Source organism: Neovison vison, chromosome 6 (assembly GCF_020171115.1).
Source record: "Neovison vison isolate M4711 chromosome 6, ASM_NN_V1, whole genome shotgun sequence".
In the NCBI taxonomy this organism is placed as follows: domain Eukaryota; kingdom Metazoa; phylum Chordata; class Mammalia; order Carnivora; family Mustelidae; genus Neogale; species Neogale vison.
The window spans coordinates 124633096-124705184 of NC_058096.1; the positions used below are offsets into that span (position 1 = coordinate 124633096).

The 72089-nt window shown below is 42.1% G+C and overlaps 1 protein-coding gene and 1 pseudogene across 1 annotated transcript; both read left to right on the plus strand.

Annotated features, from left to right (window-relative positions):
• The first annotated feature begins 10519 nt into the window (after positions 1-10519).
• Positions 10520-11271, plus strand: LOC122910129 (annotated as a pseudogene).
• Positions 11272-24623: 13352 nt separating this feature from the next.
• RBP2 (retinol binding protein 2) lies at positions 24624-47803 on the plus strand. Its single transcript, XM_044255166.1, has 4 exons — positions 24624-24696; positions 37617-37795; positions 46075-46176; positions 47753-47803. The coding sequence occupies exons 1-4, from the start codon at positions 24624-24626 to the stop codon at positions 47801-47803; spliced, it is 405 nt and encodes a 134-aa protein (XP_044111101.1).
• The last annotated feature ends 24286 nt before the right edge of the window (positions 47804-72089 follow it).

Consider the following 72089-nt stretch of genomic DNA (forward strand, 5'->3'; position numbering starts at 1 on the left):
TGTAAGGTGGTATCTCCTTGTGGTTTTGATTTGAATTTCCCTGATGGCTAGTGATGTTGAGCATTTTTTCATGTGTCTGTTAGCCATTTGTATGTCTTTTTTAGAGAAGCATCTGTTCATGTCTTCTGCCCAGTTTTTGACTTCATTATTTGTTTTAGAGTGTTGAAGCACTCTGGGAAACAGTATGGAGTTTTCTCAAGACGTAAAGAATAGAGCTATCCTAAACCCAGCAACTGTACTAAGTATTTACCCCAAAGATAAAGGTGTAGTGAAAAGAAGGGGCATGTGCACCACAATGTTCATAGCAGCAATGTCCACAATAGCCAAAGTGTGAAAAGCGCGGAGATGCCCTTCAACAGACAAATGGATAAAGAAGATGTGGTCCACATATACAATAGAATACTACTCAACTATCAGAAAGGATGAATACCCACCATTTGCATTGACATGGTCGGAACTGGAGGAGATTATGTTAAGTGAAATAAGCTCAAGCAGAGAAAGACAATTATCATATGGTTTCACTTGTATGTGAAACATAAGGAATAGCATGGAGGACATTAGGAGAAGGAAGGGAAAAATGAAAGGTGGGAAATCAGAGGGGGAGATGAACCATGAGAGACTATGGACAACAGGAAACAAACTGAAGGTTTCAGAGGGGAGAAGGGTGGGAGGATGGGTTAAAGCCAGTGAGGAGTATTAAGGAGGGCACATACTGCATGGAGCACAATGTGTTATATACAAACAATGAATTATGAAACACTACACCAAAAAATAATGAAGTACTGTATGGTGACTAACATAATTAAATTTTTAAAAATTAAAAAAAATAATTTAGAAAAATTTAAATTTTAAAAAATTTAAAAAATTCAATATGGAGAATGTAAGATTATTCAGGCAAGTTACAGAAACTTTGCTTTCTAGGCAGATTAAACAGAAAGTAAATAAGGTAGCCAACCCTGCTAGCTTCCCCAGGACTGTTCTGATTGTAATACTGAAAGTCCCACATCCCAGGAAGCCCTCGGTTCTGGACCACTCAAGAATGTGGGTCACTTTAAAAAGAATAGACATTTGTATTTTAGGTCAAGACATTAATCAGAAAATCAAAGATGCAAGCCCAACTTTGCAAAAATTCTAACACATTTCATAGCTTATAAGACTAAGGATTATAAATCAGGATAAAAAAATATACTTTCCCAGTTTTTTCCTTTCCCATACTTTTCAATATTCTGGTTATACTTTTATTCTAATACAAATGTCAAGGGGTCTATAAGTTCAAAACTAATTCTGTAATAATATTAAGATGCTATTTTTGATAACATGCTATGATTCATCACCATCTTCAATTTAATGCATAAATGAGTATTTTAAATATTTCTGTTTTTATTTTTAATGGAGTAAATATAAATTATTGTAACCACATAAATCCCAAGAACCGCTGCTTATGGAAAAGCAAAAGCATATTCTTGGTTGTATTTCTCTGTCTTTGCTCCTAGTGCAGTTGCAACCAGTCATATTAATTATAACTTTTCACTGAAGTAATTAACTTCTATTTCACAGAGAAAACTAGAGAGCAGATAATTGAGAACTTTCTGTCATATGAAGCATTTTAGCAGATTAGCAGAGTTCATAATACAATTTTTTACAGTCACATGCATTCCTGTGTGGCAAAAAATGAGCACATTCATTAACATGACTCATTGCTATAGCTTCTCTTTTAACATATTAGAAAAGCAAAATTATGCTTAGTAATCAATGTGGCAGTGCTCTATACTACTTAGAAAGTACCTAGATATCCACTGGCCGCATAATAATTAATTTAATTTAATATCAGCTCATAGTTTTTTTTAAAAATGCTGTTGAAATTAAAAAATTTGTCAGAATAATGATTCAATTTAGTCAAACATAAATTTTTATTTTTCATAATATTAAGCATTATGTAGGAGTAATGTTAGCTTATTTGATCAGCAAACCTGTAAATGTCTAAGAAAAACACACCTACATAGAAAAAACTGCTTAAATTACACTTAATAGTGATAAATCAGAAAAGACAAAGCTGTTTTTATTAAACTCACATTAGTAAACTGGTCTTGTTTATCAAACATTTACTTTAATTATGTGAATTTGGGTTTTTAAAAGGTTTCTGACTTAGCATCAGGAAGAATAATTTTACCATATTTTTATAGCACATTTAAAGTATTCAAAGTTTAATTATCTTATTTGGGAGGATTTTATATAGCTACTTATTAATTCTAAAAACCAACCAGAATAAAATTCCTTTAATTTAAAAGACTTTGTACTCTAATTTATTTATACCCTCCAGAAATAGGAAAACACACACACACACACACACACACACACATACACACTGAGGGTAAAGGCCTTTCCAAATTACAGAGAGTTTATAGTTTCAGTTCTATAATTTTAGTCACAAGTCACATGACACAGACAGAAATTTTTTTTGAAAATCACCATTCTGTCTATCAAAGAGAGCTGTTCTTCTTCCTAGTAAGTATGAAGTTTTTCATTAATCTGTGTTCCCGGGGCACCTGGGAGGCTCAATGGGTAAAAGCCTCTGGTTTCGGCTCAGGTCATGATCTCAGGGTCCTGGATTGAGCCCCGCATCAGGTTCTCTGCTCGGTGGGGAGCCTGCTTCCCTCCCCCCCTGTCGCCTTTCTGCCTACTTGTGATCTTTGTCTGTCAAATAAATAAATACAATCTTTTAAAAAAAGTCTGTGTTCCAAATAGACAAACACATAAGCAAATAACAACAAGAAAAACAAATAAAAAGGACTAATAAACCAGATTCTTTGTCCTCTCTCACCCAGCAAAGAATAGATATCTATCACTTACCTACAAAAACCATCAAATGGCTGGGCAATTAAGACAAATGCCCAGTTATTGCTCTCACCAATGTAGTATAACTGATGGACTGTAAGTGAACAAAACCAAAATGCAAAACTAATAGAGGAAAAAAACCCAGAGAATATACAGTTGGCAAAGTTAAAGTTCTATTGACACTTGGGATTCACCTAGGAGACAAAAAAAAAAAAAAATGTGTCTTGCTTAAGCTGCTAATGAAGCATACTTGTCTGAGCACACAGTCTACCTGCCTCTGTCAGATGAATCTATTGTGCATCTCAGCAGAAACTTCAAAATTGTTAAAAGATATTTTTTAAAAGATGAAACCATAACTCATACAAATATAAAATGAACACTGAGCAAAGATTTTAAATTAACTCATCAATTGATGAGGGAACCAGTAAGATGTCACAATTGGTTCAAATGATAGTTTGACTTAAAGAGATTTATATTCTCTACTGGACAAATCTATTTGCATTGCTATGATCAAGAATCAATTGCACAGCTATACACTGGAAACACCTTCATCACAATCAGCTCTACATGTTAACCTCTATCTCTACAAAATTGGAACATAGCCAAATGCAACTTGAATGGGTGAGCTAGACAGAACAGCCACTGATTTTTTTTCCCATTTAAAAACTTATCAAAACTTTTCTTTTTCTTTTTCCTGTGTCTCTTTCTTTAAAATTTAATTTCTTTTCAGTGTAACAGAATTTATTGTTTATGCACCACACCCAGTGCTCCATGCAATACGTGCCCTCCATGAAACCCACCACCAGGCTCCCCCAACCTCCCACCCCCCATGCCTTCAAAACCCTCAGATTGTTTTTCAGAGTCCATAGTCTCTCATGGTTCATCTCCCCCTCCAATTTCCCTCAACTCCCTTCTCCTCTCCATCTCCCCTTGTCCTCCATGCTATTTGTTATGCTCCACAAATGAGTGAAACCATATGATAATTGACTCTCTCTGCTTGACTTATTTCACTCAGCGTAATCTCTTCCAGTCCCGTCCATGTTGCTACAAAAGTTGGGTATTCATCCTTGAATGGATGAATAATACTCCATAGTGTATATGGACCACATCTTCCTTATCCATTCGTCTGTTGAAGGGCAACTTGGTTCTTTCCACAGTTTGGCGACCGTGGCCATTGTGGCTATAAACATTGGCATACAGATGACCCTTCTTTTCACGACATCTGTATCTTTGGGGTAAATACCCAGGAGTGCAATGGCAGGATCATAGGGTAGCTCTATTTTCAATTTCTTAAGGAATCTCCACACTGTTCTCCAAAGTGGCTGCACCAACTTGCATTCCCACCAACAGTGTAAGAGGGTTCCCCTTTCTCCACATCCTCTCCAACACACGTTGTTTCCTGTCTTGTTAATTTTGGCCATTTTAACTGGTGTAAGGTGGTATCTCAATGTGGTTTTAATTTGAATCTCCCTGATGGCTAGTGATGATGAACATTTTTTCATGTGTCTGATAGCCATTTGTATGTCTTCTTGGAGAAATATCTGTTCATGTCTTCTGCCCATTTTTAACATGATTATCTGTTTTGTGTGTGTTGAGTTTGAGGAGTTCTTTATAGATCCTGGATATCAACCTTCTGTACTGTCATTTGCAAATATCTTCTCCCATTCCATGAGTTGCCTCTTTATTTTGTTGACTGTTTCCTTTGCTGTGCAGAAGCTTTTGATCTTGATGAAGTCCCAAAAGTTCATTTTTGCTTTTGTTTCCTTTGCCTTTGGGGACGTATCTTGAAAGAAGTTGCTGGGGCTGATATTGAAGAGGTTACTGCCTATGTTCTCCTCTAGGATTCTGATAGATTCCTGTCTCACGTTGAGGTCTTTTATCCATTTTGAGTTTATCTTTGTGTACAGTGTAAGAGAATGGTCTAGTTTCATTCTTCTACACATAGTTGTCCAATTTTCCCAGCACCATTTCTTGAAGAGACTGGCTTTTCTCGGCTGTATATTTTTTCCTGTTTTGTGGAAGATTATTTGACCATAGAGTTAAGGGTCCATATCTAGGCTCTCTACTCTGTTCCACTGGTCTATGTGTCTGTTTTTATGCCAGTACCATGCTGTCTTGGTGATCACAGCTTTGTAATAAAGACTGTGTCTCTTTTCATTAACACTCTAATTTTTTATGCAGATTTAATATAAGCAATCTATTGTTTTCTAACATTTGGAATCACCCATGTATTGTTACCTATTTTGTCCCACCCTCATTTTATTTATTTATTTATTTATTTTCAGCATAACAGAATTCATTGTTTATGCACCACACCCTGTGCTCCATGCAATACGTGCCCTCCATAATACCCATCACCTGGCTTCCCCAACCTCCTACACCCCAACACCTTCAAAACCCTCGGATTGTTTTTCAGAGTCCATAGTCTCTCTTGGTTCATCTCCCCTTCCAATTTCCCTCAACTCCCTTCTCCTCTCCATCTCCCCATGTCCTCCATGTTATTTGTTATGCTCCACAAATAAGTGAAACCATATGATAATTGACTCTCTCTGCTCTTTTCAAAACTTTTGAAAAAAGAATAAAGATGGTATAAAATCACAAAAGTGAAAGAGCAGTTGAATGATGGGAAAAATGGAAAAGTGTTTGGATGAGTAGTAATTGACTTAGTAAAGTAGGAAAAAAAAAACAACCTAAGTGTCACAAAGGAGTATGCCAATGAGAAGCCATCTAATTTACCTATAGAACTTTCTGTGGGACACAGAAGTCAGAAGTACCAAATGCCCCAGAAGGTAGGCGTTATCTATTTTATAACTGGAAGTTTGTACCTCCTAGTTAGTACCCTTTATCTATTCCCCCATTCCCCCACCATAACAACCATCTCTTCTCTGGCAAACATCAGTTTGTTCTCTGTATTTAAGAATCTGATTTTTTGTTTGTTCATTTGTTTTGTTTGGTTTTGTGTTTTGTTTTTAGATTCCACATATGAGTGAAATAATATGGTATCTCTCTTTCTCTGACTTATTTCACTTAGCATATTACCCTCTAGGTCTATCCATGTTGCCAAGAATGGCAAGAGTTCATTCTTTTTTATGGCCGAGTAATATTTCATTGTATATACTCATTATATATATCTATATATCTATATCTATATCTATATCTATCTATCTATCTATTTATCTACACACATTCCATATCTTGGCTATTGTAAATAATACTGCAGTAAACTCAGGAGTGCATATATTTTTTCAAATTAGGGTTTTGGTTTTGGGGGGAGGTAAATACATAGAAGTGGAATTACTGATTCATGTGGTGTTTCTATTTTTAATTTTTTGAGGAACCTCCATACTGTTTTCTCTGGTGGCTGCACCAATTTACATTCCCACAAACAGTGCATGAGGGTTCCCTTCTCTCCACATCCTCACCAACACTTATCGTTTCTTGGCCTAACCATTCTAACTAATGTGAGGTGATATCTCATTCTGGTTTTGATTTATATTTCCCTGATAATCAGTGATGTTGAGCATCTTTTCAGGTATCTGTTGACTGTCAAACATCTTCTCTGGAAAAATATCTATTGGTGTTCTCTGCCAAGTTTTTAATTGGATTATTTCAGGATTTTTTTGATATTGAGTTAATTTCTTTATATATTTTGGATATTAATTCCTTATCAGGTTATTTGCAAATATCTTCTTCCATTCAGTAGTTGACTTTTTATTTTATTGATGATTTCATTCAGTGTGCAGAAGCTTTTTATTTTGGTATAGTCCCAATAGTTTGTTTTTGCTTTTGTTACCCTTACCTGAGAAACCATACCTAGAAAAATGTTGCTAAGGCCAATGTCCAAGAGGTTACTTCTCTGTTTTCTTCTAGGAGTTTTATGATCTCAGGCCGCATATTTATATCTTTAATCCATTTTGAGCTTACTTTTGTGTATGGTGTAAGAAAGTGGTCCAGTTTCATTCTTTTGCATGTGGCTGTTCAGTTTTCTCAGCACTTCACATTTGTTGAAGAGACTGTCTTTTCCCCATTGATTATTCTTTCCCCCTTGGTTATAGATTAATTGACCATATAAGTGTGGGTTTATTTCTGGGCTATCTGTTTTATTCCACTGAACTACGTGTCTGTTTTTAATGCTAAGCCATAGTGGGTTTTGTTTGTTTGCTTGTTTGTTTTATTTTTAAAGATTTTATTTCTTTATTTGTGTGTGTATGTGAGAGAGAGAGAGAGAGAGAGAGAGAGTGCACACAAGCAGGGGAAGCATCAGGGAAAGGGAGAAGCAGGCTCCCTGATGAGCAGGGATCCCAATGAGGAACTCAGTCCTAGGACCCTGGATCATGACCTGAGCCAAAGGCAGCTGTTTAATCGACTGAGCCACCCAGGCGTCCCCAAAACCATAGTGTTTTGATTACTGCAACTTTGTAGAATATCTTGAAATCTGTGAGTATGATGCCACCAGCTTCATTTTTTCTCAAGATTGCTTTAGTTATTTGGGGTTGGGGTCATTTGTGGTTCCATACAAGCTTTTATAAAAAGCCCTTTAAGTCAGTAAAAAAAAAAAATCTAACAACCCAATTTAAAATGCAAAAAGGACATGAAAAGGCAGCTCACAGGAAAAATGTTCACAAATATTTGAAAATATGCTCAATTATACTTAAAAGAAATCCATTTTAAAACAACAAAATACATTTTTACAAACCTATTTGATTGACAAAGATTTTTAAAAATTATTTGTTAATACACAGGGTTGCCAAGAATGTGATGAAGCAGGAACTCTCACATACTGGCACAACCTACTAAAAACCACTTTGACATTTTCTGTAATATGTACAAAGACATATGCACAAAATAGATCAGAATTGCACTGTTTATAATTAAAAATAACAGTAAACAACCCAAATGACCATCCACTCAGGACTGGCTAAATTAATTTTGGTACTTGGAAGGAGCTGGATACTATACAGAAGTCAAAAAGAATTAGAAAGCTCTCTGTGTATTAATATGAAAATTTGCTAAGAGAAGCAAAAAAAAAAATGTGGATCCGGTTTGTTGTATTCTATATTTTGGATAAAAAGTTAAAGAAGGGGAAAATATCCTCATATTTGATTTTATGTGCATAAAGAAACTCTGGAAAGATACACAAGAAATTAACACAAAAGATTTCTTATTTAACAGGAGCAGGAACTGAATCAAACTTCCACTGTGTATTTTTTCATGCTACTTCAGTTTCAAGCCATGTGAATAGGTTGGTTACCTATCCAAAATGCAATAAAATAAGAATAGATAAATAAGAATGATGTAGATCATATGTGCTGATTTGAAAAGATTTGCAAGATATATCAAATGGAAATGTTAGATATTCCCTAGGTCTCATGGAAGGAAAGGTCACTGGGAGAGGCAGGGACAGGTCCCCTTGGGAAGAGGTGGTCTGGAGTGACTGCTGCCAAGTTCCTATCTCCTCCTATTAATAAGAGGGTAGGGTAGGGTGGGTAGGACACAAGAACTACAAATGGGCCCCTTCCTGGGCCTGAGCCATTTGATCCCTTTGGTCCTGGGAGGGATGGGTATTTATGACCCCCTGCTCTCCTAGCCTGACTTCTTGGCACAAAACTAGAGAGGGGGCACAATTTAGGCCTTGTGATGCCTGCTAGCTAAGGGGACTCCCAAGTCTCCTTCTTCCTGGAGACTCAAGTGAAGATAAATCCAATGGCTCATACCCCAGCCTGATGAGCACCAATCATTTTCTCAGCAGGGCCCCGTGGGCCCTCTGAGTCTGGGATTCCACCTCCAACAGTACGGGGATGAGATTTGCTTGGACTCATGGGGTGTCCAGTTGGGAAACATTCAATCTGACTCAAATACATGGCTGAGGTTGGCAACTACCTGGCTGTCAAGGGCAGTACTACCAGGTACTCTTCACCTGCTTTGGCCCTAAAAGAGTGACATGCCCTCAGTGGCTGCCTTGAGGTCATTATGGGCTTGCAGGCCAGCATGCCATGGCCATTACTAATACCTGTTCCTGAGGCCTGCCTTTCCCAAATCCAGAGGGCAGCACTTACAGAACACAGGGCACTGATAAACCATAAAATTCTGATGCTTTCTGTGTCCAACATCTTTGGCTACCCTCTGCTCTCTTTTTGTACCTGGACTTCATGGGCATTTTGTCTCTGCTTGTTTGTTTTGTAGCTCCCACATGTTCAGTGTATATCATGTACGGCATCAATGCTTCTTGCACTTTCACAGATATTAGAATCACCTGGGGAGCTAATAAGGCACAAAGAGGTCCAGGATCCTTAAAGCAGCATAGGGTCTAGCCTCTGTTTTCATCAACTTCATGGAGGTAATTCTGATAGGACCGAAATTGGAGAACCACAGCACTAAACTCTTTTCAAACATTACACCATTTAATTTTCAACACTGCCTTACAAAGTAAATATTGTTTTCCTTGGCTAGAAAACAGAGCTCTATAGGTCAGATAAAAGAGTATGTGGGTTCAAATCCACAATCTTCTTAACAGCTGTGACCCTTGGAAGATATCTAACCTCTCTCAGCCTCATATTCATCATCCTCATAGTGGAACTTTGGTGACACTCCCTCTCTTAAAGAGTTGCTGAGAGAATTAAGTGAAACAAGCAAGGAAAAGTGCTTGGCAAGCTCAACAAAACATGATTGCTATTCTAATCAAAGGTTAATAAGTCACTTATTGGAAACAAAACATTGTGTAATAAGAGGTTTTGAACAGACACATCTTCATTGACTTTAACACATCAAATGACATTTGATAAATGGTAGGAGAGAATATGGACGAATATCTTATTGATTAAATCACCAATGTTTTCATTTAATTTGAGGTCTTAAAAACAAGGATTGCTGGTAGTTTACTGCATCACTAGTAGTCAAAATGCTTCTGCCTTCTTTCACAGAGTATACAGAAAACTGGGGCTTCTGCTGCAGAAATACCCTCCCCATTTACATTCAATACCAGCAGTTCTCACTGCACAAATATTTTTTTATTCCTCATCTGCAATGTGCTAGGTACTAGGGATATGGCAGTAAACAAAACAAGGAGAAAGATAGTAAATAATCCCCTAATCTCAGGAAGAAGGAAAATAAATAAACAGATTTTTCCTAATCTGAGAAATGTCAGAAATTCATTAGGTCTGGTGGAAGAAAAGTTCAGTGGGGAGCAGTTTCCATCTGGCAGGATTGCCAAGGGCATCCCAAGAATCCTTGGAAGGGAGGCAGGGACAGCTCCTTTGGGAAGAGGTGGTCTAGAGTGACCCACTCTTGCCAGCTCCCTACATCCTCCCAACTGCAGTTAAAGTGTAGGGGAGTGTGGGAAGGACAAGGAGATTGAAAATGGACCCCTATATGAACCAAAACAATTTGATCCCTGTGGCCCTGGGAACAATCAGGGTTTGTGACCTCCTGTTCTTCTGGAATGACTTCTGGGCACAAAAGTGGGAAAAGGGAACAATTTACAAAAAATCTAAAACAAGACCCAGCTCTGTGTGACGGCTGGAAAAACTCCAGGTCTCCTTCCACTTAGGGACTCTGGCAAGAACAAATCTAGTGGTATTTAGTTCCCACAACAAACACGGGCCAAACATGCAAGTTTCAGGGCCCATTTCCCTCAAAAGGAGGAGTGGGCCCTGGAGAGAACCTACGTGAGCATCCAACTGATACCATGTGTGTCAGCTTGCCTATGGCTGAACCTAGAGAAGCAGTGGCCTACAGACAACAGGTTCCAGACTCACCGATGAGCCCAGACTCACCCACCTATGTCCTGTAGAGGGACAGTACAGAATGCGCTGATATAGATCTAGTACCATAGAATGATGGCCCCAGTTCATGGGTCTAGATCATTTATTGTGAAGAATTTAGAGATGTTTATGATTATTTGAGACTTGATAAAAGGAGTGAATGAGCTTTTAAACTAACCAGAGATGCTATTGCATTAAATGCAGCCAACTATACACTGACGTTTTTGGAGAGTTCTCTTAAAGTCACTTCAAAAGGATCTACATGAGAAAATGAACTACATCACTGCAATAATTGAGGAAGAGCCCCAAAATTATCAAGTTTAGTATCACAGGCAAGTGATAGCGGAATGCCTAAAAGATTCATCTCAGGAGCTTGAGTTTACTGCTGATATTCTTAATCAGGATGCAAAGGATTATCGTAACTGGCAACATCAACAATGGAATTTAAACTTTGAGATATGAGCTGCAGTATGTAGACCAATTTCTTAAAGAGGATATGAGAAAGAACTCTGTCTGGAACCATAGCTACTTCATAATTTCTAACACCACTGGCTACAGTGATCATGTTATATTGGAGAGAGAAGTCCAGTTAGTAATCTCCTTCACTTGTTCAGTTATTAAAAGAGCATTTATGTGCCTATCATGTCTCAGGCATCGAGTATACAGCAAAGATTAAGACTGCCCTCAATCCTGCCCTCATGGAACGAATAGGACAGAATACTTAGATGAACTCTATAATGACACATTTACAGACACTATATAGTATACCTCTACTTTGTAGTGTGTTAAGTTTCTTAAAATACTGTTGCTACTATTGATTGAGAAGAAATCAGATTTCATAGTATCTAGGAAGCTTTATTTTATTTTTTAAAGATTTTATTTATTTGAGAGAGATAAAAAGCCAAAGCAGGGGGAGGTGCAGAGGGAGAGGGAGAAGCAGTCTCCACGCAAAGCAGGGAGCCCAGTGCAGGGCTCAATCCCAGGACCCTGGGATCATGACCTGAGCTGAAAAGCAGGTACTTCACCCACTGAGCCACCCAGGCATCCTTGTTGCCCTTTAGATAATAATCCCCAGAGGCCAGGTTATCATCACAGGGTTTGGAGCAGAATAAGTTTTTGTTGTAGGAGGCTGTCCTGAATATCATAGAATGTTTAGCAACATTCCTAGCCTTTATTCCGTATATCAGTAGTAACTCCCTCCCTGCCAAGTTATAACAAACAAGAATGTCCCTATTGCCAAATGTCCCCTGTGGGGCAAAATCATCTCCAGTTGAAAACTACTGTTTTAGGATACAAAAAGCTGTTGTAAGAGCTAGAATTTTCTGAAATAGCATGAATTTCTATATTAATGTCCATAAACATTAATAGTCACCTCTTTTCTGGAAAAATAAAGACGTCTACTTGGTCTGATAGAAGTATTACTACTCTGGCTTTTTTTTTTTTTTTCTCTCACTTCCATAGTCATGGTGTAAGTTTCTTCATCCCTTCACTTTGAATCTGTATGTGACTTCAGGTCTGAAGACCATTTATTGTGAAGAATTTAGAGATGTTTATGATTATTTGAGGTCTTTGAAGTCTCGGGTAGATAGCCTATAGATGGGTTTTGCCTTTTTATCCATTCAGTCACCCTATGTTTTATAACTGAAGCATTTGGTTCATTTTTGATGAATTATTGATAGGTATATACTTGCCATTTTGTAATTGTTTTCTGGTTGTTTTTGTAGTTCTTTGGTTTCTTTGTTCTTCTCTTGCTCTCTTCCTTTTGTTGTTTGATGGCTTCCTTTAGTGTTGTTATGCTTGGATTCCTTTCTTTTTAATTTTTTTGATTCTATTATAGGTTTCTGATTTGATTACTGTGGAGCACATACATAACATCTTATGTGTATGGAAGTCTATATTAAGTTGGTCGCTTAAGTTTGAACACATTCTAAAAGCACTAAATTTTTTTCTCCTCCCTCCAAGTTTCATGGATATGATGTCATATTTTACATCTTTTAATTTCTTGTATCTCTTGACAAATTTTTGCAGATATAATTGATTTTTACTATTTTCATGTTTTAACCTTCATATGGCTTTATAAGTGATTAACCTACTACCTTTACTATATATTTGCTTTTACCAGTGAAATTTTTTCCTTTGATAATTTTCTTCCAGTTATAGCCTGCCTTTTCCACTTAAAGAATTCCCTTAAACATTCTTTTGTAAGGATGGTTTAGTGGTGATGAACTCATGTAACTTTTGTTTGTCTGGGAAACCCTATCTCTTCTCTTCTGAATGATAACCTTACTGGGTAGAGTATTATTGGTTGTAGGTTTTTTCTTGTCAGCACTTTTAATATATTATGCCACTCACTTCTGGACTGCAGAGTTTCTGCTGAAAAATTAGCTGATAGCCTCAGGGGTTTTTTTTGTATATAACTGTTATCTTTTCTCTTGTGGCTTTAAAAATTCTGTTTATCATTACTTTTTGCCATTTTAATTATTATGTGTCTGGTGTGGACCTCCTCGGGTTCATCTTGTTAGGGGTTCTCTGTACTTGCTGGACCTGGATACCTGTTTCCTTCCCCAGATTATGGAAGGTTTCAGTGATTATTTCTTCAAATAAGTTTTCTGCCCCTTTCTCTTTCCTCCTTCTGTGATTTCTGTAAGATAAGTATTATTACACTTGATGTTGCTGAGTTCCCTTAATATATTCTAATTTTTTATTTTTATTATTTTTTTTTCAATTTATTTATTTTCAGAAAAACAGTATTCATTATTTTTTCACCACACCCAGTGCTCCATGCAAGCTGTGCCCTCTATAATACCCAACACCTGGTACCCCAACCTCCCACCCCCCTGCCACTTCAAACCCCTCAGATTGTTTTTCAGAGTCCATAGTCTCTCATGGTTCATCTCCCCTTCCAATTTACCCAAAAGCACATACCCTCCCCAATGTCCATAACCCTACCCCCCTTCTCCCAACCCCCCTCCCCCCAGCAACCCACAGTTTGTTTCGTGAGATTAAGAGTCACTTATGCTTTGTCTCCCTCCCTATCCCATCTTGTTTCATGGATTCTTCTCCTACCCACTTAAGCCCCCATGTTGCATCACCACTCCCTCATATCAGGGAGATCATATGATAGTTGTCTTTCTCCGCTTGACTTATTTCGCTAAGCATGATACGCTCTAGTTCCATCCATGTTGTCGCAAATGGCAAGATTTCGTTTCTTTTGATGGCTGCATAGTATTCCATTGTGTATATATACCACATCTTCTTGATCCATTCATCTGTTGATGGACATCTAGGTTCTTTCCATAGTTTGGCTATTGTGGACATTGCTGCTGTAAACATTCGGGTGCACGTGCCCCTTTGGATCACTACGTTTGTATCTTTAGGGTAAATTCCCAGTAGTGCAATTGCTGGGTCATAGGGCAGTTCTATTTTCAACATTTTGAGGAACCTCCATGCTGTTTTCCAGAGTGGTTGCACCAGCTTGCATTCCCACCAACAGTGTAGGAGGGTTCCCCTTTCTCCGCATCCTCGCCAGCATCTGTCATTTCCTGACTTGTTGATTTTAGCCATTCTGACTGGTGTGAGGTGATATCTCATTGTGGTTTTGATTTGTATTTCCCTGATGCCGAGTGATATGGAGCACTTTTCCATGTGTCTGTTGGCCATCTGGATGTCTTCTTTGCAGAAACGTCTGTTCATGTCCTCTGCCCATTTCTTGATTGGATTATTTGTTCTTTGGGTGTTGAGTTTGCTAAGTTCTTTATAGATTTTGGACACTAGTCCTTTATCTGATATGTCGTTTGCAAATATCTTCTCCCATTCTGTCAGTTGTCTTTTGGTTTTGTTAACTGTTTCCTTTGCTGTGCAAAAGCTTTTGATTTTGATGAAATCCCAAAAGTTCATTTTTGCCTTTGCTTCCCTTGCCTTTGGCGATGTTCCTAGGAAGATGTTGCTGCGGCTGAGGTCGAAGAGGTTGCTGCCTGTGTTCTCCTCAAGGATTTTGATGGATTCCTTTCTCACATTGAGGTCCTTAATCCATTTTGAATCTATTTTTGTGTGTGGTGTAAGGAAATGTTCCAATTTCATTTTCTGCACGTGGCTGTCCAATTTTCCCAACACCATTTATTGAAGAGGCTGTCTTTTTTCCATTGGACATTCTTTCCTGCTTTGTCGAAGATTAGTTGACCATAGAGTTGAGGGTCTATTTCTGGGCTCTCTATTCTGTTCCATTGGTCTATGTGTCTGTTTTTGTGCCAGTACCATGCTGTCTTGATGATGACAGCTTTGTAATAAAGCTTGAAGTCCGGAATTGTGATGCCACCAACTTTGGCTTTGTTTTTCAATATCCCTTTGGCTATTCGAGGTCTTTTCTGGTTCCATATAAATTTTAAAATTATTTGTTCCATTTCTTTGAAAAAGATGGATGGTACTTTGATAGGAATTGCATTAAATGTATAGATTGCTTTAGGTAGCATAGACATTTTCACAATATTTATTCTTCCAATCCAGGAGCATGGAACATTTTTCCATTTCTTTGTGTCTTCCTCAATTTCTTTCATGAGTACTTTATAGTTTTCTGAGTATAGATTCTTAGCCTCTTTGGTTAGGTTTATTCCTAGGTATCTTATGGTTTGGGGTGCAATTGTAAATGGGATTGACTCCTTAATTTCTCTTTCTTCTGTCTTGTTGTTGGTGTAGAGAAATGCAACTGATTTCTGTGCATTGATCTTATATCCTGACACTTTACTGAATTCCTGTATAAGTTCTAGCAGTTTTGGAGTGGAGTCTTTTGGGTTTTCCACATAGAGTATCATATCATCTGCAAAGAGTGATAATTTGACTTCTTCTTTGCCGATTTGGATGCCTTTAATTTCCTTTTGTTGTCTGATTGCTGAGGCTAGGACTTCTAGTACTATGTTGAATAGCAGTGGTGATAATGGACATCCCTGCCGTGTTCCTGACCTTAGTGGAAAAGCTTTCAGTTTTTCTCCATTGAGAATGATATTTGCAGTGGGTTTTTCATAGATGGCTTTGATGATATTGAGGTATGTGCCCTCTATCCCTACACTTTGAAGGGTTTTGATCAGGAAGGGATGCTGTACTTTGTCAAATGCTTTTTCAGCATCTATTGAGAGTATCATATGGTTCTTGTTCTTTCTTTTATTGATGTGTTGTATCACATTGACTGATTTGCGGATGTTGAACCAACCTTGCAGCCCTGGGATAAATCCCACTTGGTCGCGGTGAATAATCCTTTTAATGTACTGTTGAATCCTATTGGCTAGTATTTTGGTGAGAATTTTTGCATCTGTGTTCATCAAGGATATTGGTCTATAGCTCTCTTTTTTGATGGGATCCTTGTCTGGTTTTGGGATCAAGGTGATGCTGGCCTCATAAAATGAGTTTGGGAGTTTTCCTTCCATTTCTATTTTTTGGAACAGTTTCAGGAGAATAGGAATTAGTTCTTCTTTAAATGTTTGGTAGAATTCCCCCGGGAAGCCATCTGGCCCTGGGCTTTTGTTTGTTTGGAGATTTTTAATGACTGTTTCAATCTCCTTACTGGTTATGGGTCTGTTCAGGCTTTCTATTTCTTCCTGGTTCAATTTTGGTAGTTTATATGTTTCTAGGAATGCATCCATTTCTTCCAGATTGTCAAATTTGTTGGCGTAGAGTTGCTCATAGTATGTTCTTATAATAGTTTGTATTTCTTTGGTGTTAGTTGTGATCTCTCCTCTTTCATTCATGATTTTATTTATTTGGGTCCTTTCTCTTTTCTTTTTGATAAGTCTGGCCAAGGGTTTATCAATTTTATTAATTCTTTCAAAGAAACAGCTCCTAGTTTGGTTGATTTGTTCTATTGTTTTTTTGGTTTCTATTTCATTGATTTCTGCTCTGATCTTTATGATTTCTCTTCTCCTGCTGGGCTTAGGGTTTCTTTCTTGTTCTTTCTCCAGCTCCTTTAGGTGTAGGGTTAGGTTGTGTACCTGAGACCTTTCTTGTTTCTTGAGAAAAGCTTGTACCGCTATATATTTTCCTCTCAGGACTGCCTTTGTTGTGTCCCACAGATTTTGAACCGTTGTATTTTCATTATCATTTGTTTCCATGATTTTTTTCAATTCTTCTTTAATTTCCCGGTTGACCCATTCATTCTTTAGAAGGATGCTGTTTAGTCTCCATGTATTTGGGTTCTTTCCAAACTTCCTCTTGTGGTTGAGTTCTAGCTTCAGAGCATTGTGGTCTGAAAATATGCAGGGAATGATCCCAATCTTTTGATACCGGTTGAGTCCTGATTTAGGACAGAGGATGTGATCTATTCTGGAGAATGTTCCATGTGCACTAGAGAAGAATGTGTATTCTGTTGCTTTGGGATGAAATGTTCTGAATATATCTGTGATGTCCATCTCATCCAGTGTATCATTTAAGGCCTTTATTTCCCTGTTGATCTTTTGCTTGGATGATCTGTCCATTTCAGTGAGGGGAGTGTTAAAGCCCCCTACTATTATTGTATTATTGTTGATGTGTTTCTTTGATTTTGTTATTAATTGGTTTATATAGTTGGCTGCGCCCACGTTGGGGGCATAGATATTTAAAAATTGTTAGATCTTCTTGTTGGACAGACCCTTTGAGTATGATATAGTGTCCTTCCTCATCTCTTATTATAGTCTTTGGCTTAAAATCTAATTGATCTGATATAAGGATTGCCACTCCTGCTTTTTTCTGATGTCCATTAGCATGGTAAATTCTTTTCCACCCCCTCACTTTAAGTCTGGAGGTGTCTTCGGGTTTAAAATGAGTTTCTTGGAGGCAACATATAGATGGGTTTTGTTTTTTTATCCATTCTGATACCCTGTGTCTTTTGATTGGGGCATTTAGCCCATTAACATTCAGGGTAACTATTGAGAGATATGATTTTAGTGCCATTGTATTGCCTGTAAGGTGACTGTTACTGTATATTGTCTTTGTTCCTTTCTGATCTACCACTTGTAGGCTCTCTCTTTGCTTAGAGGACCCCTTTCAGTATTTCCTGTAGAGCTGGTTTGGTGTTTGCAAATTCTTTCAGTTTTTGTTTGTCGTGGAAGCTTTTAATCTCTCCTTCTATTTTCAATGATAGCCTAGCTGGATATAGTATTCCTGGCTGCATGTTTTTTCTCGTTTAGTGCTCTGAAAATGTCATGCCAGCTCTTTCTGGCCTGCCAGGTCTCTGTGGATAAGTCAGCTGCCAATCTAATACTTTTACCATTGTATGTTACAGACTTCTTTTCCCGGGCTGCTTTCAGGATTTTCTCTTTGTCACTAAGGCTTGTAAATTTTACTATTAGGTGACAGGGTGTGGGCCTATTCTTATTGATTTTGAGGGGCGTTCTCTGAACCTCCTGAATTTTGATGCTCGTTCCCTTTGCCATATTGGGGAAATTCTCCCCAATAATTTTCTCCAGTATACCTTCTGCTCCCCTCTCTCTTTCTTCTTCTTCTGGAATCCCAATTATTCTAATTTTGTTTCGTCTTATGGTGTCACTTATCTCTCGAATTCTCCCCTCACGGTCCAGTAGCTGTTTGTCCCTCTTTTCTCAGCTTCTTGATTCTCTGTCATTTGGTCTTCTATATCGCTAATTCTTTCTTCTGCCTCATTTATCCTAGCAGTGAGAGCCTCCATTTTTGATTGAACTTCATTAATAGCTTTTTTTATTTCAACTTGGTTAGATTTTAGTTCTTTTATTTCTCCAGAAAGGGCTTTTATATCTCTGGAGAGGGTTTCTCTAATATCTTCCATGCCTTTTTCAAGCCCGGCTAGAACCTTGAGAATTGTCATTTTGAACTCTAGATCTGACATATTACCAATGTCTGTATTGATTAGGTCCCTAGCCTTCGGTACTGCCTCTTGTTCTTTTTTTTGTTGTGAATTTTTCCGCCTTGTCATTTTGTCCAGCTAAGAGTATATGAAGGAGCAAGTAAAATACTAAAAGGGTGGCAACAATCCCAGGAAAATATGCTTTAACCAAATCAGAAGAGATCCCAAATCATGAGGGGGGATTTCTCCCCCCTCACGATTGGGTGAGGGATCTCCTCTGATTGGGATCTCCTTTGATTGGGATCTCCCAATCTCTTCTGATTGGGATCTCCCAATCTCTTCTGATTGTGATCTCTTCTGATTTGGGGATAAAAAGAGGTTCAAAAAGAAAGAAAGAAAAAAAAAGAAAAAAAGAATTAAAAAAAAGAGATTGAATTAAAAATTCAATCAAGAATTTAAAAAAGAATTAAGAAAAAAAAAGATTGAAGAGATTAGGATCTCTTCTGATTTGGGGATAAAAAGAGGTTCAAAAAGAAAGAAAGAAAAAAAAGAATTAAAAAAAAAGAAAATGAATAAAGAAAATTATAAAAAAGCAAAATATATATAAGATAATCTAGTTAAAAAACGTTAAAAAAGAAAAGGGTAAAAGTTATAAAAAATTTTAGCAGAAGAAGAGAAAAAAAATGAAAAAGAAAAAAAAAATAAATTAACTGCAAGACTAAAAAATCACAGGCAGAAAGCCATGAGTTCCGTGGTTTGTTTTCTCCTCCTCTGGAATTCTGCTGCTCTCTCCTTGGTATTGAAACTGCACTCCTTGGTAGGTGAACTTGGTCTTGCCTGGATTTCTTGTTGATATTCTGGGGGAGGGGCCTGGTATAGTGATTCTCAAGTGTCTTTGCCCCAGGCGGAATTACACCGCCCTTACCAGGGGCCGGGCTGAGTGATCTGCTCGGCTTTGCTTTCAGGAGCTTTTGTTCCCTGAGCGCTTTCCGTAGAGTTCCGTTGGACGGGAATACAAATGGCGGCCTCCTGGTCTCCGGCAGGAGGAGCCGAGAGCCCGGGGCCCCGCTCCCCAGTGCGCCCTCAGCGAACAGCTCCTAGTAACTCGCGTCTGCCTAACCTCCGGCCGCGCTCCGAGCTCACCGAGCTTGCGACCGGTTCAAGGCAACTCCGAGCTGCGAGCTTACTGTTGGCTCTGTCTCTGCAGCCGGCTTTCCCGTTCCAATATCCGCAAGCTCTGCGACACTCAGACACCCCCGATCCTTCTGTGACCCCGCGGGACCTGAGGTCACACCGACCCCGTGTGGGCTTCGCCCCGCTTTAGCCTCCGGAGCGATGTCCCTCAGCGGAACAGACTTTTAAAAGTCCTGATTTTGTGCTCTGTTGCTCCGCCGCTTGCCGGGAGCCGGCCCCTCCCCCCGGGGTCTATCTTCCCGTCGCTTTGGATTCACTTCTCCGCCAGTCCTACCTTTTAGAAAGTGGTTGTTTTTCTGTTTCTAGAATTGCTGTTCTTCTTCTCTTCGATCTGCCGATGGATTTGCAGGTGTTTGCAATCTTTAGATAAGCTCTCCAGCCGATCTCCTGCTAGCTGAGGCAGTCTCAGCGTGCTACTTCTCCGCCATCTTGACTCCTCTCCCTTATTATTTTTTCCTATTCACGTTGGCTGCTTTTTATTGCCCTGTCTTAGAGATTACTGACTCATTCATCTGTGTCCTCTAATCTGCCATTGATCCTTTCCATATTTTTATTTCAATTATTGAATTCTTCAACTTTGATATGTTATTTTTTATATTTTCTATTTGTTTAAGTTCTCATTGAACTCATCTACTTTTCACGTTCCGTATCTTTATGACTATCACTTTGAGTTCTTTATCAGGCATATTGCTTATGTTTTTTCATTTAGTTCTTTTACTGTGTTTTTGCCTTGTTCTTTCATTAGAGACATATTCCTCTGTCAATTCATTTTGTCTCTCTGTTTGTTAGGTAGGTTAGCAACATCACCTGGTCTTGAAAGTAGTGGCCTTGTGAAAAAGAGGTCTTGTGATGCCCTATAATGCAGTCCCTTCTGGTCACCAGAACCAGGCACTCCAGAGGTATCCTCTGTGTGGGCTTCATGCACCCTACTGTTGTGACTGAGCTGCAGTTGCCTTCTGCCCAACTGGCTGCAATCACCTGCTTTGCCCACTGTGGGCACACTTGGTAGGATTTGATATCTATGTTGTTGAGAGGTCTGTCTGCGGTCACTGAGGACTTCTTGGTAGGTGGGGCTGGCAGTCAGATTAACTATTTGTACTTAGCCTCTCTGCCACAGCTGCAGGCATACCAAAGGGCAGGGCTTGCTCACTGGGCAGTGAGGTAATAGGCCCATCTGCTACAACAGCAATGCTGATGTGTAGGGTTATCTTCCTCCCTCCCCAGGGCAGGAGTTGGTTTGGGGTGGCACCATTCAGGGCCAGCGCTGCCAATAGAGTATCACAGGGCAGGAGCTGCTTTGGAGGATGCCTGCTGAAGCTGGCAGTTCGACTAGGGTAGGTTCTTCAGGGGAGCACAGGGTCAGGGCTCATGGTGCTAGTAAGGTAGATAGAGAGTGTTAGTGCTAGCTTCCACAAACATCAGGCTAATTAGGCTTGAAGAAGGGAAGAGAAATTCTTTTCTTCTTGCAGATATCTCCTAAAGGTCCCTGCCTCTCCAGCACACATTCTAAAATTAGTCAATAAATATTCATGTCTACCCCAGGCAATTTTCAAACTTTTTGTGCTGTGTCTTGGGCTGAGTTATTTATTATGCTGGCTTTTTAATGGAAGGAACTCAGTTTCCTATCACCTTCTAATTCTCCCAGAGTTAAGCCCACTGATTTTTAAAGTTCCTGAAATTAAGCCCTGCAGGTTTCCAAGCCAGATGTTATGGGGGCTTATTTTCCCAGTGCAGGTCCCTAGTGCCAGGCGTGCCTGGTACTGGATCTTACCCTCTCATTTCTCTGTGTTTGTGATGTCCTTCCCACTTGTGGTTCGTCTCACTGGAAGAGTTTGGTTCCCAACTGCTTCTCTACCTTTCCTACACTTTTCAACATGGTCTTCTCTCTAAGATTAACTGTGTAAGTCTGTTCTGCCAGAGTTCAAGTCATTTTCAGTTAATCTGTATAGACAAAGATGTTATTTCTGTGTGCCCATGGGATGAGCTGAGCTCAGTATTCTCTGCTGCCATCTCCCTGACTCCCCTCAACAATCTGTGTTTTAATTAGCCCTACAGATAGATCTGACACTTGCTAGGATTTGAGAACCACTGCTCTAGAGGTTCCTCTTGTTTTTCAAGTAATATGTAAACTTATATTTCTTGGAAACATCTAGTCAATCAATACTTATAGCCTTCTTACACACATTTACTTCATTTCAATCAGCTAATTTCCCATACGGTTATAATAAGGAATTTTATTTTGGGTTGCTACCAATTTTTTTTCCAAAACCATCATGAATTAATGCATGAATAAAAATGATTTCATTAATTTTTATTAAAATTTAATTTACCTACAATAAAAGGAACAGCTCTCAATTGTAGAGTTTTAGTTTTAATAATTGTCATACAGCCACTACCTGAACTATAGAACATTTCCATCCTTCTTCCCCAAGAAATTTCCCTTGTTCCTTCTCCTATCCCACCTTTTATTCCCATACTTAGCAAATCATTGATCTATTTTATATGACTGTATGTTAGTTTTTGTTTGTTTGTTTCTGGAATTTCCCAAGAATGGAACCATGCAGTATACAATCTTATGTGTCAAAGTTTCTTTCCCTCAGCATAACTATGAGGTTTATTCATGCCATTATGTTCCTTTTTACTGTTGAGTAGTTTTCTATTTTGTGAATATACTACAATTTGTTGATCTATTAATTTGTCAGTGAATGTTTGGGTTGTTTCCAGTTTGGGGCTATTATATCTGAAAGTATTTTAGTTTTTAAAACCCTTTAATGAAGTTCATTTACATTTAGAATTCTTAGTCAAAAGTCTTTCCCCTCATCATTGCAAGATATTGTTCATTGTTGTCTTCCATCAGAATTGTTGAAAAGTCTGATGTCAATCCAATTATTGTATTGTTTATTTATAGGTAATCTATGGTTGTTTTTTGTTTTCTCTGGAATATTTTAGAGTTTTATTTTTATTTTGATGTTCTAAATTTCCACCCATGTGTTCTGTGTTATATACATTCAGGATAATTTCCTCAGCTCTAGCATTCATTTATGAAGTCTCTCTTCAGCTGTGTTTAATCAGCTTTTTAATCCACCTATTACCTTTTAAATTTTACTGACTATATTTTTAAAATTTCTACAACTACTCTCTGGTTATTTTTTGATCTATTTTTTAAGTGTCATTTTATCCTTTTACATTTTTTAAAATTTTTCTAAACATACTTATTTTATGGTTTGTTACTGACCAATTTTACCATTTGAGGCTCATAAAAGTTTAGTTTGACTGTATTTTTCTGCTGCTGTTTCCTTTTTGGTGGATTTTCATGTGTGTTTTACAAATTTTGATGACCTCACATTTGGCTGACTTCATCACAGGAAATTCTGGTTGGCCTAGTTTGAAAATGTGTCCCTCCAGACAGTTTTCACATTTACTATTTTCTGGAAGCCTATACATTTTGCAAGTTCAGGACTCCATATGTCTAATACATTGGCTAGCAGGAAGCATAAGCTCAAACCCCAAACCAGAGGGAGAGCAGGGCAGAACTTCTTTTTAACTCACATAGATCCCAGGTCAAATAGACAAACTTTCTCTTTGTCTCTGGACAGATTTGGGTATTTCACATTCTCACTGGCAGAGTAGTCTTTCCAATGTTTTAGTTTTTTGCAAGCATCTTATTTTCAACTTCCTGTCTGACACAGAGTGAATGCCTCCACCCATCCATTAAAATTCAAATCTCTTTTCTTATTGCAATTAGCAATTCCACTTTTGCCTCCAGCCATCTCCCCCACCAGGTCAGTTTTTGTTTTATTTGTTTTTTTTTTATGTGCTTTTTTTTTTTCAATTTATTTATTTTCAGAAAAACATTATTCATTATTTTTTCACCACACCCAGTGCTCCATGCAAGCCGTGCCCTCTATAATACCCAGGTCAGCTTTTTAATATTTTCTTGCAAGGGAGGCCTAATAGGAGATTCAGTTGGGAATAGAAGGGGCTGTGTGGAAGTCCTTGAATCTGAATTCAGAAAGGAATACCTACCTTTCCAAACCAGGAGGCTAAGTGCTCAGCTTACAGCAGCTTCTGGCTGGACATCAAATAATGAAGACTGATGCTTGTTATCTGTCTGTTTCTTCTGCCTTCACTCATTTTCTCTTTTTAGGAAGTTGTCCTTTACTCTTCCCTTTATCCTACATTGGTTTTTTGATAGCAGCTGGGCCGTTTTTTACCATGTGTCTTCCTGATCCCGGTATATTTATTAAAAAATAGATGTGCTGCTTTGCTCTCCCAAACCACACAGAAACAGAACCATTGCTTAGATTTCACAGCGTATGATTACATATTTTAGAACTCCAAAGTGCCAGAATCAAAATTGGCCTACTTTGGGGGACTCATGGTTTATCCATCTTAGCTCACACTTCTGTGCTTCAGAGTATAGTGGCCCCTGCTTGGGCCTCATCTCTCAGAATTATGTATCAGAGCAAGAAACCAACTCATTTTCTGACTCACTGTGACAGCTAATTTGGGGAACAGCCTGAACCAAGAGTCTTTGTCCAAATGCCAGCTATGTCCCCCACTTTAATCAAGGCAATCCTCAGCTTGTTCCTGGGGTCTTAAAGTAGAGTCCCACTTCCCTTATGCCTCCCATCTGGCCTCCTTCAGATCTGGCTTGCCTTTAGTAGATTGGGCTCTGCTCAGTATTGAGTGGGCACAGGGTATTTGTTTCCCTTAAGGAAAAGAAAGAGTGTTCAGCATGGGGCCAGGGTTCTGTGGGAACCCAGCCAGCCAAAAAGAAGCTGCTCTGGAGCCCTGCATGTGGAAGAGGTCACTGGGACACCCATGCTGGCCACGTTGGACTTTCTGAATCTGGGTTGCTCATAGTCCTGTTGAACTTTGCCAAGGAAAGGAAATCTTTTTTGGGCTGTGCTTATAACCTTTGATCCTGTTATCTCAAAGCCATAAACCTGGTCTACTACACTATAAAAGTAGCTCATATCAACAGGTTCTCCCTGCAGTCTGCTCCTTGACATTCAGCACTCACTCACACTGAACCAGAGGCTATCACCATGACAAGGGACCAGAATGGAACCTGGGAGATGGAGAGTAATGACAATTTTGAAGGATACATGAAGGCTCTAGGTAAGGAAGAGACCAGTGGTGGGGGAGGAGGGGAACTTTGGGAGAACTATGTTCCAGCCATCTGGACAGTGCCACCATGGAGATCAACAGATCTGTGTGCAAACCTCGCTCTTTATTTGCTAGCTATATAGTAATAGGTAAGTCATACAAATTCTCTGAATTTACATCTGTAAGTGGGGAATAATAGAAATGAGATGATGTCTGAAATGTCCGTAGCATAATACCTGGCACAGAGAAAAGACATGTGAATAGAGGGTACACACACACACAAAAACACATACATGCACACATGGAGTAAAACCAAACTTGACAGGATAACACAGTAGCTCTTTTGCTTTTGACCACCGTCTCTTAGATCACCAGTTGGACCAGATATTATCCATGAATGGCCCCTGCATTGCTCTTGCATCAGGCTTGTGGTGGGGAAGCAGATAAGGAGTGTCTAAAAAAATTTCTCAGCCAGAGAATATCAGACCCACAGAAGGCTAGGAGTGGCTTTTGTCAACAGATCAAACAACTCACTGCTTTACCTGACTTTTGAACTGGACTCCAGGCCAAGGGCTTGATCAGTATGTGTCCGGAGTCAACTCTCTTGCGGGATCTATCATGGGGCTAACAGAAATCACATGAAACCTGTGGGAGGAGCTGATGTGTGGAGCAGCTGCCATGGGCCAGGCACCGGGTAGGGAGCTTTGGCTTCCTGTGTTTATTTCATCTTGCAACAACCTCTTCATCATTTTTCCACCTTTAGAGCTCTCCACATAAGGAGCTCCTGGTTGGAACCTCCCCACTGCTGCCTGTGGGGTGAGAGCCTTAATAATTTGGATAAGATGATGAGAAATCTCATCAAGAATAGGAATTGTGGAATTTCCTGTGCAATTAACTTCTAGCTTGATGAACATTTCTACCGTGAATGAGGAGAATGTTCAGTGAATGAGGAGAGCTGGGACGTATTACACAAATTATAGAGATTGGAACTTTCTTCATGTACTCTAGGCATGTTTCCAACACAGAATTGCTTTCTTTCTTTTTCCTGCTGGCTATCTGAATTTTACCACAAATCCTTGGGGGATGAGAGGGAAGGCACAAATCCTCTTACCAGAGCCCCGGTTCTGCTGTGCTGAGTTTAGTACCCTGGGTGGACAGTAGAATGGAAAACTGATTCTATAAATTGGCAGATGGTCTGGATCTTAGCTCAGAAGTATAATTCTGAGCAATATCATGCAGGTAAGGAAACCAAATCAGAGGGGCCAGCCCAGTTAAGGCTTGCTCTCTAACCTTGATCAACTTTTTAACCTTCCAGAACCAGTTTCTTCATCTGCCAGATAGTAATTTTCTGGCCTGGTTTTCCTCACAGCTTGCTTGCTGTGTCCAAAGAGAGAGGAGGCAGAAGCTGAATGGCCTTTTATGACCCAGCCTCAGAAATCATACAGCATTCTGTATTCTATTGGGTTGAAGGAGTCATGAGCCCACTTACATTCGAGGGAATGATACAGAGACTCCCATCTTTCAGTAAGAAGAATGTCAAAGTCACATGGTATGAAAAGCAGGTAGGATGAGAACTATTGTTGCAGCCATTTAAGTAAATGCAATCTGTCACTCGTGGGACAGTGGGTGATTCCATCCCTTGGGTCCATAAGAGTAGAGCAACAGGAAGCAGATGTATGTGTGATGTGGTGGAGGGAGCTACTGTATGCAGGTCATTCAAGGCTTCCTAAGTGCTGGGTGGGGTTTGGAAATGGAGTCAGGTATGACTGTGCAGGCATGTGTGAAGGCCAGGCCAGTAAGAACATGGTGTTGGGCAGAAAGAATAGAACAAGTTGTATTGCCAGAGGTGAAGTGCAAGGAGGAGATAAAAGAGCACCAGAAATGTGACAGATCAGATCTTGAAGGTGGCATGCCACCACGTATGGACTTCATTCTACAAGGAGAGGAAGTGTCTGCAGAGGAGAGAGAAGTCACCAATGCTCACTCTGACAGCCAGGGGTGAATAGATCTGCAGGGACTCTCAGAGTAGTAAAGAGGTTGTTGTGATGGCCCTGGGAAGACGGTGAGAACAGTGCCAGAAGGTGGGCAAGGTAAAGTCTGGAGTGGGAAATAGACTAGATTTGGTGACTGGGCAGGGACCAGGCAGGGAAGGAGCCTAGAAAGTGAAACACCATTTTGTAACTTTAATCAGCGAAGATGTGGACATATAATGGAATGTGTGTGTCTTAAAAATGCTCAGTTAATGTTCAGTTTAGTCATCTAGGAATTATTTGGTTCACAAATTGTAACTATTAGGAAAAATCCAATTCTTCTCTTGGAAAAGAAGGTGAGGGGAGCCATCTTCTATGAAGAACATCTTTTCATTTAAATAAACATACACAGATTTAAAAGAGCAGAGGCCACTGCAAAAAGTCCTAGTGGGTCTCTGGAAAATTCTACCAGAAAGGATGCAGGCTTAGAGGCTGAAGTCAGGCAGCTCTCCCTCTGAATGGTTTCTGCCAGGAAAGGTTTCCTGAATACCCACAATATTCCAAATCCTGTCCTGATTGTTTAGGAGCCACGGTCCAGCTTCCGAGGGGAGCACATGCCATGATAGGCATTATCAAGCCATGGTAAGCATCTTATCAGAAATGTATATACATTATTTCACTTAATTTATTCAGATTCAACAAATGCATTGAGCACCTGTGAGATGCCAAGAACTGTTCTAGGCACTGGCAACATTGTGGTCAATGACGTGACAAGTTTCTTGTCTCCTAAAGTACATACAGTGAGAGAAAGTGAATAGTTTAAGGTAGTGGCAAGAGCTTTAAAGAAAGTAAAAAGGACTTCTTGAGTGAAGAGCTTTGGGTGGTCAGAGGAGGCTGTCTGAGGAGGTGACAAGTGAGCTAAGGCTTGAATGTTGAGAAGTTGTGTCACAGGAGTCAGCAAATGCAAAAGTTCTGGGTGTGTTCAAGAAACACAAAGGCTGGTGTGTTGGGAAGTGGTAAACAGGGGGAAGGTGAGCCCTTGTGATGGAAGACAATCTATCTTATTTATATTCTTTAAGGATCATTATGGCTATAATGTAGAGAATGAGTCACTGGAAGGCAAGACTAGAAGCAGGGAGGCCCATCCTAGGAGGCAGCTGTGTTGTTCAGGCAAGAAGTGATGGTGGCTTGGGCTACTAGTGCCCAGGGGCCTGGAGAAGAGAGGACAGGTTCAACATATACTTTGGAGATAAAGCCAACAGGGTTTGTGGAAGAATATGAAACCAGAGGGTATGGAAGAAATGAAGATGACCCAGGCTTAGGGCTGAACAACTGGGAAGATGGTGATCCCATAGGCTGAAATAGAGAAGACATGGGGAGGAGTGAGTTTGGAGAGGGGTGCTGAGTGGGGCAAAATTCACTAAGACTTCTGTTTTGCATATGTGGATTTCAGATGCCTGTTACACATTCAGGTAAATTATTAAAATTGGCATGTTGATACAAATCTATAGCTCAGATGATAGGGATTAAGATGGAAGAAATGTTTTCCATTTCACAGGATGAGGAAACTGAGCCCAGAGAAGTTAAAGGACCTCCCCAGGGTCACCTGTGGCTGGACAATGATGTTACTCAGCCAGGAAACCAGTCTGCCTGCTTCTACCACCCCAGTTCTTTCCACAGCACTGTTCTAGGTGCAGGTACTAAGCATGGGGTAGGGGAGAAGGAACTTCATTCTGAGCAAGGTTTGTTGGGATGGTAGATAGGCAGCACCCTTAGAAACTCAAAGTTTTCAAACTCAAAGGGTCACTCAAAGTCCCAGGGTGGAAATTAATTACCAAATGAGGGAGAGGGAGAGAGAGAGAAAGAAAAAATGTCCGATGACTGAAGAAGTTAAGTTTCACAAAATTTGGATTTCTGCTAGTGCTTAGAGGTCAAAGAAGTTATGTACATTGCCATAGTCTTTACTTGAACTACATGGTATCTGGTTGGACTTTTATTAATTTTTTAAAAAATATTTTATTTATTTATTTGTCAGAGACAGAGAAAGAGAGCACAAGCAAGGGGAGTGACAGGCAGAGGGAGAAGCAGGATCCCTGCTGAGCAGGGAGCCTGATGGGGACTCAATCCCAGGATCCTAGGATCATGAGCTGAGCCAAAGGCAGACGCTTAATGGACTGAGCCACCCAGGATTCCCTGATTGGACTTTTAAACTTTTGAAGGTGCTGGGAATGCCGCAGTAGAAATGCCCCCAGTGAAGATCAGTTCAGCCCTTTCCTAGGCTCTTCTGAAGGAGAGAGAGAGCCCCTTTTCTCCTCCCTTGTATTGGCTGCATCTCCCCCTGCCTCCATCCCAATAGTGAGTACTAGAGTATGAATGGGGTGGGAGTGGAATAATGCAGAGGGAGCAGGGAGGCACCCCAGGGTCTGCAGGCTGCCTCCATTGTCTAGGAAAGGTTTTAAACATATTTGGAGATGCCCATGAGAGTCTGGAGGAGACAGGCAGGGGCCAGTCCAATTTCTCTCTAAATGTGTTATCCAGAGGAAAAGACATAGAAAAAATTGCTCTTGCACTCTGCTTCTCACAGTTGCCTAAGAGTGCAGATGATATGAGAATTAAGGAGTCCAGGTTTGAAGCCCATCAAAGCCATGGCTGAAACAGCTGAAATGGGTCTCAGATTTCACATGATGAATATGTGTGCGTCTCTCTCTTTAATTTACAAAGAGTGCCTGCCCTTTTAGCCTGCCACTTTAGCTTTTTTCACAAGCATATTACAAAGCATTGTAATGGTAAGTAGTATACTCATATTTCAACTTTATGACTTACATTGTTCAAAATGCTGTTATGGAAAGTATGCTTTAATAAAGTCACTTCGGTGTTGTTGTTTTCTTCTGCAGTAGCTACACGCCACATATATTATTCAGAAATAGCTTGCCTTTGGACCTTTTCCTCTGAGATAGAAATTCATTTCACCTGGCTATAAATCAGACTCGAAGATACCTTTAATCCAGAAAAGCAGATAAAACATACTCGATAACCCTGGTGTTAAAATACCATATCAGGAAAATAATTTTCTCTGCAAAGTACAAAGAGGAAGTGTTTTTATAATCTGTGTGTGTGTGTGTGTGTGTGTGTGTGTGTATTCTACTGATGCAGTTAAACCTTTCCTTTTGATTAGAAATATCACGAATCCACCAGCAGAACACTTGGCTCCCTTCCCTGGGGTGGAGCAGGGGTGACATGATTAACTAGCCTGTGCAAATGCTAAAGGGTGGCCAAGACGCTGAGCCATTTTTCAATCCAGAGAAGCAGCAATACTTGATTCCATTTGCATAGAGCCTCTAATAAGGTTCCCCCGGCACTGGTCTGAAAGATTGACAGGGGCTGGTGTGACCAGGATAAACCAGTACTCTCCGCAATAGGTATTTTTAGCTGTGATCTACCTTCCTAGGCAACCAGGAACAAGCGATAATTTTTGTTAGGGGAGCCTTAGTTGTGAGTGATAACAGAATTTATTTGTGGGCAATCTGTCAGGAACTCTGTCCCATGGGTAACTCTGAACCCACCACTTAAATTCTCTGAGCCTTGACTTCCACAACCTCTTGGAGGAACGCTGCCATCCTAAATTTTTCTGTAATCCCCAGTTCTCCTTTTGCCTGGAGCACTCCTCTTTGTTTCACCTGGTTAATATTGGCCTGTGGTTTTCTTTCTCATCTCCTAACTACTGTTCTGGCATCATGGTTTAAAACAGCATGGACCTCATGAGTGGGAGATAAAGTTGTTTCTACCCACTAGCCAAAGTTGCAGCGAGGAAGGTGATCCATGCAGAGAAATGTTTGGCCAGGTTGGATAAAATGCCAGGGCTCCGCTAGTGAGGGAGTAGATCAGCCACCATCCTGACTGTTCCTTCGGAGTCCAGAACCCTTACAGATGCATAAATATGAACCAAATATTTTACTCTGGACTGAAAGCCAATCTGGCCACTGTTTCACCTAAACAGAAAAGGCCAAGGGGTGGTGGCCAATGTGCTCAGGATACCCACAAGCTCATTGGTACTTTGTAAAGCATTATACCATCATTTTAACTGAATCCTTCAATAAATAACATTGTGAAATGAGCATTCTTTCCCCATTTAAAAAAAAAAGATTTTATTTATTTGAGACAGAGCGACACACATAGCTGGGAAATCTGGGGCAGAATTTATACCTGGACCTAACCCTCCCTCTTCTATACCAGTGGTTCTAAACTTTAGCATGTACAGAATCACTTGAAAGTCCTGTTAAAACAAGCAGCGCCCAACTCTCAGGTCTAGGGTAAACCCCAGAATTTACACTTTTTTTGGATTTCTTTTCGTTGTTTTAATTTACTTGCCCTCCTAATGCCCATCGCCCAGTTACCCCAGCCCTCTTCCCTTCCACCCACTTCCCTTTCAGCAACCCTCAGTTTGTTTCCTATGACTAAGAGTCTCTTATGGTTTGTCCCCCTCTCTGATTTCATCTTATTTTATCTTTCCCATATTTATTTTTTAGGGTAGCTCTATTTTTAACTTTCTTTTATGTTCAATTAGCCAACATATAGTACATCATTAGTTTTTGATGTAGTGTTCAACAATTCATTAGTTATGTATAACACTCAGTGCTCATCACCACACATGTCCTCCTTACATCCATCACCCAGTTACTCCAACTCCCCAACTCCCTCCTTTCTGTAACCCTCAGTTTGTTTCCCAGAGTCCAGAGTCTTTCATGGTTTGTCTCCCTCTCTCATTTCTTCTCGTTCAGTTTTCCCTCCCTTCCCCTGTGGTCCTCTGCATTATTCCTTATATTCCATATGTGAGTGAAAGCATATGATAATTATCTTTCTCTGCTTGACTTATTTCAGTTAGCATAATCCTCTCCAGTTCCATCCATGTCAATGCAAATGGCAGGTATTCATCCTTTCTGATGGCTGAGTAATATTCCTATAGTATAAAATATTGTATGTATGAACCACATCTTTATTCCTTTCCAAACCTATGTTTTTAAGTCACTTCTTAACTTTTATTTTCTTTTTCACATACATGTTTAATAGATTTATTCCCCATACTGCCCATTTTTCACTCTATTCATTTTTATCGTGATATATATAAGTTCTGATTTCTTTGCAATTTTGAGATATAGTATCTTCTAACACACAGACCAAAAATCAAGCAGGAACAGGCAGATCACCTAGCTTTGGCCACTCTGATAGATTATAATCTGTCCCTACCCCTCCCTCTTATTTTTCTCTTTTCTTTTTTCTTTCTTTTTTATTCTTTTGGATCATCTTGGCTTTGATGGCATATCTGTGGTAGCTTTTGACCACTTCAGATTTTTTTGTAGGTACATTTTTCTTGGGCCGTGATTGATATTTTGGACTCTGTACATTCCCTCAACCATCCCTCAACATAATGACTAGAAGGAACTCCCAACAAAGGAAAGAACCAGAGACAATGTCCTCTGCTGCAGAACTAATGGACATGGATATAAGCAAGATGTGAGAGAGAGACTTCAGGATAGTAATTATGAAGTCAATAGGTAGGCCTGAAAAAAGCATTAGCAACAATATAGAATATCTAAGGACAGAAACGAGATCTAATCTGCCCTTTGGATGAGATGCAGTCTAAACTAGATGCTCTAACAGCTAGACTAAATGAGGCAGAAGAACAAATTAGTGATCTAGAAGATAAGCTGATGGAAAGAAAGGAAGCTGAGGAGGATAGGGATAGGCAGCTAGAAGCCCATGAGAACAGACTTAGAGAGATCAATGACACCATGAAATATTCCAATGTTAGAATTATTGGAATTCCTGAGGGGGTGGAGAGAGAGAGAGAGAGAAAGAGAGAGAGAAGAGTAGAAGGTATATTTGAACAAATCATAGCTAAGAACTTCCCTGATCTGGGAAAGGAAATAGCATTTCTGTCTAAGAGGCAGGGAGGACCCCTCCTAAAATTAATAAAAATAGACCAATACCCTGACATATACTAGTGAAACTTGCAAATCTTAGAGCCAAGGAAGCTACCCTGAGAGCAGCTGGGATAAGAGATTTCTTACTTATAACATCACAGCTATCCACAGAGACCTGGCAAGCCAAAAAGGGCTGGCAAGACATTTAGAGTACTAAATGAGAAGAATAGGCAGCCAAGAATACAGAATTTACATTTCTAAGAGGTTCCCAGGTGCTGTGATGCTGCTGGCCCAGAGACCTCACTGTGAGAACCACTGTCCTAAACTATGGTGATTATTAAACAATCTGGGTGTGTTTCTTGAGCACCTACTCCGTGCCCAACCCTGGGGACAAAGAGCAAGAAGACAGCATTGTTCTATCCTCATAGAGGGAAGATTTTTGAGGGAAGAAAAATCACCCCCATGGAAAAAAAAAAATCAGAGGGGACTATCAGGCTGTTTCTCCTGGGAGGTAAAGCTGTGTGGTCTGAAGAGCAGGTGAGAAAGGAGGCAGGGAAAGAGTAGAAGTGGCCAAGAGCAGGACTGGGACTGGGTCTTCTGAGATTTGCAGAGCTGGGAGGAGAGCTGCAGGGACTTAGGGGGCAAACACACAGGGCATACCTGGGAAAATGCAAAGGATATGGAGCACAACACACTGTGAGATCAAAGAGCTTCATAATGATGATTACAATGATGGCAGCAGCTACCATTTATGGGGCCATTACCACAAACCACCAGACACTGGGCAGAACTCTTCACAAACACCATCAAACTTAATCCTCAAAGCAACCTGATGTAGTTCATAATAGCTCCACTTATGACCACTGCTTTCTCCTGTTTGTAGATCTGGACTCAAGGGTCCAACCATGGGACTGAAGCTGGACACACAGGTGTCACCTGACTCACTAGATTGTGTTTCTGGGGCAGAAGGAGAGAAACAGGAGTTGGAGTGTAACATGCTAGCCCTCTGCCTGTCACAAGTATGTGTTTATACTGACTAAATATGGAAAACTTTTAGCAGTCTTAAAGAAAGATTAATTTCTAAGACAGAAATACTTGACCACTTAGTCCTATTTAGTCTTTTCCCTTCCAAACAGGCCAGAAGTTGCACTGAATGGAGAAAATCAAACAGGATATAGTTCTATAATTGCAGGGCCCAGGTGACTGAGAGAAAGCCGGAGGGTTTTGTCAGCCCTTTCTGTATCATGTTCTATGGAACACCAAACCAGCTGGGTGGGATGTTCCACCACAGGGTGGGCCTACAGCCACATAAGACTGGGGAAGTCCATATCCTGCATCCCCACTTTAGGGGTTGCAAAACATCTTTCTTAGATTGAAGTTCCTCAGTGTAGAAACCAGCTTCTGAAACCAGCTTCTCTTGGTTTTACCTCCTCACTTTCCAAACAGTTGATCATGAGCCACATTTTTTGGACCACCTGATGACCTATGAAGCTGAGCACCATGGCAAATGCAGTGGGGTACCTATGAATGCTAGCCTAGAATGTTCAAATCACAAAGGGCATCAGAGAGAGCTTTTATCTAATTCCATGTCCTATGGCCTCATTGCAGGCTCTGTGTCTTGCATGTCCCCAGGTACAATTCCTTAAGCCACAAAGCAGAAGCTAAATGAGTTATCAGAAAAAGGCCAGGAGTTGGAGTGTGACGGATTCAGCTCAGATTTCACAGGGAACCCTAAGCCCAGAAAACAACAACATTTGGTGAAGATGGTACATTAGAGTGTAGGGAAACATATACTACCCCAAAGAGGGAGGTGTCCTCCAGCTGGATCTAGAAGTCCCTGCAGCTCCAGGGGAATTGTAAAGAAGTGTCACTCAGAAGTTACTGGTATTTGAGCAGCCACAGAAAGTGCACAGACTTGGGTAGTCTGACCTTCTGACAAGATGGGCCAGCCCAGAGCTTGTGGAGCACTATGCTGGCCCTGGAGATAAATCATTCTGAGTTCAAATTCCACCTTTATCGCTTCCTCGCTATACAACCCAGGAATAGTGCCACAGCTTCTCTGAGCCAGTTTCCTCATTGGTAAAATGGAGATAATATAATGCTTACCTAATGGGTTTGTTGGGTAAACTTTCTCAAGGGTGGTTCCACCCTGGGGGCATATTGCTCTTTGGTTCCAAGGTGTCTTAATTACCACTCCAAATATTACCAAGGCTCCACACAGAGTAACCTCCAGGTCATCTGACCTAAAATTCCGTTCCAATGTTACCCATAAGATTAATTCTCTCTTTGACTTTCCTGGATCGCACCTTGACTCCCAAACTAAAAACTCATGTTTTCTCCTCCCAACCTGATCTCTCCACACATATCTACCCAATTATCAAACCTTGTGATTGCTTTTTCAGCTATGTATGCTTAGACAAGTCACTTAACCTCTCTGGGCCTCCATGTCATCACCTATGGCTTGAGGAGTAGGTGCTTAAGTCATGGCTTTCAAATTTCTTAAACCATAGAAATCTCTCCAAACAGAGATTTGGAGATGAAGAAATCCAAGATCTAAAACCACGCAGAGATTCTAGGTCTGGGGTAAGACCCAGAAATCTGTAGTTTTTATATCTTCCCACAGGATCCTGATGGGACCCATTGGTGAATTCTTAGACATGACAGGTTCTCAACCAATAGTCATGAATGATATTTCAGCAAGACACTAGCATTCGTGCACTAGCTCATGACAACTTGAACTTGTTTTTCTTCTCAACTTAGGAAATGAGTATGTAATTCTTTAACTTCTGGGCTGCCTGATGTTGAAATTATTGAAATTATTCCTGTTATGATAAAGGCTGACTATACAATTTCAGATCCAAACGCCAATCCAGAGCACTTCCCTATGCAGATATAATACCATTGTGGGTTCCCAGCTGTGGCCAAACTGTTGGTCCACACTGACGTCCAAACAGCCAACTTCAGTCTCTTCTTGGTCCTTTAGGAGGAGAAGAGTTATAGTAACTAAAGAGATCCAGAAGATGAGTCAGAAAGTAATGGGAAGAGAAGATGAGGGAAGTGATGCTTGGCTACAATGGAAGGGCAGCAGAAAGGGTGAGGGTAGGCCAGTAGAGGTATCAATTCTCCATATTGCCAGGAGCTTCCTAAACTGTTGATGGTAACCGCTGGTCTTCCTCATGGGAACAATAGTATCTATCCCCTGACAGAAAGCACACAGTGTGAAGTTTTACTGCCCCTACCATAGAGATGGGGCTAAGATTCTCAGAGAAAGAACACTCAATTAATCTGAATTGTTCTTACTCTTGAGGTCATTATTATCTTTGGGTTATGATAGAACCAATGTCAGTACTTTTAAAAACTTCCAAGTGGAATTTCTGAAAAAAAAAAAAAAGTTAAAGATTTAGATTGGCATCCAAAAATATCTGGAGAATTCACAGACATAAAGGGGATCCAATATGATTTTAGCTAGATACTAAGAGCTTAATGATGTTTGTGGCAGGTTCCAGAATTATCCTCTGTTTTAAAAACTTATTCCACAGGACAGTGACTTTTTGGCTTGGGTGACATTTTATACACAACCAGAAGTTAGCGAGAAGTTTGGCTCCATACCTAGCTTCAAACTATAAAATTCAAAGCTTAGTAAATGAAGTACCCACTGAAAAGCACACTCCCTTTTGCTTACTAATAGTCTCTGAGAAATGAGTACATTTTCCTTTAAAATACTTCCTAATACTAAATACTAAAATACTTCCTAATACTTCCTCCTGATTTTTAAAATGAAGATACAGTTAAAGATAAAAAATAGTTAAAGGGCTCTCCAGTGAGCTTAATCTTCAAACATCCATTGCCATTAGTCTCAATCAAAACTATATGTGAAAACAAATACTACTGATGTATCAATTGTCAATCTGTCATAGCAATACTGCTCAAAGTGTGATCAATGACCAATAATATGAACATCACCTTGGAGTTTATTAGAAATGCAAACTCATGTCTTGCTCTAAGACCTACAGAGTCAGAATGTATGGGCCAAGGCCCAGTGATTTCTTTGCATGAATTCTCTTGGAAATTCTGATGCATGCTAAACTTTAAAAAAGAACTGCCTTATTGTTGGTCAACATTTTGCAACATATATGTGTATCAAATCATTACATCATACCACTTAAAGTGATGCAATGTTTTTTGTTACTTGTATCTTAGTTAAGCTGTGGATTAAAAAAAATCTTCTATAGAATTTTGTGAGAAAAAATCAAGACAAAGTAAAGATCTAAATGGAGTAAATGTGGCAAAATCTGATAATGGTCGAACTGGGTAAAGATTGTGTGGAGTTCCTTGTACTCTCCTTTCTGCTTTGGTTTGTTTTAAATTTTTCCCAATAATATAAATATGAACAATCATTCATATTTTCCTTAAAAGCAACAAAGAAATCTCTTCACAAGTATTAATTAAGTGTGTGGAATATGCTTAAAGTTGTCCTGGGGGCCCATGACTGACTAGAACAACCCAGCTAAGTATACCCCCAATCTGCTTTAAAAATTGAGGTGCGTATGTGTCCTTAGAGGTCATGTACATTAACAAAAGGCCCATTTTACCCATGATCTAGATGGTTATTTTAAAGTGGTCTTTTTTCTCTTAAACCATGAAATCTTTTATTCAGCATACTCTTAGGAAGAAATCCAATATGTCAAATAGAATGGAACTTCTCTGGGGGAAGGGTTTGTGTGTGTGAATGTGTGCGTGTGTGTGCATGTGTGTTTGAATGCACACACCTACTGAGAGTTGCAGCTCAGGGCGAGCCCTGTCTGCTACCTCCCCCTCCCGTCAAGATTCCCGAGGAGGCACTGAGAGACCCGACATTTCCAGACAATTGACTGAGTTGCGCAAACTGGCTTTGTGTACTACAACTCTTGTTTCCCATTTGAGCAAAGAAACGTGGGCTGCCCATGGTCTGTGTCTCTGGTCCTGAATGTTTGGCCTTGTTAAAGAAATGAATGAGTCTGGCTGAGCACATCATAACCTCCACAACTCCCTTTGCCAACAGATATTGATTTTGCCACCCGCAAGATCGCAGTACGTCTGACTCAGACAAAGATCATTGAACAAGACGGCGATAACTTCAAGACAAAAACCAACAGCACATTCCGCAACTATGAGCTGAATTTCACTGTTGGAGTGGAGTTTGAGGAGTGCACGAAGGGCCTGGACAACCGGACTGTTAAGGTGAGGACCTAGCCTGGCCATTTCAACTCATGTACTCTGTCCAGAAGCCGGCCATCTGGCTTCACAATGAAAATATGACAGAAACAACCAGAGAGGGATCAGGAGAGGGGACCAGAGTGACTTGATGCTGGCAATAAGCAAGCATTGGCAGCTCAGCAGGAAGAAACAAGTCAGTTTCTACACTAAGCTTATAAGTGAAGGAGAGACAGAAGACTGCCGACCTTTCCAGGACCTGGGGTGGGAGGCCAGCTCCTATGCCCACGTGGGCTTGGTGGGCAAGGCCAATATCATAGGGAGTGACAGTGATTTTGAGAGCTGGGTAGCACAGCTCTTCATCCCAGGGGCAGCCCCACTCAGCACCAGCCAGGCCTTGCCTTGGAGCACGGGGCCCTCATGTTAATAGGTTGCTTTTTTCTTTTCAAGAGATGTTGAGAACTCACACTTTTTATATGAAATACCTCAATTTTGGTTGGTCCCAACTAATTTAACTTGTTTGTTTGTTTTGTTTTGTTTTGTGTTTTTTTTCCAATTTATTTATTTTCAGAAAAACAGTATTCATTATTTTTGCACCACACCCAGTGCTCCATGCAATCCGTGCCCTCCATAATACCCACCACCTGGTACCCCAACCTCCCACCCCCCCCCGCCATTTCAAACCCCTCAGATTGTTTTTCAGAGTCCATAGTCTTTCGTGATTCACCTCCCCTTCCAATTTACCCCAAGTCCCTTCTCCTCTCTAACACCCCTTGTCCTCCATGATATTTGTTATGCTCCACAAATAAGTGAAACCATATGATAATTGACTCTCTCTGCTTGACTTATTTCACTCAGCATAATCTCTTCCAGTAAAGAAAAATGCAATGCTAATCAGAAAAAGTCAGTAGAGTAAAGAGGTCAAGGTTTTCCCAGTGCAAGTCACTTAGCGAAATCTCTAGCACACTGATGGCTTCTGTTCCAGCACCACCTTAACTCACATCATAATTGAGGAAATCCTCCATTCATCAAAAGCCCAGATTTCCAGCCACTTGAACTGCTCGGATATTATAGGGAGGACCCTGAAAGTAAGCAGACAACTCTGAGTACACTTGTGGGGGGTTATCTCAAGGCCTAGGAACTGGACTCTGCAGGAGAAGCAGACCCTCGCCCAGAGGAGCTGTTTGTAAATAAGGCAGAATCACAGCAGCAGGAAGAAGTGGGGTTGGGGTCAGGGGGCAGGGGAGGCAGGGTAACAGCAGGTCCCCCTCGCCTTTTGTGTCACCACGTAGTATCATAATCCAGTGTCCAATCACTGCAGTGCCCACACTCACACTCAGTGCACCTATCTTTGGTTATCTAAATCCGATTCTCCCTTGGTCAGTCCCCACAAACAGGAATGCCGAGAAAAGCAATCTCAGTCATATTTAAGGATTCCCGCATCCTAATCTTTTTTTTTAAAAGACTTTATTTATTTATTTGAGAGTACGTGTGAAAGAAAGAGAGAGAGAGAGAACACCAGCATGAATGGGGGAGGGTCAGAGGGCGAGGGAGAAGCAGATTCCCTGCTGAGCAGGAGCCCAACACAAGGCTGAACCCCAGAACCCCCAGACCACGACCCGAGCCAAAGGCAAGTGCTTAACTGACTGAGCCACCCAGGTGCTGCCCACCCCAATTTCAGTCTTAGCATCATGTAAGAATCTGGTGGATTATGCAGTCCAGGAAACTTGGGAAGACTTCTGGTTTGTCATTTAACATGGTTGCCACTGACTGCTCACTGTCCAGGCCCATGCAGTTTATACAACTGTGTATAAACATATACAAAGTCCATGGGTAGCTTGCATACTTACAGTACCTGCTCTCTCCATGCCAGTGCAGCCACCAGGACCTCTGTCCTGGCTCCCAAAATGAGGGAGGACAGTGCTGCATATCCTATCTGCAGGTATCTGTGTCCTTAGCCGAGCAGTGGGCCAGCCCCTCAGAGTGCCATAAGGAAACAGAATCCTCCACCTTTTCCATTCCTTTTCACCATGAGCCCCACTCACTCCAGATTCCCACTCTTCTCTGGTGCTTTCAGGAGCTAATCCAAAGTCAGAGGTCTCAAATCTCCCTCAAAGCAAGGGAGCTCTGGCTGCTCTTCTGCAGTGGGGAGGAAAGCTGTCATCATTCTTTGGTGATCACTGTAAAGCCAAGAGAGCAGGACACATTTTATTTCTCCATCAAGTTGTCCTGCAGCACTGATAATCCCAGCCATCACATCAAGGTTGAATTATATTCAGTGCTCCTTGCTAAAGAAAAGTGGGAAATGAAAAGCACTTTAGAAATGCTTCCATCAGAGCAATCTTGGCATAAAAGCTGAAGCTTCCAGGCTCTGGAACAGCCCCTTGTAGAATCCCCTCCCTGAAGGGTTGATGGATCGACAAGTCTTCTCTGAACTGTGTGGCTGGAAGGCCAGTCCCTCAGACACCAGAATGAATGGGAAATCTGTCTCTGGATTTTTGCATCACTCTGCTGTTCTAACCTCATCTGTTCACAATGATTCATTTTCCTTCACCTTTCCATTCTGGATGTGGAAAAGCAGGCCTGTTCTCTCTGACTTCTTTCATCACCTTTGATAGCAGAGAACTCTCTCTTCCTAAAATAAGTTACATCCTTTCAGTCCTGAGCATTAGAGGATTCTACCTCTCAACACCTACTCTCATGTCTCTTTGCCTTCTGTTCCCTACTCCCGCCCCCACTGGAGCCCTGTCCTCTCCCCAGAGTCAGTTCTGAGTCCTGCAGAGAGAAAGAGAATCTCACTTCCCACTTCTTATCTCTGCCTGACCCACAACAAAAAGTTGGGGCTTATACACACACGCACACGCACACAAACACACACAGACATGCACACACACACACACACACACACACACACACGAGACTGGTGGGGCCCGAGAAGCCCCCAGGACAGAATTTGCCCGTCTCCAGCAAAAGGGTGTTCCCATGAGAATCACAACCAAAGCAAATGTCCTCAGGACTCCCTACTTGTTGTAATCTGACTGGAACCCTCAGCTGGAAAAGGATGATAGGGAGCAGGTGAGTCTCTCTCTCTGATTAATGTCTGTGGCCGCATGTGGTGGCACAGCTGAGGGCACACAAGCTGTGCGTCCGTGTGCATGTGCACAAACGAGCACATGTGAGTCTGCATGTGTGTGCATGCACATGCGTATGTGTGTGTGTGTGTGTGTGTGCGCGTGTGCTGCTGTAGTGCTCATGCTCTTACTCTCCAGGCTGCTACTTCTCAACGTCTCTGTCACCCTCACGATCCCCTCTGAGAACCTCTCCATTCGGTCATTTGGAGGAGACCTGTGTGTGGGTGTGGGGTTGGGTTGTAGCAGAGGCACAGTAAGGCCCTAAAGTGCCCATATCTATGCCATCCCACAGCAGGAGTGGTGCCACCATGTTAACCATGGGGTCAACACTTTGAAGGACCCAGGGATCCCCCCTTCCTCCTTCTTGCGGGTATGATATATTCTTCACTTACCCTGGTTTGTTTCTAAGAGGATTTAAAGCCCTTTTCAAAAAGTACACAAGCTACCCAGAATAAAATTAAAAAGAAGTAACAGATCTTCATGTGCTAGAATAGCATGCAGGCACAGAAAGGAATGGAACACTGATACACGCCTGCATGACCTTGGGAAATGGAGCAGTCAGACACAAAGGCCACATATTGTAGGACTTATATGACACACTCAGAGTAGACAAATCCCTAGGGGCCCCTGGGTGGCTTAGTCAGTTAAGTGTCTGCCTTTGGCTCAGGTCATGATGCCAGGAGCTGGGATCGAGATCGAGACCTGAGTTTTCCCTCTCCTCCCAGCTTCTGCTCCCCCAGCTTGTGCTCTCTCTCACTATCTCTGTTGCTATCTTTTTCTCTCTCAAATAAATAAATAAAATCTTTTAAAAATTACTAGGCAAATCCCTAGAGACAAAAAGTGGTTCCCGGGGCAGAAAGAATGGGGAGTAGACTGCTGATCGGTGCAGGGTTTCTTTGGGAGGCAATGAAAATGTTCTGGATTTAGACAGTGGTGAGTTTTACAACTTGGTGAATATACTAAAAATCACTGAATTGTACTTTAAGAAGGTAAATTTTATCGCATGTGAATTATATCTCAATTAAAAACAATGAGTAATTGGGGCGGACAATCAGGGCAGGGAAAAGCAGGCACATGATGGTAGTTAAAACAAATAATGCCACTGTGGTGTCCATGAGAGCCCAGGAGCTGCAGCCTTCTCCGGGAGGCCCCCACCTGGAATTGCTGGAAGGGATGGGTGCTGCCAAAAATCTCTCTTGTGGGGCGCCTGGGTGGCTCAGTGGGTTAAGCCGCTGCCTTTGGCTCTGGTCATGATCTCAGGGTCCTGGGATCGAGTCCTGCGTCGGGCTCCCTGCTCAGCAGGGAGCCTGCTTCCTCCTCTCTCTCTCTCTGCCTGCCTCTCTGCCTACTTGTGATCTCGCTCTGTCAAATAAATAAATAAATAATCTTAAAAAAAAATCACTCTTGTGCAAGGACAAGTGTTCTGGGAAGGTTTAAACATGTTCATGGTGCCCTTCAATGTGCTTAATTAAAGAACTATTATTTTCCTTAAAAAGAAAACTCTCAGAGGACTGATTCAAATTTACAGAAAAGTTGCATGAAAATAGCAAAGAACATCTGTATACTCTTTGCCGAGAGCTACCTACTGTCAACATTTTGCCCCATTTGCTCTATCTTTTGTACATGCTCTCTTGCTATTGTATACATATTTTTTTCCTGAACAATCTGATGTGTTATCTCTAAGTAATTCAGTGTTTCCTATGAATTAGGATATTCTGTCATGTAATCACAGTGTAGTGATCCACTTCTATAAATTTAACATTGAGACAGTACCTTATTTAATTTCCTATACAAGGCTATTTTTAACTGTTAATTTTGGACACTGAGAGAGGGAAATGGCAGTGTGGGCCCAGATTCCTTCTTTAATTCTGTTCAGTGTGTCTTCTTTATCCTCTGACTCAGAAGCAATGGTTTTTCTCACTTATCTCCATCCCCTCAATCTCAAGATCTTTCAAGTCAATTGAGCCTTTTTCAAAACCTCCTCTGACACAAGGATGAAGGACACCAACTGAAATTGAATTGTGGAATTTTAGTTCATTTAACCATTCTCTCTTCTTACTGTCTGTTTTATGTAGGAGTAAGGCTGTAATATTGTATGTATTACCATCATTCACTAGTAACCAATTTACTCAGGGTCAGAATAACTTTTAATCTTGCTGCCTAGTGAGATTTATTAAAAGAAAATATTAGGACAGGTCCTTGTGCACCAACATTTTTCTTTTTTGTTCCTTCTACAAATTTGCCAACCCCCTACTACATGAGAGACCTGGGTCAGGAGCTATGGGTAAAGTAATGAATTAGAGCCCTTTCTGCCATGAAAGATCTCACAGTCTCATGAGGAAGCAGACAAGTAGATGGACAGTTACCATCCAGTGTCCATATTGATGGTCATGTGTGCATTCCAGTGGGACCATAGAAATCAAGGCAAGGAGGCTGGCTGGCTGAGTCATTGTCAAGAATCATCATCAATGAAGAATACATAGGCTCATTTATTCTCCCATGTGGATTTACTTCAAGATTCCATTTCAACAAAATAACTCAGTCACAGAGTCATTCAACATTGCTCACCAAGCACCTTCTCTGCTGAGACTGGGGTTGCAGAAATAAACAACCAACATGGCCTCTTCTTTCACAGAGCTTATTGTCTAATGGGAGAAATAGACGCTAGTTCAGTCAATATGTATTAGGATGTGCAAGGCAATGTGGGCTGGGGGAGGGAGGCTTAGAAGACACAGTTTTTGCCCAAATAAGATGTCATCCTTTTTCATACTTTTGGGAGAGAACTGAGTCCCAACACCAATAATGGGCAATGACAAATGAATATTCCTTTCTCATCTATTTGGGAGGGAATTCTGGAATATTCCAAACAACATCTTCCTCCCAGAGGAGCAAGGAAAGCAACCTGTGAATTAAGCTTCCTCAAGACATTCAAAGATGTGAGGCTTCAGATGGCTCCAAAGAAGGAGGAGACCTATTTTCTTTAGAAAACATGTAGAATTTTATTGTTAAGTAAATTTAGGAAATATTAATACATGCAGTAAAAACTGAAATTTCCTTCCCAAACTGGCCCCCTGCCTCTCAGTTCTTTCTGCAAAGAAAATCACCTTTAAGGGCTCTTTTAGTTCCTTGCAAGAGAACATATGCAAACATAGGCATGCATACATATTCCCCCCACCTTGTCTTATGCACATGGCCATCCTCCTAGCTTTTTTAACTTCATTATACACTATGGAGACTGGTCTCCTCCATAGGTATAGAACTGCCTTCTTCTTTCAAGGGCTGCATGGCATGGTTGAACCACACAGACTTAAACCAGCCACCCACTGATGGAATTTATGAGGCTTCTAGTCCTTTGTCATAACAAACAACACTGCAATGTGTTGAGGAGTAAAATGAGGAGTAAAATGTTTTATTGTACATAAAATATATCATATGGTCAAGGTCAAATATTATTTTAGATGGAGGTAGATATATCAATCCGTAGGAAACAAATTTGTCCTAAAATATAGATCCGAATGTGCAAGGACAGTGTATAAAGAAGCACTGGTCAGTTCGTCACCAGCTAGGTTTACAAGATAGAAAAGAAAGCAAACATTTGATCCTTAGCATAATATTGTTCACAAAGGCGTAACACAGTTTGCACATACTTGGAAGAAAACCAGCTGGCATCAGGGTCATCCCCGAGAAAGGACAGGACTGAAAAAAAAAACCACTGTCTGGATAGGAATGACATCATCCTTCAGGAGGCGCATGTGCGGTCCTCATCTGGGCTCAGAGGTGGGTGGCCCTGGAGAACCACCTAGGGGTAGTACAAATGGTCCAAAGGGCGGTGCTCTGGACAAATGGTCCAGAGGAGTTGGGGGATATAATCTGTAAGCATGATCTGTGCACAGGAGTTTGAGCCTCTTGGGGTTCTTTAACTTGCTGGTCAGCTCACTCTGGCCATCCAGCATGAACTCTGCCTTCTGCAGCCACCCCCCCACCTGCCTGTGCTACTAGCCAGTCTGCATTCTGCCCGCAGGAAGTCCAGGATTGGGAGAAGGGCCACCCTTCTGCTTCTGGATAATGAGGATGGCCCTGGAACCATCTGTTGTGGTCCCCTGCTAGTCAGGTGGCTTCTCTGCCTATATGATTGTCCCACAATAGGCAGTCCTCACCATGTGTTTCCTGTAGGGAAAATTCCCAGACGCAGAATTTCTAGGTCAAAGAGATATAACAATGTTATATTTCAAGAGGTAATATAAAATTGCCCCGCAAAAGAATTCATACCAATTTATATACCCACCAGCCATTAATGGAGGTGCCTGCTTCTCCACACTTCCTCTAGCTCAGTGTGTTATCAGACTCTTTGATCTCTGACCGTATGATGAATTGTATCTCAAAAACAGCCTTAATTTGCATTCCTCCTATTATGAGTAAGGTTGAATATCTTTTCTTAGGTTTAAAAGCCATCTGCTGGGTTTTAGGTTGTTTTTTTTTTTCCTCTCTTGTAAGCTGTTGGCTGTGTCCGTTTTTAAATTTCCTATTAGGTTAATGATCTTTCTCTTATTAATTTATAGGAGCCCTTTATATAGAAGAAAATCAGGTCTTTGATATGCATTACAATTATTTTTCCCAGTTTGTTCTTCATCTGTTGACTTTATGCTATTTTGTCCTTTGAGAAATTTTACATCATTTATAGTCAAATGCGTCGTCTTTTCCCCCATTGATTTGGAATATTATCTTCACCATATGGTAAAATAGGAGAGTAGAATTCTTTTTTTTAGAGATTTATTTACTTATTTGAGAGTGAGAGGGCATGAGCGAGGGCAGGGGCAGAGGGAGAGGAAGAGAGAGGACCTCAAGCAAATTCCCTGCTCAGCAAAAAGCCATGGGTTTGAGCCCATGACCCCCTGAAATCATGATCTGAGCTGAAATCAAGAACAGATGCCTAACTGACTGAGCCACCCAGGCACCCCTAGAATTCTTTAAAAGAGAACAGGAGCAGCCACAATGAGCTGGTTTGGTGGGAATGGAGGGTATATGTGGAGAGTCTGGCAGATCTCGGCTGAAGGCTCTGCCCTGTGGACAAGCAGGAGCCTGGCAATGGCCATAGGAACCACAGCTGCCGGCTTAGGTTTGCTCCGTCCCCATCAGGACCATCCATCTGATTTGCCTGGGAAACTGTCATTGCAGACGCTGGTCACCTGGGAAGGTGATGTCCTTGTGTGCGTGCAGAAGGGGGAGAAGGAGAACCGTGGCTGGAGGCAGTGGGTTGAAGGGGATAAGCTGCACCTGGTAAGTCCCAGGGTCTGCCCGGGGCCCTTCCCTGGTGCTTCCACAAACTGCAGGTTCACCTCCCCAGGTGCTCTGACAAGAAAAATGGCCCTGCACTCCTCCCCTGAGCTCCAGCCGCACACGTGTGGCCATATTGTCAGAAAGCCATTCCCACCTGGCTCAGGGGACTCCAGGAAGAAATCTATATGGCTGTTTCTGTGAACGACTGCAATTAAAATGAGGGTTCAAACTGCTGAGTTAGGAAGCCGAGGTCCAAGGAGAAATGCACACAACCTATGAAAGACCAGCTAAAGAGAAATGTGAGGCCCAGAATGAAGATGGCCCAAAGGAGGGTAGCTCCAGGCCTCCTCACCATTATAAGAGCCGGGAAGAAGAGGGGCGGGAGCAGGATGGATAGGGACAGGTGGGCTTGGGAACCATCTCACAGACCACAGGCATTGGCCTCTCATCAGCAGGTGTATCCACCTAATCCTGAAATATTTTAAGTTAACTTAGTATTAGAACAGAGTAGTAGGAACAATGGCTGATCTCCTGAAATAAATTATATGTGTCTAGATAGCTACGTTTTTCAGTCTTCAATCTTCAAGGCCATTTATGTGCCCAGCATTCAAACAGTGAGGAATCTTTCACTCCTTCATGCATTAAGTCACTCATTTGTTAAATGGCTCTTCATTCAGTCAGTCATGACTTCACCTCTGGAGTCAGGCAAGCACTTGGCCCCAGTGTCAGTATTCAGGTCACCATTGTGCCCTTCAGAACCAGACTGGCCTCACCTGAGATCTTTATTTCGGAGGCATTGTCAACTGGTGATAAATGGAAAGCATTCACCATGTTTTCCATTGACGGTTTTCCCTACCTGCTCTGGTTTGGATGATGGATTTTTTTAATTGTAGTACAATCCCCAGTGGTCCCTGTGGCTAAGACAATGGATTCATTGTCAGCTGTAATGATTTTGCGGCCATACCCACACTCATATTTTTCTCTCCTCCCTCAAGGAGTCATGAGGTACAGGTAAGGCCTGGGGGCTCCCTCCATCTGGATCAAAAGCTGCATCTTGTCTGTAGAGGCAGGGCCAGGGGAGGCCCTTTTGCAGCCCACACCCTGTCATCCTGTCCTTACCTGGGATGCCACCAACCAACATTCTAGTGACCAGAGGCCAGAATGCCCAGAAAGCACAGAGTGACAGCCCACCAGCCTATGTATTCCCAGACTCTTGCCTTCCAAACCCTTCTCCCCACTAGATCCTTTCCTTTTTCACAGCTTCACTGCCTTTTATAAATTAGGAGATGTTGCTTTAATCACGGGAGTAGGAAAAATCCCGCCCAAGAGGGTAATTTCTTTGCATTTTTCATTTTTATAGTTGTTCAAGCTCAATTCAAGTGTCAAAATCAAATTACTGCTACCTGCAGGGCATGCCAGCTGATGGGGTCTATGAGATGCACTTTGCCCAGAACAACTAAGTGTCCTCTGTACTCCAGCTTCCCCACCCCCACCCCAACTCACAGACACCAAGATTTGTGGCAGGGCACAGGGAGGCCTGGCCTGTGAGTCACTCACCCACTTTCTGACCTTGCAGGAGCTGACCTGCGGTGACCAGGTATGCCATCAAGTGTTCAAGAAGAAGTAATGGCCACAGTGGGGCCGCTGAGTCTGGGCTCCACACTCCCCACCAAGCGTTCTCTATAGGCTTTGGGAAGCAGCCTTGGGGACCTTCCCACTCTTGACAGAGCCCATTAAGAAATCTGGAGGGGATTTAAATAGAATGAATGTGTAACTTTTGACAGACATATCCTTCCTTCCTTGAAACCTAGCATTAAATGAAAAAAACAAAAATCACTCCCATACTTTGAAGCCCTTTATACCTATTTTCTTTTATTTCTAGAACTGTCAGTTTTATCTATAAGCAAAGTGGTGATGGCTTGGTTGGTGGTTCTCTGGGAAGATTTGTTGTTGTAATTGTTGTTTATCTTTTTGTTTATTTTTGTTTGTTTTTTGTTAATTTGTTTGTTTGGGGGATTACTTTACCTGGAGACATTGTCTGGTAAAGTTAGCATCCCCTTCTCATTCTTAACGATTGCCCTTTGAAATTCATTCCTTTGGATAACACAGATATTTCTCCAGAGTTTATTTTAAGACACATATGGCTTCTAGTTCGTGCTTTGCCTTCAGCAGCTTGGGAAGAGTCACTTGTAAAGGTCTCTGCAGGTCTGCAGGACCAGCTGCACTCAGTCCAGCACAGCCCTCTCCCCTTCAGCACTGGGCAGAGTGACACTCCTGCAGAGGACTCCCAAGCTCTGACAGGAAGCCTGAGTTCCAGTCTCGCTGCTCCACTTAGCTGGGTAGCCATGGGTGCATCATTTGGCCCCTCTATCCTTGTTTTTCTCTTCTGTAACATGGAAAAGACAAAAAATAGCCTCTCCTCCACGGGGTCGCTGTGAGGGGAAGCCAGTCAGTGCGTACGGAATGCTTGGAGCTTGGCCTGACCCATGGCAGGAGCAAGGTCTCTGCTAGCTCTGGTCATTATGTAAAGTTACTCCCTCTAAAGCCCAGGGGTCCAGATGGGTGGATGCTAAGTAGTGATGGGTCAGTAACTCTGAGGCCTCCTGGTGCTTCCAGAACATTAGGTTTGTTACTCTGAACAGAACTGTGTTTTCCTGCTGGATACACAAATGGAATAGTGCACCTGGGAGAGCAGAGTGGTCATCAGGGACATATTTATGGTGGATCATTCATGGGGTTCTGGGAAGGCCCTACAGGTCAAAGCCCTTTCCTTCCCCCGCCCTCTGTAGCAGGCCCTAGAATCCCACCATTAGGCGAGCATTACCTTTGAAAAGCAGGTTTATTCCCAGAAAGGTAGCGTGTGGTGTTGGCCCACTCCAGTGTGACTTGAATGAACAGATCATTCATTGATTCTGAGCATCCTAAATGAAATTGAGGACAGAGAGTAAAGCTGTAATCTGGCCATGTGGACCAGGGCCAACCTTGGCCTAAGCCCTGGTGACTAGGCAGACTGGGCCTCTTGGCAAGCTGTTCTCCCCAACAGCCATGCTGTGTTCTGGCAGCAAGAAAGCCAGGGAAGTACATGGATGGAGTCTCATGCTGACTGGGGAGGTATGGGGATGGGGGAGGGAGGAGGTGCCCCCATATGGATGCTGGGGAGGAGGGGAGACTTCCCAGGAGCTGCAGGCCCATCTCCTGGGGCAGACCAGGGACCAGGTGCAGAAACTGATAAAGTGAGCTCTTTGTCCCCAGCTCCTCCGCAGCTTCTCCAGGAGCCTCAGGTTCCCCTTTTGATGCCCTCTCTTTGTCTTGCCCTAGCCCAGCACTGCCTCAGTAACTTTTGATCCTAAGTTTTGCAAAGTGTATTCTATGGGATGTTACCCACCCATTCCCCCACCTGCCCTGTGAAAAGGTTCATGGTCAAATGAACTTTGGAAATTCTGAGCACTATATCTCCTTCTTAGAAATTCAGAACAAGAATTCCTGTTTTTAAAGCTCTGAAAATTCCTGCAGCATAGAAGACGAACCTGGGGCCCCCTTATGCACAGCACTGCACCCCTGCACAGTGTTTTGGAAACACTGACTGTTTCTTACATGGCAGAGCACTTTTTCAATTACAGGTAACAAACAATATAACTTGAATCTCCCATTTCCAAGTGCAATTTTCCCAGTATATGTTCACTACAAATGACGAGTAAGTGAATGGATTGGTCGACATGTGGTGCAAAAGACCCATGGTGGCTGTGTTCATTCTACTGATCCTTCTTTTTCAACAAAGATGCACCTACACTCGGAAGCAGTCGCGTTTGAGGTCCTCATTTCAAAGCTGGGCGGATGTTCTGGGCCTAGGGTTGTCTTCCCGCCCTGTGTGCACTGTGGGGGAGATGGGGCAAGTTGCCTGCTTCCTATTTCTGTTCCCTCAGCCTATTTCAAGACTAAACCATGACAGGAACACATCCCTCAGCATGCACAAGGCTGTTTAGGAACAGAGTGGAAGGGGTCGCCTTTGAAAACCCATTTTACACTGAGGCGGGGTGGGGCTGCTGGGAAAGACTCTCAGAACCTCAGAAAGCCAGCCTCCAGGGGTGTCCTGAGAGACCCTGGGCTGAGCTGTGAACCAGGGGAGCTGACCTTGCTGATCCTGCAGGTTAAAGAAAGCCTGCCCTGTGAAAAATTCCAGTTCACAAATGGGAAGCACCGTGGAGTCACTCGAGTGAAGTCTTCAGCCTCAGCCCTTAGTTCAAATCCTGTTCTGTTCTACCCCAGCTGTGCAACTGTGCACCCCCATTTCCTCTTCTGTAGGGTCAGGAATGAGGACCAGGGACCTGTGTCACAGGAAGTGCTGAGATGGAGCCAGATGTTAGCATGGCTAACAGCAGCCAGTACTCACTCTTCTCCCTAATTCCACTTATTTATACATGTGTGCATGACGAGATAATAATCTCTTCATTTAAACTCTTGCTTTCCGAGAGTTTGAACACTGACCGACATCCCTTCCACAGTCCTCAGATTTGAAGATCACAGGAGGATGGATTAAAAACACAGATTCCGGGGCGCCTGGGTGGCTCAGTGGGTTAAGCCGCTGCCTTCGGCTCAGGTCATGATCTCAGGGTCCTGGGATCGAGTCCTACATCGGGCTCTCTGCGAAGCAGGGAGCCTGCTTCCTCCTCTCTCTCTCTGCCTGCCTCTCTGCCTACTTGTGATCTCTCTTTGTCAAATAAATAAATAAAATCTTTAAAAAAAAAAAACTTTAAAAAAAAACCTCACAGATTCCTGCCCCCTCTCCCTTCAAGATTCTGTCTCTGAGGTCATGGCAGGACCCAGGAAACTGTATTGCAACAAGGTCCCCACGTGAGTCATCTGCAGGTGCTTGGCAGGCACAATGACAAACCCTGCTTCTTTCAGCTAAAGCACGGTCCATTTTAAATGTGTGTTCATCCATGTACCCACACTTGCACACTCTCATGCAAAACCCAGTCCGTCTCCGCAGGTGGGCAAAGTGCAGGCGAGCCACCTGCATGTCTCTCTGCGTGGGCCTGCACATGCTGAGCCCTGTAAGAGAAGGGTTCTGCTCTCGTGGCAGGGAGCACGTTTGGGCTGGAAGATGGTGGTGGGCAAAGGGGGAGGCAGGGCATAGCAGAGAAGTGACTGCCATGTGCAAAGGTGCTAGACAGAAAATGACACAGAGGGTCAGGGAAAGGTGAGAGGGCAGAGCCTTCTCATAATGGAAGGAAGGAGGCCAGGGCCGGGAAGGTTGCTGGCTCAGACTAGAGTCGGAGGTGAGGGTCTTGCCGGGCATCATCCAGAGGATCATGGGAGCTGATGCAGTCTTCCGAGCACAGAGTGATATGGCCTGGGACATGGGCCTGGAGAAATTCTCCAGCCCTTGTTGGCAGGACAGATGGAGCTGGGGAGAAGGACTCAGGTTCACCTGCTCAGAGGCTCTGGTCATAAGGAGCTCAGGAGAGAAGCAGTGAGGGCCTGGGGTCAGGAGCAGGGAGTGGCCAGGGGGAGGCAGGGAAGAAGGCGAGAAGCGCTTCAATTTAGGAGCCCCTGCACTAGGCAGTGGTTACAGGAAGCTCACAGAGGAGGGGATGCAACAAAGGTGGAAGTCTGGGGAAGTGAGGGAAGGATGATCTTCCAGACAGCTGGTGGGAAGATGGTGCATTTGGCTTAGGTCTGTGGCATGTGAAGGGGCAGAGCAATGATTGCCAAGGCCAGCAGGCCCTCTCTCCAGTTGCCCACTGCAACCCTCCAATGGCTCCACATTATGACCGGAACCCAACAGCCTCCAGTTACTGGGGAGGGAGGAAGGCCTGGGCCAATGCTGGAGGAGCAGCCAGGCTGCCACACACACTTCTGAGGTGAGAAAGTGCTGATGCCCCCAGGGGAGAGGAGAGGGGCGGGGTGAGGAGGGGAAAGGGAGAAAGAGAAAAGAGGGGGATGAAGGATGGGAGAAGAGGGGAGCAGGGAAAAGGAGGGAGGGGAGGGAGGGGAGGAGAAAGCATAGAGAGGAGGCTTTGGGAAAGAAGGGAGCTGGAGAAAGAAGGGAGGGGAGGGAGGGGTCCCAGCTTGGAATTAGAAGCCCCACCTGCTGTGAGCAACTGCAGAAGACTGGGGCAGAATAAACTATGAGGCAAGAGGCCAGCGTACACCAGCCACAGCCAGTTTCACAGGAACTGACACAGACCCCAGGGGTTCTCTCTAGTTTTGTCCTGACACACTCCCCAAAGCCCAGGAAGGTCTATTCAGTACACCTAGGCAAGTCAACATAGAGCAAGTGTACTTACAGGCGCGGAGAGTCCTGGGTCTTAAATCAAAGAGAGGGTAACAGACCTTTTGTTAAGTAATTCCTCTTACTGTCCTGGAGCTCTTTCCAGGACTAGAATAGAGGGACCCATTTTACACATGAGGAAACTGCGGCTTGGACTGGTTGAATATTCACTGAAGACCCTACAGCTAGTCAGTAGCCCAGGCAGAATTTAAACAGGTAGATCTGTCTCCAGAGGCCTAGACCTTGCAGTCAGGAGACGGTTCCTGGTAGGAACATGGGGAGCCTCTTGTTCCTGGAAATCCAAACCTACCCAACAGCATCCAGACAACCGGCATATTCAGGAAACCTTTAATGCCGTTTCTTCCCAGTCATATCTGAAATCAGGCTTCATTCTTCTTAATTCAGCATGCATCCTCAGTTTCCTCCAAGACTAATTCCACTGCAGACCAGATGTCGCCAGAAGTGACTTGTTCACCCTCCCTGGTTGGGAGGTTTAGTCCCACTTCTGCTCAGAGCGGGACAGAATGGATGGACAGAGCAGGCCTCCCGGAATCAATTCTTCCACTTGAACCAGCTCTTTTCACTCATGATTTGTGACTGATTAGAAGGGTAGAAGTTGGGGATAGATATTTAATTTTGGCTCCCTGATTACACTTGTTATATAAATGGACCCAAGTAGAAGCTGGGGCGTGAGAAAATGAACTAGAAATTGACAAGACCAAATTTTCAAGAACTTTGAAGATTTGGTCTTAGATTTTTCTGAGATTGGCCCTCACATTAGCTGCTCATGCTTTTGGATCACTATGGTTTTGAAGGGTGAGAGGGAACCAAAGGCAAGTCCTGGAAAGATAAACAAAAACCCCACCTTCTTTGGAAAGTGACAATGGGAAAATGCATCTAGCCAATCAGAGCTCCCATCCAGGTGGGGAAACGCAGAATGCATCAGTCTGCTCCTGTCAGGAAAAAATCATGCTGGGCATTTCACCTGCAGGGAATTCAATACAGGGAACTGCTTATGCAGAAGCTGGGAAAGCCAGGAAGGTTGACAGGAGATGGGGGAGCGACTTGAGGCTTAGCCACAGCAGGAAGCTGCCTGTACCACCAGGAACTCTGGGAGGACAGTGGTGTTATCAGAACCCAGCAGCCAGGACTGCCAGGTGAGACAGACCATGGCAGGAGATGATATCAGAGGAGAGGCAGCCCCTAAACACCCTCAAATCAAAGGCAGGAAGAGACAGAGAAGCACCCTGGCTCCTCCTTCCTTCCCACTTTCTACCCTCCATCAGTGCTGCCACCGGTAGAAACTGCCCAGAACCTGCTCCCAGGGAGGCTGGGAAATATTCCCCAGATTGCAGGGTAGAACAGGGAAGGGAGGGGAGGGTGTCTGTTGGCAATCAGGCACTGAGCGGCCCTCAGCCCCAGTCCCCCATGAGCTCCAGGTCAGACTCAGACCATTGCAAGGATGCATGAGACTGAGCTTGCAGAGGGCTGAAGGAGCCCAGAGGAGGGCCCAGCCCACCTGCACTGTCGCCTGACCTGAGATTTAAAGGCTGAACATAGTTTAGAGAGGCCATCTCTGTAGTGAAGGAGAGAGGGGTGGGGGTTACCATCAAACAAGCCCTCTTTGTAGCACACAATGAACTAGGTATACCTTTCCGCACATACCGTAGTTCCCTTAATCTTCAACATGCCCTCACACAGTGGTAACACCTGATCTTCACACACAAGGAAATGGAGTCTTGGCAGAATAGGGAGGAAACACGTCTGCGGGGATAGCCAGGCCATGGCAGGGCTGGCGTGTGGGGCATCCTCATAGAGTTCCATCTCTTACTGGCTTCCTCAGTGGGAGCGGCTGCCTCCCTCCATTTCTCCATCAGTCCTTGGGCAAATGTGACCTTTTCTGGATGCAGACAAACCTGAATCCCAATCTTTTTTTTTTTTTTTTAATTTATTTGACAGAGAGAGATCACAAGTAGGCAGAGAGGCAGGCAGAGAGGAGGAAGCAGGCTCCCCACTGAGCAGAGAGCCCGATGCGGGGCTCGATCCCAGGACCCTGGGAACATGACCTGAGCTGAAGGCAGAGGCTTTAACCCACTGAGCCACCCAGGTGCCCCCCTGAATCCCAATCTCAATGGACGATGAAGTTGATAAAAGAATGTGCATATTGAATCGGAACAAAAGAGACTATTTGATTAGCTTTAATGACTTCTAACTCCTATTAAGTATTTACAAGTTCAATGGAAATGTTTTCTTTTGTCAAAGTTTATGGTTTTAAGCTTCAAAAGCAATGAAAACTTCTCCAGAGCCTTGATCCCTGGCTAACCACAATCCCACACTCTGGACCGCTGGGCACTTGCTCTCACCTGCCCATAGCTGGGTGTGCTTGTGTGTGAGTGTGTGTGTGCATGACTGTGAGCATGCGGGTGACTCTAAACTTTCCTTTGCAATACTGGTGCACTTGCAATTGTGCAATGATTTGTAATTCTTGTTCAGCATTTTTCCCATCCTCCTGGGTCTCAGACTCCACCGGGCAGAGGCAATTGTCCTGCTCACAGCATCTGATACCTGCTGGTGTCTCTGACATGCACAGGTGTTTGTGGGGCCCATATGAGTACCAGTGCCTGGGATAGGTGCCAGGCATTTTTCTTCATTGACCTAGTCATTCAAGAAGCATTCATTGATCACATACGGTCTATGTGCCAGATCTGGGGGCGGGGGCTGGCATTGAGGAGAGAGTGGGAAGCAAAGCGGGCACGTTCCCTCTCCTCACAAATTTGTTTCTGAGCCTCACAGCCTTGTAAAGCCAGTATTATTATAGAGGGAACATTCCTCAACTTCATAAAATCTATCTATGAAAAACCCACAGCGAATATCATTCTCAATGAGGAAAAGCTGACAGCCTTCCCTTTGAGATCAGGAACACAACAAAGATTTCCACTCTCACCACTGTTGTTCAACATATTACTAGAAGTCCTAGCAACAGCAATCAGACACCCACTGGACTCCCTCTTGCTCTTGGTGTCAAAGGATTCTTGACCATAAACAAGTTTTGAGTAGGCAGGGAAGGTAAAGAAAGTGCTGCTGCTGCTCCACCATTTGTGTGACCTTGAGTCAGTTTCTTAATCTCCCTGAGCCCTTTTCTGGCAAGTAGATAGACTAACCCTTGCTCACTTCTCAAGTTTGCCTTAGGTGTTTATGAAGCTAGAGGACATCACAGTCCTGAAAACCTGGGAATGCTTCCCATATGCCAGTGTGAGGTACATCTTTGCTAGAACATGTTGAGAAGTTGCTTGCCTACCCAACCCATAGCTCTCCCCTACCTCCTTTCTTTCTTTCTTTCTTTCTTTCTTTCTTTCTTTCTTTCTTTCTTTCTTTTTTAAATATTTTATTTATTTGTTTGACAGAGAGATCACAAGTAGGCAGAGAGGCAGGCAGAGAGAGAGGAGGAAGCAGGCTCCCTGCTGAGTAGAAAGCCCAATGTGGGTCTCAATCCCAGGACCCTGAGGTCATGACCTGAGCTGAAGGCAGAGGCCTTAACCCACTGAGCCACCCAGGCACCTCCTTTCTAAATGAATCTCAAATTTGTTCTGGATCCACCCAGCTCCAGAGGGAAACTATTATTGATTTGGATTACCCTACATTGCTCAGTCAGCCACTAAAGGCCTTCAGGTAGTACAAGAGATATGCATTAGAGATCCAGTTTTGGAAAGGCTCTACTAGAGACCATGTGAAGAGTAGGCCCAGTCCCTGTGCCTTGGCTTCAAGTCCCAGAGTCTGCACAAGGTTGGGGAGTTGATGGATCCTCTCTGACATCCCAGCTTTGACACTGAACCACCATTTTGAAAAAAATAATAAATACATAGTAACAAAGTCTACCATTTTGGAGTATTTAGCAGTGCTAGGCCCCTTCCATGAATTGGCTTATTTAGTCTTCATAGTGACTCAATGGGATAGGTACCTTTTTTCTCCCCATTTTATAGACCAGACTCCCTGATGCTAAGTAACATTTAAGTGACCTATTTAAGTTCCCCCAGCTGAGAAACAACAGAGCCTTCAGTAAACCCAGATTCAAAAGCCCCCTTCTTTCTGAAGCAAGTGCTGGTCCATGTGCTACAATATGACCATTATGAACTCCACACTTCACTGTGCAGGAGAGCAGAAGTGCAGGCCGATGGGGCTCTCTCAGGAACTCTATACAGACAAGCTCGCATTTGTTAAATGTTCACTGAGTGCAAAGCTGTCCCAAGGCTCTGGGATCTGAGCTGCCACCCAAGGCAGAAGAGGCTTATCAAGGAGGAGGTCTCAGTGCCCTTCAAATCCTGGTTCCCCTAGGGCCCTTCTTTCTGAGCTCAGGGCAATGAAAATGATACATGTGGGAACTCTGGACCCCATTGTATTCAGGTCTGTGCTCTCTTTATGGTTGGGCAGAGCGTATGTGCACAGTAGGGGTCATGGTGCCAGGAGCGAATAATGGGGAAAAAAGAAAAGAAAGAAAAGAAACAAGTTCCTTGTGTCCCTAGGGATGGTCCCTAGGTGGGCACACAAGTCAGTCCATGAGACCAAATATTATGAAAACAAGGGGAAGAAAGAAGAACATTCTGATTCTCTGTCCCCTTCCCTACTGGAAGCCAGTAGGAAATGTTGGAAAGAATCCAACCAGACCTCCATTAGTCGTGTTGTTGAGTCTTTGGAACCTGAGAATTTTGTTCATTTTCACTTGTCTTTCATTTTTGCTCACACACCACTTTGCTTTGGAAAGAGACCTTTAGCTGTTTGCACAACGTCCCTAATCAGCCAGTCTTCCCAGCCCTGCCCTGCATTACTGCCCACCCCCCAACAATATTACCTCAGATGCGAAGTTCAGGCAGGCCACCCTCAAGCCTGAGAAATCACGGGAAAGGGAGTCTCACTAAGCTGCCTGTTCCCAACCACAATGTTTCCCCTCCCTAGTTTCAGTGTTGTTGATTAAGACAGCAGACTGGGCTTGGTGTGAGGGAGACTATTGTGCCTGCCTTTCCAAAGCAATGGCACCACTGTAAGAACCAGTTGGCATGGCGACTGAGCCAGGAGAACACTTTCAAAATGGGCAATTTAGTTTAAAATGATCATTGTGTTTTTCACTAAATGTCACATTCCCATAATTGTGAAGACAGCTAATTGGGCAGTTAATTGTTTAGAATCTTTTATTTCTGTTCTCTTATTCCACTTAACGTGTGAGCATGCCTGCATATACACGCACACACACTCTCTCTCTTCTCTCTCTCTCTCTCATTCACAATATAAGATTACTTACTAATCCCATGGCTACCAATGACCAAAATAATGAAGAGCTTGGTCTCAATGTTTGAATGTTTACTGGTTGTTGATTCATTAGCGTCATCACCTCCTAACTATATTCAACCCAAGACACAGCCCCTGGAAGCTCTCTCAGTCGCCTTCCCCCACATCCACGGTGTTTGTGAGGGTCAAGATTTTGTCAAGTCCCGTGCAAATGAATGTCCACCCAACAGGTGAGATTTACTTGGTGGGGGACTCTGACTTGGGAAAGTTATGATGTGGATCCTTCTGCATTTTTAAATTCTGAACCCCCTGGCCTAAGCACATAACTAGGTTCACTTGTATATCCATTGTTCCTAAACTTTAACCTCAGTGAAAAATACAGATGTTGTCATCTGAGGGAGAAATTGCCTGGAAGACATGCAGATGTGTCATATACTCTGATTAATCCTGAAGTCCATGGCCACGTGGTTGGTGTCTGAACTGGAACTCAGCTATTTGATATCACTGCTTTGATATGCGAGTTGCCACAAAATATTTTCTGTTTTAAGAATTCTTTCCAAAACCCCGATCCAGGGAGCAATCCCATTTTGCTGGCTTCCTGGGCGAAGCAGACTTCAGAAAGAAAGTTTTCACTATACCCTAGGACAGACTGTGCCTCTGAAGACAACCTGTAAGACTGGTTAACTCATCTTAATTATTTTTAAAATCTAAATTGCTGTTCTGAATAAAGTAGAAGTAACCAAATGCACTCAACTTGGGTGTCAACCCAGGGCAGCAGGTTGACTCTGCAGTTTAATTGAGCCCAAAGCTGGAGATGAAAAGCTGGGGACCAAGGGTCTTTCACCCTGCAGGAGGCAGTGGAAACCCTATGTCCATCTCAGAAGCCATTCTGACCTTCCGTTACTGATTGCAAGTCTTTTGAGTGCAAAGCATTCCCTTTTGTTCTGATTTCCTGACAACTGTTTAATCATGTTCTATTCGTGGAAATTACAGTAGAATTCTCTTGTTCCCCACATATCAAATAAGAGAATGCACAGGGCAGTCAAGTTCTGGAAACAAATAATCGAGTTGTAAGACTCTCACCAGTAGTGAAATCCTAAAGTGTGTTAAAGGCTAGATTGTGGGTGTAGACTAGAGGGCAGGGAGGGCATTTATCCTTACATAAACATTTCCAAATAAATTTGCCCTCAACCCAAGTTCCAACCATCAATAAAATGGAACATTTCATTTTAACAGCATAGTGGAAAGTCTTTGAAAATGGAGACGAGGTGCCTGGTTGGCTCAGTTGGTTAAGCAACTGCCTTCAGCTCAGGCCATAATCTTGAAGTTCCATGATCAAGTCCCACATCAGGCTCCCTGGTTAAACAAACAAAAAAAATCTTAAAAAAAAAAAAAGAAAAAGAAAAAGAAAGAAAGAAAAGGGAGACTGAAGTTCAGTGAGTATCTCTCACATGTATTATTTTATCTGATGGCCATGATGATCCTGTAAAGTAGGTTTCATTAACCCCATTTTATACAGGGAAACTGAGGCTAGAGGGGAGAAATCATTGCCCAAGATTGCCTAGTCAATAAGTTGCAGGGTTCCCATTCTTCCATGGCCCCATTCTGCTTTCCAAAACAATTCATCTGCCACAAGTCCCATGCTCCAACAGATGCCTAACCTAGCTGGTCATTGGGAACTTCAGGTTAGGCAGCTGTTGCTAAGACTCCCAAGGGTATGGGGCTGCAGAACTGTCTTGAGGCCAGGCAAGGTGTTGGCCACTTGTTACAAAGGATGTGACCTAGTCACATTCTACCTGGTCTACTTCATCCCAGAGTACATCAGGTAACTTGAAAATCCCCTGAGCTCAAGAAAAGCAAAAGGGTGTACAAGGTTTTTTAAAAAATAAATAAAATCAGTACATGTATTATGTGAAAGAAAAAAGAACTCAATAAAGGCAAAGTGCAGAGAAGGGGGAAAAATTAGAAATCCCATCATAAGACATGGAAGCCATTGATAACATCTTGGGAAAACACCCTTGTGGGCACTTTTATGAACATAAGCACATGATCATAGGTTTGTTGATTGTCAAAGAGGTTTTCCTTTACATGTTGCTGCATAACCTAATTATTTTTACTTAGAGATAGAAAACAAAGATCTTATTTTCAATTCTTAACACTCCATGCAAATTCCACGGTATGAATTTCTACCACTTACTTAACCAATTTCTGACTATATAAATCATTTTTGTTTTATAAACAGCAGTAGAACAAACATCTCTATTATACATGTTGCTTTGTTTGTTTGGGGCAGTTCTTTGATTTTTGCCTTAAGCATCAATTCCCCAAAGCAGAGCGTTAATCAAAGATCTAAGCCTTTTCCTTCTTTTCTTTCTTTTTATTCCATTGCTATAAAAACCTGGTGAACAGCCAGCTGGACAGAAACAGCTGCTTCCAAATGGCCAGAGGGAATTTTCTTTCATTTATTGGGTTTTCTTCTAGGTAGGATTCTTCATCTCTTTGTCTTCTTTGTATTGCTTGCTTTCATACTTGTGATACATTCTTTTTTGTTTTGTTTTGTTTTTGTTTTTTTGCTCATTATAATGGAGATAACTCTGAAAAGGCTTTTTAAAATTTTTTTATTAGCATATAATGTATTATTAGCCCCAGGGGTCTGTGAATCTCCAGGTTTACACACTTCACAGCACTCACCATAGGACATACCTTCCCCAGTGTCCATAACCCAACCACCCTCTCCATACCCCCCTCCCTCCCAGCAACCTTCAGTTTGTTTTGTGAGATTAAGAGTCTCTTATGGTTTGTCTTCCTCTGGATCCCACCTTGTTTTCATTTATTCCTTTCCTATCCCCCAAACCTCCCACATTGCCTCTCAACTTCCTCATATCAGGGAGATCATATGATAATTGTCTTTCTCTGATTGACTTATTTCGCTCAGCATAATATCCTCTAGTTCCAACCACGTCATCGCAAATGGCAAGATGAAAAGGTTTTCTTTATGAACTCTATCTTGCCATACCCGAAGCCTGTATGTCTTCTCCAAGTTCTAGTGGCTAGGGTGATGCAGATCTCTCCACATTTTATACCTGAGGGTGCAATAGGAAGAAGAATTCACATAGGAATCATGTGGAACCCCGGGGAATTTCAACTTTATTTCTCCGGTGGGATTTTATTAAAGCAAGGCAGCTACCTGAGATGTGATAGTGGTATCTCCACTCAGAGAGGAGCCCATGAAATGGTGAGTCCAATTGCCAATGAGACCTTTCTAGAATCGTTAGAGACTTCTGCTTGAGGGGTTTTGCTGTTGTTGTTTTTATTGATTTAGGGTTTTTTTGGGGGGGTTTCTACAGAATATCTGCTCATTACCTCAGTCTAGTGTTGCCAGATTTTATCAAAATAATAATAGTAATGATACCAGGACTCCTAGTTACATTTGAATTTCAGATAAACAACTAATCATTTTTAATATGGGTATGTCCTCCATATTGCATGGGGTGTATACTGAAGAACTACTCATCTTTTATCTGAAATTCAGATTTTACTAAGTATCCTGTATTTAAGCTGGCAGCCCTACCTTAGTCCTTCTGGCTCTAGTTTGGGGCATAGTAGTGTGATTTCTCGGAATTTTTTTCACTGACTTCTGAGTGGCTTATGGGAAAAGTTTACAAGTCATGGCAAATCAAGTGAGACTTCTCTTTCTCTTTTCCTGAGCACCACATTTTGGACAGCAGAAGTTGTACCCTTTTCTTTGATTGGCTGTGGCTAGGGGTGTTCGTTTGCTTGCTCACTTTTGTTTTTGTTTGTGTTTTTGTTTTGGCAGGGGAAAGCTCATTTTAATTTTAGACTTTGTTGTTAAGTATTCCAGGAGGTTGAGTTTGTGATCCAACTTTATTCTCTCTCTAGAGCTCAGGAATTACACATTCTTTACTAGCTTTTAAAAACACACAAAGGTGGATCTAATCTATACCACTGGCAAATCTCCTTGGAAATCTCTTTCCTTTGTTTCCTAATTCTCTTACCCTCTACTTGTTCTGAAGCCCCTCACTAGCCAAAAGACCCTCAAAACTATGTCTCTTTACCTTCAACCTTCTCAACTTTTCTTTTTCTCACCTCCTCTCTTTTTTCTCTCAATGTTTTATTCTGCAGACTAACCTCCTCCCCTAGGGGCCAAGTTCTCCATTTCTTCCTTCTTTCCCCTCTACTGTCTTCTTTTGTCCTTCTCTACCCAATTAGTTCTATAGAAACAATCTCAAAGTCCCCTGGAGAGGAGGTAAGATGAAAGAGGATAGAGGCAGGGACAAAATGGAACCAGGTAGAAAAGGGGGGGGTGTAATCCTCTTTGGTGGGCCGGGAAAGGGGAATGTCTGAATATTTCCATGCCAACAATTGAACCCCATATTATAGCTCAGTGGTGGACTTTAAATTTTAGTGGTTCAGAGAGCCCAAGTGGTTTGCCCAAAGTCGCATAGCTAGCTGAGGATACAGTTTAAACCCAGATCTTTGGATCCCACAGCTGGGCACTTTCTCATGATACTGCTTTTCTCACACTTTAGGTGTATTTGAGGTAAAGATATTAGCATAACACTGATTACCCGAGAGCAGGTGTAGTGATTGTGGCAATCGACTCCCCAACATCTGTCCTACCACTCTGTTGCTTTGCTAGGGCTGTCATGACAAAGCACCACAAAGCAGGAGGTTTAGATGAAAGAAACTTATTGTTTCACAGTCCTGGAGGGTAGGAGTTCCCACATCAACATGTCTGCAGGGTTAGTCCTTCCAACCACTGTGGAGAAGAATCTGTTCCCTGCCTGTCTCCTAGATTCTGGTGGTTTGCTGGTGATTTTTTGGCTCTCTTGGCTTCTACAGCATCACCCCAAACTCTGCCTTCAGCTTCACATGACATTTGCCCCGTGTGTAGGTCTTTGTCCCTTTTTATAAGGACAGCAGTCATACTGGACAAGTGGCCTGCCCTACTCTAGTATGACCTCATCTTAACCTATTACATCAGTGGTAGCCCTATTTCCAAATAAAGTCACATTCTGAAGTTGGAAATTAGGACTTCTACAGGTAAATTTGTTGGGGGGGGGCACAATTAAACCCGTAACAACACCCAAAGATTGGTATAAACCAATTGTGTTCTTCCCATCTTGTGGGCATGGGTTTAGAAGTGGGCATATAGTTTAGGAACAGCCAATGAGATGAGGGGAAGATTTCCAGGATCTTGTAAGAAAGGTTTCCTTGTTCCTAAGGAAAGATCACAAAAATAAGCTTCATCCTTGCAGTGTTGACAAGTCTGAGTGTGACATCTAGGACTGTTGCATTCGCAATACCCCCATTCTGAAAGTAAACCAACACATACAAGCATGCAGAACGGAATCGCAGAGCAGCCAAGTGCCTGATGAACTGTTTCCAGATGCGGCCATCTGTGGAATTCTTTCATGTGAACTAATACATGTTCTTATTTCTTAAATCCACTTTAGTTAGGATTTTCTGTTATCTGCTGCTGAGAGCATCCCAACTGATATGAACCAAGATGGCGCTACCAAGTGTATACAGTGTAAATGCTGTTCAAAATTCATTTTCTTGCCAGCTTTGAAATGATGCAAATCGTGATGGTATATTTATTTTGGGGGATTTGTATTATTTCAAATTTGGGGCATAAAGTGAAACCAATTGATATACTGTATGACACCATTTTAGATTCTTTATGCTCAAATTTGAAAAAAAAAAAAACAAACCTGCAATGGTTCTCAAACTTGAGTAGGCATCAGAATCACCTAGAGGGCTTATTAAAACAGCTCACTGGGCCTTACTCTGGAGTTCCTGATTCAGAAAATATGAGGTGAAGTCTGGGAATTTGTATTTCTAACCAGTTCTCAGATACTGCTGATCAGGGTGCCACACTCTGAGAGCTACTGGTCTAGTAAAATAAACCTTGTTGCATCCAAAAGAGTCTGGGGTATGCAATCCTTTCCAGTGCACGAGATCCTAAAACAATTGTAAGAATAATTCCCATTTATGGAATGTCTACCATGTACAACACACTGCACTGCATGTTTTGCATTCATTTTTATCCCTTCTCCCTAGAACTCCTCCAGGTAGATTTGTTAATCTCATTATTCAGATGAGAAAGTAATACTCACAGAAGCTAAGTCATTTGTCTGAAGGAGAAGAACTGGGGTTTGAAACTAGGCCTGGGTGACTGCATGTTTTTTTTTTAACAAAGTCCATGTCCATCGGAGACAAAATATTGGCCTACCTTACAAACAGCTCAGGGCTGACACTGCAGGCCAATCTGTGCCTGGATGGCTCAGAGGATTGAGCCTCTGCCTTTGGCTAGGGTCATGATCTCAGGGTCCTGGGATCGAGCCCCACATCGGGCTCTCTGCTCAGCAGGGAGCCTACTTCCCCCCTCTCTCTCTGCCTGCCTCTCTGCCTACTTGTGATCTCTGTCTGTCAAATAAATAAATAAAATCTCAAAAAAAAAAAAAAAAAGAATGGCTTGAAGAAAAGGGGCTTGTCTGGGTGGGATCAATCACCCCTCAGACCAGGGAAGTTGATGGTTCTTGTTTGGCTCTTTTCTCCGAGGCTGCTCAGCACCCTACTTAGAGGATCCTCTCGGAGGCCAAGATCACAAGCCCAATGGCTGCAATCTGCCACTTCCTCTCCATGCAGTGGACGCTGTCGAGCAGTGGGGGGATTGTGCTGAGCCTGCACAGGCAGTGACACCCCAAGTACACCAAGTACTCCGACCTTGCCTCACCCCTCATTGCCACAAAAGCAAGGGCTGGCACCTCATTTTTCATTGCAGGGACCAGTTGCTGGAAGCTACCAATGAGTCTGCTGTGTTGGGGAAGAGAGTGGGGCAGCACCTCTGATTCAGAACACTCAGGGCCCCTATCCGGAGAAATGATTCCTTTAAGAAAGGACAGTGCCTCCACCCACCTCGCAATGGTTTCATGGGTAGGGAGCTGAGCAGGAAGGGAAATAGGAACCAGTCTGAATTTACCATCCTTCTCCTCTAGGCTCTAGACTTACTCTTCCTAAAGCCCCCCTCTCCACTCCCCTCTGGACCTGAGGATCCACCTGTTTCCTTAGACTTTCATAAGCAAATGCTTCTTGAGTTCTGCCATTTCTTCAGTCCTGAACTAGACTCCTACAGTGAAGGAGTTAAAATTGGAGCCCAGAGCAATAGTCTGGGCCAAGCCCTTCATTTTGAAGAAGATGCCCAGAGAACAAAGGTGACTTGCCCAGGTCACATAGGATGTCAGTGGTCAAGGTGGCTGGAGAAAGACCCAACTGAGGCCTGGCACTGGGGCAAAGCTCACCAGAATATACATTTTGACCCAGTTTAGACATATTTCGTGCTTACCTTTCTTACAGAAAAGAAGCAGAGAGAAGGGGCAAGACACATATCAATGAGGGGCAAAGGGAAAGAAACCAACAGGGGAGGAAATTAATCTTCAAAGAACCATACTTCTATTCTGGGTGTAAGATATCTTACCTATAACTAATTAACCTCTAACTTTCCTTGGGTGCAGAACTTTAGTCTCTGTTTTATGGGTGAGAAAACTGAGGCCCAGAGAGGTTAAATGACTTGCTCCGTGGCACACAGTTCATCCTTAGCAGAGCCAAGATGAAAAACCACATCTCTGTATAATGCCCTTGATGTTCATGCTTTCTCTCTAATCCCCCAGCCCATGATCCCCCAAAGTCAGCTCAAGGTTGCAGCACACGCCTCCTAGCATGTCCACCACCCTGGGGAATCTCTGCAAGTCAAGTCACTTCTATATCCCCACTAGATTATTTTTCCCAGAATACCTCTGTTTAAAAGTGCCAGAAGGTCACGTAAGTGAAATTACATAATTATGTGTCTGCCTTCTTTCTCTCAACGTGTTTTTGGGATTCATCCATGTTCTGCATGTTCATTCCTTTTTTTTATTGCTGCATAGCATTGCATTATGTGGACGTACCATAGTTCTTCCACTCACCAGCTGATAGACATTTGAATTGCTGCTAGTTTGAGGCTTTATGAATAAAGCTCAATGAACATTCACATACAAGCCTCTGTGGGAACATGTGCTTTCATCTCTTGGGTAATACTTAGGGGTAAAATTTCCAGGAATTCTATTAAATGTATATTCAATTTTATAAGAAATCGTCAAACAATTTTTTAAAGTAATCTTCCCATTTCGCATTTACACCAGCAGTATATGAAAGTTTTACTTGCTCCATATCCTCACCAACCAACTCTAGTACTGTCTCTTTAATTTGAATTACCTAGTAAGTGTGTGGTGGCATCTTTCTGTGTTTTTTGACTGATGATGTTGAGCATATTTTCATGTGCTTATTTGCCACCTGCACATGTTCCTTACTGAAGTGTCCATTTTTTTAAAGATTCATTTATTTATTTCAGAGAGAGAGAGAGAGAGAGAGATCAGGGGGAGAGGCAGAGAGAGAGAATCTCAAGCAGACTCCCTGCTGAGCCCAGAGCCTGACATGGGGCTCCATCCCATGATCCTGAAATCATGACCTGAGCGGAGACCAACAACTGAAAAGCCACCAAAGTGCCCCTCTTTTGCCCATTTGTTAATTGGGTTATTTATCTTCTCATTATTGAGTTATAAGAAATCTGCCATGTATTCTAGAGACAGTCCTTTGTTAGGTACATGTTTTACAAACATTTTCTAACAGTCAGGGGCATGCTGTTTCACTTTCTTAATGGTAGCTTTTGAAGACACTGTCTTTTGATGCAGTCCAATTTAATACTTTTTCTTTTATGACTCATGCTTTTTTGTGTCCTATATAAGAAATTTTTGCCTAACCCAAGATCACTAAGGTTTTATTCTATATTTTCTTCTTGAAGTTTTTTAGTTGGCTCTTAAATTTAAGTCTATGATCTATTCCATGTTAATCTTTTTCATGTAATGTCACATAACAGACAAGGATCATGTTTTTGCATAAAGATATTCAATTGTCAACTCTCCTATTATTGAGGTTTCTGTATTTAAAAAAAGAAGCAGCAGCAGCTATGTAGAACCAGAATTTTAAAGTATTGTCAGCTATTTTTAAACGTTCACATTTAATAAGCTAATGTTCGTAGCCCAAAAGTTTTGAAGGTATGGTGATTGTGGATATAATCTCATTTACTAAAAGGATCTTGAGATCCCTAAAGACAGATCTCATTTCCGTCTGTCCCCTCAGTCTTTCTTCCATCAGCCAACTTCTAGCTCCCAGGGCCTGAGCTATCATCTCTATAATCCCTGCACACTCCAGGAGGACTGGATGGCCAACAGTCCATCACAAGATGGCCCTTAGTACTTAACACATCAACAACTGTTTGTGGTGGGTCTATACTCTCCATCATCGGTGGTGACACCCATATCCATATTATATGGCATGTACAAATGGAACCCTTGGTTCTCAAAACGAATAACATGTTACTGTTCTCATTTTACAGTTGTGGAAACTGAGGCCCAGAAATGTTATGTTCCTTAGCCATGGTCAGTGATCAAACAACAGAGTGGCTGGGATTTAAGATGGGATATGCAGAGACCAGAGCTCTACTCCGCATCCCAACCATCTCTCCACAGATCCAGGCTGGATACTTGACTGTGTTAATGGGAGTTTCTGAACACCTGGTCATGTGATCATTTCAGCAGGATGGAACTGACTTTTGCCATTTTAATGGGAATAAAAAGGGAAGGGTTGTTTCCTTAATAAATAGAGGATGTAAAACAAGATTATAAATAGCTTTTATTCAGACTTTATTTTGAAAAATTTCAAGCTTACAGAACACTGAAAGAGAAACACTGTTCTATTATACACCTGCATTTGACAACTGTTAACGTTTTGCCACATTTGCTTTACTCTACGAACTTATTTTCAGAATTATTTGAAAGTTACAGATCTGAAGACACTTCTCCCAGAATACTTCAGCATGTATATCCTAAAAGCAAGAATGTTCTCCTACAGAATGATAATACCATTATCACACCTAAGAAAATTAGTAATTCCCTGGAGTCTAATACCCAGTCCAAATTCAAATTTCAAGTGTCTTCAAATGATTTTCATGAAAAGTAGGACCCCATCAGAGATCAATGCATTGTATTTGGTTGTTAAGTCTCTTTACCTTCTTTCAATCTATAAAACCTCCACCACTTTAGTGAGTCCAGGCCAATTTTCTGGTAGAACATCCACATTCTGGATATGTCTCGATGTTTCCTAATGATATCCTTTCATTTATTCCTCTCTCTGTAGAGGAAACTGTTTCCTACTTAAGTGTCCCAGCACCTTTTAACAAGCCTCATTTACATTCATTACTGCAGAAAGGAGAAATAAGTTGTACCTACACTTTTTTAAAAGCTCTGGGTGACCACGCAGCTGAAAAGGGAGATGCTTTACTTCTTACAGGTATAAAACTACAGCAATAATAATAACCTAAAGATCTGCTTTCCCAAACTAATCCTGACTGCCTGCCTGGGTGTTAGTGGCAAAGAGATGACAGAGAAGGCCACCCCTCTATGACACCTGGCAGAGTGTAGAGAGAGCTTGGCCTCCTGATCCTACCCCAGCCTCCTAGTGACTGGCTGACCCCCAGGAATCAGAGGGGGAAGGAAATGTGCAGTTATGGGAATTTCATGGTAAACAAAGACTGAGAAGTGTGGACAGACAGCCTGGTACCTTGGCAGAGAGCAGGACAGGCATCTACCCCTGATAATGCTTTGCTCCTTGAACATTATCCCCCAGAGTACAATGGCAGATACGCCCAGGTGGTCTCTACAGTTACCAGATATGACCTCACTGAAAGGTTCAGAAAAGGATGGGGACATGACAAGACACACAGGCAAACTGAAGGCAACCCTCATTGGCTAAAACTGGGACAAACTGATAAAGAAATATTGGATTATTATCCATAAAATAAAATAAATATCCATGATTCCAACTGATATACATTTTATTTTTTTTTCAATTTAAAAGTATACCTTCTCTTTTTATTTTTTTCCCCAATTTATTTATTTTCAGAAAAACAGTATTCATTATTTTTTCACCACACCCAGTGCTCCATGCAAGCTGTGCCCTCTATAATACCCACCACCTGGTACCCCAACCTCCCACCCCCCCGCCACTTCAAACCCCTCAGACTGTTTTTCAGAGTCCATAGTCTCTCATGGTTCACCTCCCCTTCCAATTTACCCAAATTCCCTACTCCTCTCTAACACCCCTTGTCCTCCATGCTATTGGTTATGCTCCACAAATGAGTGAAATCATATGATAATTGACTCTCTCTGCTTGACTTCTTTCACTCAGCATAATCTCTTCCAGTCCCGTCCATGTTGCTACAAAAGTTGGATATTCATCCTTTCTGATGGAGGCATAATATTCCATAGTGTATATGGACCACATCTTCCTTATCCATTCATCCGTTGAAGGGCATCTTGGTTCTTTCCATAGTTTGGCGACTGTGGCCATTGCTGCTATAAACATTGGGGTACAGATGGCCCTTCTTTTCACGACATCTGTATCTTTGGGGTAAATACCCAGGAGTGCAATTGCAGGGTCGTAGGGAAGCTCTATTTTTAATTTCTTGAGGAATCTCCACACTGTTCTCCAAAGAGGCTGCACCAACCTGCATTCCCACCAACAGTGTAAGAGGGTTCCCCTTTCTCCACATCCTCTCCAACACATGTTGTTTCCTGTTTTGTTAATTTTGGCCATTCTAACTGGTGTAAGGTGATATCTCAATGTGGTTTTAATTTGAATCTCCCTGAGGGCTAATGATGATGAGCATTTTTTCATGTGTCTGATAGCCCTTTGTATTTCTTGATTGGAGAAGTGTCTGTTCATATCTTCTGCCCATTTTTTGATGTGTTTGTCTGTTTCGTGTGGGTTGAGTTTGAGGAGTTCATTATAGATCCTGGATATCAACCGTTTGTCTGTACTGTCATTTGCAAATATCTTCTCCCATTCCGTGGGTTGCCTCTTTGTTTTTTTGACTGTTTCCTTTGCTGTGCAGAAGCTTTTGATTTTGATGAAGTCCCAGAAGTTTATTTTCGCTTTTGTTTCCTTTGCCTTTGGAGACGTATCTTGAAAGAAGTTGCTGTGGCTGATATCAAAGAGATTACTGCCTATGTTCTCCTCTAAGATTCTGATAGATTCCTGTCTCACGTTGAGGTCTTTTATCCATTTTGAGTTGATCTTTGTGTACGGTGTAAGAGAATGGTCAAGTTTCATTCTTCTACATATAGCTGTCCAGTTTTCCCAGCACCATTTATTGAAGAGACTGTCTTTTTTCCACTGTATATTTTTTCCTGTTTTGTCGAAGATTAATTGACCATAGAGTTGAGGGTCCATATCAGGGCTCTCTACTCTGTTCCACTGGTCTATGTGTCTGTTTTTATGCCAGTACCATGCTGTCTTGGTGATCACAGCTTTGTAATAAAGCTTGAAATCAGGTAAGGTGATGCCGCCAGCTTTATTTTTGTTTTTCAACATTTCCTTAGCGATTTGGGGTCTCTTCTGATTCCATACAAATTTTAGGATTATTTGCTCCAGCTCTTTGAAGAATGCCGGTGGAATTTTGATCGGAATGCCATTAAAAGTATAGATTGCTCTAGGCAGTATAGACATTTTAACGATGTTTATTCTTCCGATCCAATAGCATGGAATGGTCTTCCATCTTTTTGTGTTTTCTTCAATTTCTTTCATGAGTGTTCTATAGTTCCTCAAGTATAGATCCTTTACCTCTTTAGTTAGGTTTATTCCAAGGTATCTTATGGTTCTTGGTGCTATAGTAAATGGAATCGATTCTCTAATTTCCCTTTCTGTATTTTCATTGTTAGTGTATAAGAAAGCCACTGATTTCTGCACATTGACTTTGTATCCTGCCACGCTGCTGAATTGCTATATGAGTTCTAGTAGTTTGGGGGTGGAGTCTTTTGGGTTTTCCATATAAAGAATCATGTCATCTGCGAAGAGAGAGAGTTTGACTTCTTCATTACCAATTTGGATACCTTTTATTTCTCTCTGTTGTCTGATTGCTGTTGCTAGGACTTCTAATACTATGTTGAACAAGAGTGGTGAAAGTGGGCATCCTTGTCTTGTTCCTGATCTCAATGGGAAGGCTGCAAGCTTTTTCCCATTGAGGATGATATTTGCTGTGGGTCTTTCATAGATAGATTTGATGAGGTTCAGGAATGTTCCCTCTATCCCTATACTTTGAAGCGTTTTAATCAGGAACAGATGCTGGATTTTGTCAAATGCTTTTTCTGCATCAATTGAGAGGACCATGTGGTTCTTCTCTCTTCTCATATTAATTTGTTGTATCACATTGATTGATTTGCGAATGTTGAACCATCCTTGTAGCCCAGGAATGAATCCCACCTGATCATGGTGGATAATCTTTTGAATGTGCTGTTGGATCCTGTTGGCTAGGATCTTGTTGAGAATCTTAGCATCCATATTCATCAGTGATATTGGTCTGAAATTCTCCTTTTTGGTAGGGTCCTTGCCTGGTTTGGGGATCAGGGTAATGCTGGCTTCATAGAAAGAGTCTGGAAGTTTTCCTTCTGCTTCAATTTTTTGAAACAGCTTCAGGAGAATAGGTGTTATTTCTTCTTGGAAGGTTTGGTAGAATTCCCCAGGGAATCCGTCAGGTCCTGGGCTCTTGTTTTTTCGGAGGTTTTTGATCACTGCTTCAATCTCATTACTAGATATCGGTCTATTCAGGTTGTCGATTTCTTCCTGGTTCAATTTTGGTAGTTTATATTTTTCCAGGAATGCATCCATTTCATCTAGGTTGCTAAGCTTATTGGCATATAACTGTTCGTAATAACTTCTGATGATTGTTTCTACTTCCTTGGCGTTAGTTGTGATCTCTCCCTTTTCATTCATAATTTTATGAATTTGGGATTTCTCTCTTTTCTTTTGGATTAGTGTAGCCAGTGGCTTATCGATCTTATTGATTCTTTCAAAAAACCAGCTTCTAGTTTCATTGATACGTTCTACTGTATCTCTGGTTTCTCCCTCATTGATCTCAGCTCTAATCTTGATGATTTCCCTTCTTATGTGTGGAGTTGGTTTGATTTGTTGTTGATCCTCCAGTTCTTTAAGGTGTAGAGACAGCTGGTGTGTTCTGGATTTTTCAATTTTTTTGAGCAAGGCTTGGATGGCTATATATTTTCCCCTTAGGACCGCCTTTGCTGTATCCCATAGGTTTTGGACCGAAGTGTCTTCATTCTCATTGGTTTCCATGAATTGTTTCAGTTCTTCTTTGATCTCCTGGTTGATCCAAGCATTCTTAAGCAAGGTGGTCTTTAGCTTCCAGGTGTTTGAGTTCCTTCGGAACTTTTCCTTGTGATTG

What these genes read in the sequence shown, in the direction of transcription:
- RBP2 (XM_044255166.1), top strand. Translation starts at nt 24,624, where the DNA reads ATGACAAGGGACCAGAATGGAACCTGGGAGATGGAGAGTAATGACAAT. An exon ending in AGGATACATGAAGGCTCTAG is followed by an intron (nt 24,697 to 37,616) that starts GTAAGGAAGAGA and finishes CTTTGCCAACAG; the next exon opens with ATATTGATTTTGCCACCCGC. An exon ending in TGGACAACCGGACTGTTAAG is followed by an intron (nt 37,796 to 46,074) that starts GTGAGGACCTAG and finishes CTGTCATTGCAG; the next exon opens with ACGCTGGTCACCTGGGAAGG.